Here is a 60,948-nt window from a genome sequence, read left to right as displayed (position 1 = left end):
GCGGATTAGATTTTGGTTCAGGTCCAAATCCAGATCCGGCCTATCATTGGGATACAAAACATAAATTGTTCACCTGGCAGAGGTATGCTCTCTACTGAGTGCCGTTACCTTTAAAATTTACCATTTAAAACGCTACCCTGCATTACCGTTAAAACTACCCTTTCACCATCTTCCTAAACGTTAAACTTACAAAACATGTTTCAATAATCTTAAAATAAAATTTGCATTTGCACAATTTACAAATTAGTACCATTTAAATTAGTTCTTTTCAACATTTCCCATTTTCTTAATTAACAACTCCCTATTCCACTTCCTCACATGTATCGTTTCCATGTCCTTCCCTTTCCTTTTACCTTATCCAACATATCTTCCTTTCTCCTTAAGTACATCTCATGTCGAAATCTTACCCTCTGCTCTAAATACTCCATTACTCCCTCTCCACCCCACATGACACACATGACACACATGATACACATGACACACAGGACACACACATGACACACACACACACACACACACTCACACACACACACACACATACACCCCTTCCCTCTGCATTCAGTCTATTCCTGCCATGCTGACCGAAGGTAAATTAAAAATAGTCTTAGTAGCCATCGAACAGCATAAGGTAGCCCACATCATTTTCCCTGCATCCGTATCTCTCCCTCTATCTTACTGTCTTTGCAATTCAGTGACAAATCTTCCGAATCTGCGGTGTCGTCTCTATCTGAACTCCCACGTCATCCGGTTCGGTTTGAAGGTAATTCACCGAATCAATGTTTTCGTTTTTTAACAAAAATTGTGTCCGTTGAAGAAGGCTATTAAATTGTAAATCATAATATAAGGATGTTCTGGTGTATGTTACAAAAGGTATTTATCGGTGTAGGTGTATTTGTAATGCATGTATGGTATTTGTATGAAAGGTAAGCAATAAATCTATAATCTGACTGTCATGTGACTTCAATGGCTGACATTAACAAGTGTTATTTTTTTCATATTTTAACAATTTTATCCTTTTTCTGTGTTTTCTTCCTGTCTTTCTGTGCGGCAACATACATTCCGTCACATGCATATATGTATGTACACACACACACACACACACACACACACACATATATATATATATATATATATATATATATATATGTATATATATATATATGTATATATGTATGTTTTTGTGTAAGAATGCACAGTGCTTGCCAGAATAAAATTACCATCTCTGACTGAAACATAAATTACCATATATCAATCTCTCATACAAACACAAACATCTCATCAAACGGACTACCTGTATAACTAGATGGTATTCATAGACTAATTACACGATGCAGTTGACTTGGTCTTCTGTTTTTGTAAAAAAAAAAAATCTTTAATCGAATATGGCTGCCAGACCATGTGACCAATGACGTCATAATTTAACATTCTCCAATATAATTGCTCAAGAAATTACATTCTCCAATATAATTGCTCAAGCATAGATCATGCTCAAGAAATTTAAAATTGATCGGACTGAGCGTTGTACTTGTCGAATTATGACGTCATAAAGAAGGCACCAATGATGTCATTTCCAACACTTATTCCCCATGCGGAATTCTTTACAATGACCAATGTTTCAATTTTACATGGAATGGTTTCAGATATATAGAGGTTCAACGTTTTTCGGTTTTACAAGATGGCGCCTGTATCGCGTGACCTATGACGTCATAACTATCACGAAAAGTTAAACATGAGGAGACGCATACTATGGTGCAATTTGCATGTCATTCGAACCAACGAAAGCTGAGAAAATGGATTTTAAAAATGCAGACACGTGCGCATGTACGTGACCGATCGCTTAACCTCGCTTTCCACTTCGCCAGCGCAGTGTAAATATATGGCAGAATAGCATTTGGTATCTTCATGTTTGTATCCGTGAAGGAATGAAATCAATGATGTCTGTACTACAGCCTGAATTAGATTTTGCCATATGTGGAATAGAGTTTGTAGCAGCTCTTGCACATTACTTGGCAGAGGCCAGCTTTCTGCAGCTTCCAATCCATGTCCGAGGCATTCAAGTCAGGACTCCAGTGCCCAGGCAAGGGGCCCACTCTGTCTGTTCCAGGCAGAGGTGTGGCATCATCTTCCTGTACTAAATTTGTTCCATTCCTCAAAATGTCTTGCCGGTACACAAGAAACGTCCAGAAGCACATCTGCCACAGAGTCTTGATATACACGCCATCCACCATGTCTAGGAACACACTCCCCGGATTGAATTACACTGCCTTCAGAAAGTATTCACACCTCTTCACTTTTTCACATTTCGTTGTGTTACAGCCTAAATTTAAAATGGGTTAATTGAGATTTTTTGGTCACTGATGCACACATAACACCCCATAATGGCAAATTGGAATTTTGCTTTGAGAAATGTTAACAAATTAAGTAAAAATGAAAAGCTGAAATGTCTTGAGTCAATGCGTATTCAATCTCTTTGCTATGGCACTCCAAATTGAGCTCAGGTGTATCCAATTTCCTATGATCATCATTGAGATGTCTCTACAACTTTATTGATTGGACGGCCAATTCAATTGATTGGACGTGATTTCGAAAGAAAAACACCTTTCAAGACAAGGTCCCACAGTTGACAGTGAATATCAGACCAGAAACTCTACCACGAAGTTCAACTGTCCGTTGAACTCGAAGATATAATTGTGAGGAGGCATAGATCTGGGGAAGGGTATAAAACAATTTATAGAGTGTTGAACGTTCCCAAGAGCACAGTGAGCCCCATCATTAGGAAATGGAAAGAATAGGGAATGATCCAGACTCTTCATAGAACTGGCCGTCCGAGTAAACTGAGCAACCAGGAAAGAAGGACCTTGGTCAGGGAGGTGAACAAGAACCCAATGACCACTTTGACAGAACTACAGAGTTCCTTAGCAGAGATAGGAGAACCTGCTGGAAGGACAACAGTCTCTGCAGCACTCCACAAATCCACACTTAATGGAAGAGTGGCCAGACGGAAGCCACTCCTGAGAAAAAGGCACATGAAAGCATGCCTGGAGTTTGCAAAAACGCACGTGAAAGACTCTGAGAGCACGAGGAAAAATATTCTGTGGTCTGACGAGACGAAAATTGAACTCTTTCACTTGAATGCAAAATGCTACATCTGGCGGAAACAGAGCATACCTCATCACCCATCTAACACCATCCCTATCGTGAAGCATGGTGTTGGCAGCATCATTCTATGGGGATGGTTTTCAGCGGCAGGGACTGGGAGACTTGGAAGGATAGAGGGAACGATGAATGAAGCCAAATACAGGCAAATCCTTGAGGAGAACCTGCTTCAGAGTGCAAAAGACCTTAGACTGCGGCAAAGATTTAAGTTCCAACAGGACAATGCCCCAAACATACAGCGAAAGCAACACTGAAATGGCTTCAGAACAAGAAGATGAAAGTCCTTGAGTGGCCCAGCCAAAGCCCAGACTTGATTCCCATTGACAGTATGTGGAAAGACTTGAATATTGCTGTTCACCGACGATCCCCATCCAACGTGACAAGAGTTTTAGCAATTCTGCAAGAAAGAATGAGAGAAACTCCCCAAATCCAGATGTGGAAAGCTGATACAGACATATCCAAGCAGACTTAAAGTTGTAATAGCTGCCAAAGGTGCTTCTACGAAGTACTGACTCAGGGGGTTGAATACTTATTTTAATTTGAATTTTATGTATTTCATTTTCAGTAGATTTGTAAAGATTTAGAAAAAAAAATTCCACTTTGACATCATGGGGTTATGTGTAGACGAGTCACAAAAAATCTCAATTTAAACAATTTTAAATTCAGGATGTAACACAAGAAAATGTGAAAAGGTCAAGTGGTGTGAATACTTTCTGAAGGCAGTGCAGGTCTGTATCAATAATGCCCCTCTAAAAAGATCAATGCATAGTGTCAATGGAGTATTGAAGTACCAGATATAATATGAAACTGCTTTGTGTAATCTGTAGTATTTCTGTGCAAGTACGACGTATATACACCATTATGTTCTTATTACCTGTGCCACCAAAGGTGGGTGGAGGTTATGTTTTCACCCCTGTTTGTTTGTCTGTCTGTGAACAGGATATTTAAAAAAGTTGTTGATGGATTCGGGCGAACCATGGTGGACAGGTCTGGTGTGTGACAAGGAAGAATTGCTTCTATTTTGGCGAAGATCCGGATGCGGATCCAGATCCAAGAATATTTAAAAGTTATCAAGCGAATCTTCACCATTGAGTGATGGGGCTAAAAACGATCGATATAGCAAGGTATCTCAAAAGGTTGGGGACGAGTTATGACAAAACATGTAGGAAGAGTTGGGTACGTGACCAGAACGAAGCGATTAAGATTTTGTTTAGGTCTGAATCCAGATCTGATCTTTCAGTGGGATACAAAAGGTAAATTGTTCAGCCTTGCGGAGGTATATGGTCTCTACCGAGTGCTGTTCCAGTTATTGTTGTTATCGTCATTCATCGTCTGTGTTATTCCCGTCAATCTGTCGATTTGTGTCTCGTGCTGGTATATTATTCGTTTAATAAATATTTATTGCGTAAGACTGTGCGAACCTTATCAGCAAACCACATGACGCTCGTTTCAGAGTAATTGTTTATCCCTGGTAGACTGTGGGCTGTTGCCCATAGAAGAACCACCTTTGGAGGCCATTTTACCCCGCAGAGCAGGGGTTGGCCTTTTTGGGGCACCGTGGTCCCCTTTTTAAAGCAATGTTTTATGGCCGGATGCCCTTCCTGCCGCCAACCCTGTTAGTCGCCTCTTGCGACACAAAGGGAATTACCAGTGAACTGGTACTCGATTTGCCGAATTCGGAAGGATGACAGGCTGAGTCAACCCCCCTGGTGTTAATTCAGCGATCGACCAGGATTCGAACCCAGGATCCTAGGTATCCCAAGCCGGCACCCTAACCGCTAAGCCAACACCAGGCTGGGCTGTTTCTCATAGAAAGCCTTAAAATATCAAAATGCTTCAGTGTAAAAGGTGAAAAGGTGAATATTACACCAAATTATAGTTTTTGCCTTACTTCCAAAGAAAAAACAATGTTCTCGTTATAATATTTGTAAGCTATGGAGAAAACAGAAGATAAAGTTGTCTGGACATTAATTTCCCTCTTGTCACTGTATCTGTCACTGGGCAGTGGCGGACAGGATGGCCTAGCTAGATGTACGCACACTTGCCTCTAAGCTGTCTAGCTTGGGTTCGAATCCAGAATCCAGACCCAGCTATAAATCCCCAAAAAGATGTTAGTTCACATTTTCAATATCACAGTATAACAAGCACAACAGATAATGTCACTGTCATAAAAAAAAAGTTCAGTGTCACCATGATTTGCATACTCACCACAATGACATGTCAGTGGAGGTGATGCCAGGTTAGGGGCAGGAACACCCACCTACCTGTTACTGTGACACAGACTATTTACAGATACAACTTGATGGTATTCATAGAATACTTACCCTGCGCAATCTTGATAAGGACTTGGTGCAAGCCAACTCTTCTGTTTTTTAAGGGGTTTTTTTGATCCAATATGGCTGCCAGACCAGTGACTGATGATGTCATTTTTATCAAACTGTACTTCTCGAATCTGTACTTGTCAAATCAAACTGTACTTGTCGAATTATGACGTCATAATCGAGGCACCTATGACATCATCATTAACATATCGTATTCCCCATATACTTGACAATGAGCCATGTTTCAATTTTTTCCATTAAGTGGTTTGGGAGATATAGAGGTGTAACGTTTTTCCAAGATGGCGTCCGTACCACGTGACCTATGACGTCATAATTATCAGCAAATAAATATATCGCGTAAAATTTCATGTCAATCTGACCAACGGTTGCCGAGAAAATGAATTTTTAAAATGCAGATATGGCACATGTACGGCACATGGCACATGTATGCAGCCGATTGCTCAACCCCGCTTTTCGCTTCGCAAGCGCAGGGTAATGAACATTCGGGTGCGTCAAAAAGCATGAAGTTGTCACACGCGTTTGCTCGCTTGCTATTTTGATCCACTTAATGAGAAAACCTGTCAGCATAAAAATCAGTTAAATATATCAATGTTTAGGGGTCGCGCACAGTGAATTAATAACCCTAGTTATACCGGGTGGGGCCACATGATCTTGTTTATCAGTATATATGTCATATGTCCCCACCCCAGCTGTTCTTTTCGTTAAAATAAAATACCCTGGAATACATGGGGTTAAGATATTCTATATGAGGCTCCATTAATTGTCGGGTACAGTGCGGGAAGCTTCTCTTGACTAACGACACTGCTGAAAGAGGAGTGGCCCTCATCCACGAGTTCACGGCAAAGGGGCCTACCAAGCACAAGGATCAGCTCCAATACATGATCCAGGTACCAAGCACGAGGATCAGCTCAAATACATGATCCAGGTACCAAGCACGAGGATCAGCTCCAATACATGATCCAGGTACCAAGCACGAGGATCAGCTCTAATACATGATCCAGGTACCAAGCACGAGGATCAGCTCCAATACATGATCCAGGTACCAAGCACGAGGATCAGCTCCAATACATGATCCAGGTACCAAGCACGAGGATCAGCTCCAATACATGATCCAGGTACCAAGCATGAGGATCAGCTCCAATACATGATCCAGGTACCAGGCAAGAGGATCAGCTCCAATACATGATCGAGGTGGGAGAGGATCATCAGCAAGTGTACCCAAAGACAGCAAACAATAAGGACCTTCTTCGCTGAAAAATGCAAAAATTTAATACAGCCTTAACAAAGTGTATTAGCAAAATGTATTTTTACAAATATAAAACACGAATTATGTCTTCATATGCTGTGATGTTTAAAATATTAAGAGTGTCAAACCAGACATGGTTTTCATAGAGTTACTTCCCCTGAAAATAATCAGTATGGGGAAACCAATCCCAGAATATATGTGGTATGTAGTGTACAAACTTTGTAGTGGATGCGCGACCCCTAAATAAAAGGCTACCCAAATGAAAATTTGTCTGTGGTGTTTTCTCCTTCAGTCGCTTAATTGAGAAAGTGAGCGAAGGAAATGGACCAACTTCAGGTTTTTCCCCTTATGCAGTGACCTTGGTACCTCATGGTACCTCATGAACATATTGTTGAACAGCACAAAATTGAATTGGAGATGGCAAGAGATGGTGGTGCAATGCTTGCTTGAACCCCTGAAGGGAAAACTGAGACAGAACATCCTCTAGAAGATGGTTCCATAGGTGGGAGAAGCGAGGAATAATAGAGTTGAGGTGTGCAATGAGCCTGGATTTTGGATTAACTGGGCTAGGTATACTGGAAGAATGCATGCATCTGCTCCGAAGAATACTGGAAGAATGGTCTCTCCGTCTCCGTCTCCGCGCGGCTCATCTCCTTATATCTAGACTAGACCCTCAGAAAGCATTTGATAAGGTTACATAAAAGAGGTAGTTTGCTAAAATTAAGGTAGAAAAATTAAGGCACCTAAAGTAATGAATCACCCAGCCTGTTAAACACCATGTCCTTTTTTTCCTTAAGATTGCATGGGGTAAGGTGTTATATGAACTCGCTAGTTATTAGTCCCCTACCGGTGTACACCGGAGGGGACTATAGGTTTGCACGCCGTCCCTCCGTCCATCAGTCTGTCAGTCTGTCAGTCCGTCAGTCCGTCAGTCCGTCAGTCCGTCACGCAAAGAACAGTTTTCCGGACTTTTTTTCTAAACTCTTAATGCTAATGATTTCAAACTTGGCGCATGGTTTCCTCATGATAAGTTACAGATCAAGTTCGAACTTCATGACGTTTCGATCATTTTTGACAAAGTTATGGCACTTTGAACTTTGGGAATTCCGATAATTCTGATGATCCTTAACTCAGTGCCATTTTAAGTTTTAATTTCCTTTAAAAAAGATTTTCTCTGCAATAATAGGACCGATTGAGATCAAATTTTCACCGTAGGGGGGACTCGGTCTGTAGAATATTTTAATGGTAATTATGACGTCACAGGTCACGTGGTTCGGCCGCCATATTGTTTTACGTGAAAACACGAAAACCCCTTTTTCTCTGCAACGGCTGAAGAGATCGAGGCCAAACTTTGCAGGCAGAATCGCATACCCATGACGAACAAAAAAGTCAGCGAGCATGACGTCATGCATCACATGGTTTCAGAGTTATGACGTTTTTAAGCATGAACCTTTAAAACCGAGCTCCTCCCTCATTTTTGATCCAATCGAGGGGAAACTTCACAGATCTGTTCAGCATGTCAGTCTACTAAAATGTCCTTTTGGAATTTTCGATAGGGCACGTGGTTTGGCAGATATCGTTAATTAAACGAAAATATTTTTTAAAATGGATATCTCTTGAATCGCTAGTACCTCAGACTGTGAGTTAGTAATTATATAATTCACACAGTGCAATACGTGTAGGCCGCTCCACGGAGCGACCTTGCGGGCTTATCAACGAGGCGAGGCATGACACACATGTGTCTCAGCATACCTCGGATCAAGTTTGAAAACCAGCATCAACCGTGCATAAATTTGCATATTCGATCATTTTTGACAAAGTTATGGCACTTTGAACTTTGGTAGGGGACATGTATTGCAGCGCAATACTCAGAATGCTTGTTTAAGATAGTCAGTATTTCCCTAATAACAATGAATGCTCCCTGGGTGAATCCTCTAATCAATATTAGCAGTGGCGGCAGTTCAGCAAGAGATTTGTTATTACTCCACGCACGCAAAGTGAAAAATGTGGTTAAGCAATAGATTCACGTCTGTCCGTCCATCTGTACATCCACGAACATCAGTTTATGATTGAGGAACAACTTAATTTAAATTGAATGTTATATTTTGAACACGAATCGGAAACACAAACCTCGTTTAACAGGACTTTGGTTCTGAATTTGACCCGATCGCACATGCACAGAGAGGAGTGAGATGATTGTTTTACTGTATGCCTGCTCAGCCGTAAAACAAAATTGAAAATCATTGAAAAAAGGAAACTTACTGTTTTTAAAGACGTCATAAAGGACACAAACTACAGGCACAAAGAAGAAATATGACGTGTGACATAAAGGTGGTGTAATAGCCACTGCGTCAATGGCAGTAAACCTCTGGAATAAATTATTTTGTACGACCTTTACAATCTTTATTTTATTTAAATTACATTATATTCTTGAATACTGCAGAACACAAATTGCCTTGCTGCCGCTTCCCAAAGCCTCCAGTTTTTCAGTACTTGATCATCTTAAATAAGGTCTTCTTTAGGTAGTAGGTTGAAATTCCATCTCTTACAATTCTTCCTTCCTACATTCCCTAAACTCACCTGCATTCCACCCCTCCTCCAACGTTTTCAAACGGATCTCTGACTCGAAAATCACAAGAAACTCATTTTGCAATAAATGTTCATTTCCATGAATCGTCCAACACTTTCTAAAATCCAAAGTCACCCCTCCCCTCCTAATCCCCCCCATTACCCATCCCTTTCAAATCTCCCCCCTTGCCACTTCCCATCTAAACTCCCTCCTCGCCCCTCTTTTCCTGATCTCCCCCCTCACCCTCCCCTCCTAAACTCCCCCCTCACCCCTCCCCTCCTAAACTCCCCCCTCACCCCTCTCCTCTTAAACTCCCCCCTCCCCTCTTAATCTCCCTCATCACCCATCCCTTTCAAATCTCCTCCCTTGCGTCTTCCCTCCTAAATTCCCCCTCACCCCTCCCTTCCTAAACTCCTCCATTGCCCCTCCCCTCCTAAACTCCCCCCTCACCCTCCCCTCCTAAACACCCCCCTCGCCCCTCTCCTCCTAAACTCCACCCTCACCCTCCCATCCTAATCTCCCCCATCACCCATCCCTTTCAAATCTCCCCCCTTGCTCCTTCCCTCCTAAACTCCCCCTCACCCCTCCCCTCCTAAACTCCCCTCTCGCTCCTGCCCTCCTAAACTCCCCCTCCCCTCCCAAACTCCCCCCCACCCCTCCCCTCCCAAACTCCCCCCCGCACCGCTCCCCTTCTATTCTCCCCATCCTCCTTTTTTCTCCAATTCTCCCCTCTCACTCCTCCTCCTCAAAGCGTCCTCCAAGCTTCTTCTCCCTTCCAACTCTCACCTCCATCTCCCCCAACCTTCCTCCTCGCTCTGCCACTCTCAAACAACACCTCACTGTGCCTCGCCCAATCACCATCAAACCTTTTATCCCCCTCATCCTTCCCTTTCTCCTAACTCTTCTGCAATCTCCGACACACTATCAACAGCTCTCCCTACCTCCCCCTCTCACCCCTCATCTTACCCTACCCACCCACCCCCCCCCTACTGTTCTGTATCCAATGCTCCCCCTTCCTCTTCATTCATGGTATAGACCTCAAACATCCGGGGCCTTCGCTCAAACTTGACTGATCTCTCCATATAGTACAGCGGATAAGCTCTCATATTTTAACAAATTGTGCATTTTTTGAGAAAAGCATGAAATTTCTAACATAGTTAGTGCATACCATAAGGTTTATTTTCAGATGTGGAGGGAAGTCAGATTTGACCTCCGAGGACCGTGAGAGGTCAAACCCAAAATGGCCGCCAGTCCACCGGGTCTAATGTTCAAACGCGCTTAATTTTGGAACCAAATAGTGTAGAAAAACATTATAGGTGTCATTTACAACTAATTCCAAGCAATCAACACGAATGATGAGGATCCACATACTGGTCTCACTTCACCAAGGGATCTGGAATCTTGGAATTCCCTCCTAAGAGCTATTGATGGCACAGACAAGACAGCTTGACATGTGAGAGGTTCTGAAGCATCCCTTGGGTCATTTTGATGTCATTTCCAAGCAATGATGCTTTCAATGAACTCCTAGGCATGCCAAGTGAGGTCAGTGAAGGCTCAATGTTACTGCTGGAGCGATTTGTCGTGCTGATGTACGACTGAACCAGTGAGAGCACAGAAGTGAATGATGCCAGGAAACAGCTCTTCACACAGAAGTGTAGAACTTTAGAGAACATTCCTCCAACCTAGGCAGCACGCAAGCAGCACATCAAGCGCACTTGCTACCAGGCCAACTGTTGGAACCAGGCATTGGTCATGGATCCAGAGATGCCAGACCCATCTGACTGGGGCTGGACAAAGGAGACAATTAGGTGGCAGCCTCTTTGGACCACTCTCCCTGAAGCATCAAAATCGTGCCATGAATTGATCCACTGTGGCTGCAAGAAAGGGTGCACTGGACGCTGCAAGTGTGCCAAAGCTGCATTCAAGTGCACTGCACTGTGCTTCTGTTCTCGAGACTTAGATTTTGATCATTACCAATTTTCATCATTGCACTTGATTTAATGTAAGCTTTTGTGGACATACTTGGTTAACTACAGTTATTTTTTCAGAGGTTATTGCATCATTCCTTGCAGTGTAAACACTTTTTTTCATCATTTCTGGTTTTTGGGTGTTCTGTACCTATCCCTGTACCTGAAAAAATAAAGTTGTAAAAGTTCAAATGAACTTTATCCAATAGCAGTTCCAACTGCAGCATCATAAAAATAGATATTTAACGTAATTTGACTTTGACCTTGACCTAAATGCATGTCCTTGAGTTCTGGCGATCTCAAAAGTATCACCAAATGAATGGGCATCCCCAATTTAGTTGGAAATGACACCTAAAATGTTTTTCTACAGTTTGGTTCCAAAATTAAGTGCGTTTGAACATTTGACCCAGTGGACTGGCGGCCATATTTGGATTTGACCTCTCACGGTCCTCAGAGGTCATATCTGACTTCCCTCCACATCTGAAAATAAACCTTATGGTATGCACTAACTATGTTTAAAATTTCATGCTTTTCTCATAAAATGCACAATTTTTGTGTTTATCTGCTGCACTAATACAGATTGCTTCTGACAAACCAGCCTTGATCTGCTAAACAGAACCAGCCTCTTGATCTTTCCTCCTTTATGATGTCTCCGATTCCTTAATATCTCTCCCTGGTTACTCCCTCCTCTGGTATGACAGACCTGAGCCTCGTCCTGGAGGTGGGGTTGCTATCTTTATCAAAAACTCTCTTCCTCACTCTCCCTGCACTGCCCTCTCTCCACCTCACCCCCAAGAGTACCTATGGCTACGGCTTCACCTTCGCTCCCACTTTTTGTTCAAATGTGTGTTGTACCGTCCACTAAACAGTGATGACTCCATCGACATCTCGCTGTCTGATAACATGGACCAACTTCTATCTACTCATCCCAACTCTCTCTTCCTCATATGTGGTGATTTCAATTGTCACCATGCCAGTTGGCTGGGTGTGGGTACCTCTCTCACCAGCCATGGCTCCTCAGCAAAGGACTTCTGCGACTCATTGGGACTGACACAATCTGTCAATTTCCCGACCCGGATCTCAGTCAACGGAGCATCTTCTCTTCTAGACTTGGTTATGACTAACTTCCCTGCAAATGTCTGCTGCTCTTCTTCTGCTCCAATCGGTTCATCTGATCATGTGCTTGTTAAAGTGGACATCTCTCTGGCCATTCTCAGAGAGCCTACTCAGCGTCGACGAGTCTGGCATTTCTCTCAGGCCAACTGGCACGGTCTTCAAGCAGCCATGAATCATCTGGACTGGTCTCCCATCTCGCCTGCCTCTGACATCAACGCATCCTGGGAATTCTTCCAGAGCAAACTGCTCTCTCTCATGCACAGATTTATCCCATGTCGTCTTCAGTTGTCATAACCTTCCTCCCGTCCATTGTACATGGAATCTTGTGCTGAGGCAGTTGCCCTGAAACAACTTTCCTTCGCCTCCTGGAAGGCAAATCCAACGGAAGGAAATCTCATTTCCTTTCACAAAGCCTGGAAAAGTGTGTGTCCACCCTCAGGAGAGCCAGGAAACAATATCTCTCCACACTCAAGAATGAGCTCTCAAACCTGTCTCCCTCTTCCAAATCCTGGTGGCTTCTGGTCAAATCTGTTTATGGTGTTTGTTCTCCCTCCATCCCCTCCCTTACCTCAAATGGGTACACAGCTGACTCCACATGTGAAAAAGCTGAATGCCTCAACTCTGTGTTTGCCTCAAAATCTTGTGTCCCAAACCCATCCCTCTCTGTACCCACCGTACCCAGTCGTACCCAGCTGCTCCTGGACTCTGTGTCCTTCTCTCCTGACAAGGTGGAGAAGTTTGTGTCAATCCTTGGCGATGATTCTGCAACTGGACCAGACGGCATCAGCCCACGGCCACGGGTCCTAAAATCCTGCTCTGCCGCTCTTTCACACCCTCTCTCTGTTCTCTTCACCCTCTCTTTTGCTCAAGGTCATCTACCATCAGCTTGGAAATCAGCAAACATTACAGCTTTACACAGAAAAGGTGCAAAAACAGATCCTTGCAACTACAGACCAATCAGCCTGCTCCCAATTATCAGCAAAGTCATGGAATCCATCATTGCTTCAGATATCAAATCTTTTCTCTTCTCCAATGGCTTGATCTCTGATCGTCAATTTGGTTTCAGACCAGGTCACTCTACTATGGACATGCTGCTTCTTCTGTCTCAACAATGGATGGAGGTCCTCAATGACAAACAGGAAATTAGAGCTGTCTCCCTTGACATATCACGTGCCTTCGATACGTTCTGGCACCCCTCTCTGTTCACCAAACTCTCCTCCTATGGTATCCATGGAAATCTCCTCGCATGGCTTGCGGACTTCCTCCCTGGTTGTCGTCAACGTATGGTCCTGAATGTGTTTATCTCCTCTCTCCTTCCTGTTCAGCCTGGAGTTCCCCAAGGCAGTGTTCTGGGCCCTGTGCTTTTTCTGGTCTTCATCAATGATCTCTCTGACTCTCTGGAAAATTATCTCTGTCTCTTTGCTGATGACTCCACTCTCTGCCGCTCCATTCCTCATCCCTCAGATCGGCAGTCTGCAGCCTCCTCACTCTCTGCAGACCTGGACAAAATCACAAACTGGTCAAACAAGTGTAACATGTCTTTCAATCCTGACAAATCTCACACTCTCAATATGTCTCTCCGAAAAGACCGACTGGACAACCCTCCAATCTACTTTCTCAACAATCCTCTTCAAGAAGTTCTGTCACTCAAGCTTTTTGGTCTCACTATCTGCCATGATCTTTCCTGGAAAAACCACATTTCCAAGCTGGCCTCCAAAGCCAGTCACCGCCTAGGTATCCTCCATCGTGTGAAGTCCTTTCTTGGCACACCTGAGCTCCTCACCACATACAAGGCTTTTATCCGCAGCTCAATGGAATACTGTTCACCCCTCTGGGCCGGTGCTCCTGCCTCACACCTAGCACGGCTTCACGCTGTTGAAACCAAAGCTTTCAGAGTCATTGGAATCTCCCGCGATGAAGCCAACTCCGAGGGCCTTTCGCTCACCCACCACAGGCATGTAGGTGGTCTTTCTATGTTCTACCGACTCCTATCCGGCCTTGCTCCCCCAGCTGTATCTGTGTTCTGTCCCCCAAATATTCCTACATGTCACACAAGATCTGCCAGTAACCCTCTTCTGGTGAAATTGCCAAAATCTCTCTCTCTCTCTCTCTGCTCACCTTCACTTACTCACTTCACTCACTCACTTCTCACTCACTCACTCACTCACTCACTTCACTTCATCAAGACTCTCTGCTCACCTTCACTCCTTCATTCCTCTTTTCTCCCACCTCTGGAACAAACTCCCTCACTCTCTTCAATCCCACTCCTCCCTCCAGGTCTTTAAAACAGCTGTTCACCACCATCTCTTGTCTCCCCCCATCCAAAACCTTGATCTCTTCTACCTCCGTTAATTCACCACAGATCCACTTTTTTTTAAATACCGACTTCTTTCTTTCCTGGAAGTTCAAGCAGTGTCCATGTGTTTTATACATTCCACCCACCCCCACCTTCCCATGCCCCCTCCCCCCAATCCCTCTCCCTCCCACAGATTCTTACATTGTCCCTGTTCTCTGCTGTTGTACTTGTGTGCTTCCCTCTCTCTCCCCATCGTGTCTCCCTTTATTATATGTTTTGTGTGTCCGTTTTTTTTTGATGTGATCGTACGTTTTCTGGATCGTGCGATTGGTGGCAATTTGGCCGAGGTACGACCAATCGGCAATGTTTGCTACGATCTCCATTTGCGATCGCATACTGCGATTGCTCTTCAGACTGGCGGTAGGTCATCGTACGATTGGTGGTACGCGTGGTCGTGCGATCACCAACGATTGGAGAAGATCGATCGCAAGATCAATCGTAGGTAATCGTGTGACTAGTGGTGGCGATCAGCGACCGATCGTACAATCAATCGTGGCGACCTGCGACCACTCGCACGATCGATCGCAGCCAATCACAGCCAGTCGCAGCCAGTCGTGAGATGGGTCGCTCAATCAGATCTAAAGGCTCGCGATCGTGCGTCAGCATCAGTAGTCACCTACCTCTCAAGGAGTACACTTCGTCGAACTTTTCAACTGAAACTATAATTAGCTATGCCTCCCAAGAAGGGAGCTGTGGCCTGGCAGCTTAGTTCTGCACATTACGTTATTGTGTTAAAGATTTTACTTTGACAAATAACTTTGTTTGTGTATACATGTATTGATTTAATTTGTATTTAAAATAATAATTTTTTCCATTGTATTATAAACCAGTCATTTATTACTCAGACCATACACACACAATAAAGACAACTAATTATTACTTTTTCTCCTGACATACCATGAAATAGTATGTTTGTTGTACAAGTTCATTGCAAAATAGATATGCAAAAATAGATCATACACATAGCATATAATATATGATAAACATATCTCAATTTTTTTTTCAAAATTCCAACATTCACACAACAGTTCCTAGATCATGTTATACTGCCATGGGACACTGCCGACGTTGTTGTAGTAGTGCTTGAGGTAAACGCGCACAGCCTTGGCGAGCTAAAGACTGCGAGCTGCGAGCTAAATACTGGTGGTACCACCAATCGTAAGGTCGTGCAACCAGTCGGGACAGGTCGTGACTGGTCGCACTACCGATCGTGAGGTCGTATGACAGGTGGCACCACTAATCATCAGGTGGCAGGACCAGTAGCACGACCAATCGTGCGACTACTTGACCCGCGACCATGCACGGCTGGTGGTGCGTCCATGCGCGACTGGTGGTATGACCATGTAAGATCTGTCTGTGACCTCTTACGATTTGGAATCGCAGGTCAGAAGTTTTGAACATGACCATCGACCTTGCTGCGACTGATTTTGCTCTGGCGATCACCCACGACCTCTGCGACCAGTCGCGCGCTCTTTCTATGATTTGCCCGCGATTCCAACATTTTTTGGTCGCAGCTAGGTCATAACCTGGTCGGAGGCCCGGTGTGACTGGGACCTTAGCTCTTACACGAGCCTCGATCTTGCATCCAAAAAACAAAAAAAACAAAAAAAAAAACACAGCAACTGCCCAGGTGGTACTACTATCCTAACATAGGAGCGTTCTACCTTTGGACGTGGGCCAATCTCCAACTGATGCATGTGATTCATGTGTCATAGGCAGGGTGATTCATGTGCCATAGGCAGGGTGATTCATGTGTCAGAGGCAATGTGATTCATGTGCCATAGGCAATGTGATTCATGTGCCATAGGCAGGGTGATTCATGTGCCATAGGCAGGGTGATTCATGTGCCAAAGGCAGGGTGATTCATGTGCCATTGGCAGGGTGATTCATGTGCCATTGGCAGCGTGATTCATGTGTCATAGGCAGGGTGATTCATGTGTCATAGGCAGGGTGATTCATGTGCCATAGGCAGGGTGATTCATGTATCATAGGCAGGATGATTCATGTGCCATAGGCAGGGTGATTCATGTATCATAGGCAGGTGATTCATATGCCATTGGCAGGGTGATTCATGTGCCATAGGCAGGGTGATTCATGTGCCATTGGCAGGGTGATTCATGTGCCACAGGCAGGGTGATTCATGTGCCATTGGCAGGGTGATTCATGTGCCATAAGCAGGGTGATTCATGTATCATAGGCAGGATGATTCATGTGCCATAGGTAGGTGATTCATATGCCATCGGCAGGGTGATTCATGTGCCATAGGCAGGGTCATTCATGTGCCATAGGCAGGGTGATTCATGGATCATAGGCAGGATGATTCATGTGTCATAGGCAGGGTGATTCATGTGTCATAGGCAGGGTGATTCATGTGTCATCGGCAGGGTGATTCATGTGCCATCGGCAGGGTGATTCATGTGCCATAGGCAGGGTGATTCATGTGCCATAGGCAGGGTGATTCATGTATCATAGGCAGGATGATTCATGTGTCATAGGCAGGGTGATTCATGTGCCATAGGCAGGATGATTCATGTGCCATAGGCAGGGTGATTCATGTGTCATAGGCAGGGTGATTCATGTGCCATAGGCAGGATGATTCATGTGCCATCGGCAGGGTGATTCATGTGCCATAGGCAGGGTGATTCATGTGCCATCGGCAGGGTCATTCATGTGCCATAGGCAGGGTGATTCATGTGCCATCGGCAGGGTGATTCATGTGCCATCGGCAGGGTGATTCATGTGTCATAGGCAGGGTGATTCATGTGCCATAGGCAGGGTGATTCATGTGCCATTGGCAGGGTGATTCATGTGCCACAGGCAGGGTGATTCATGTGCCATTGGCAGGGTGATTCATGTGCCATAGGCAGGGTGATTCATGTATCATAGGCAGGATGATTCATGTGCCATAGGTAGGTGATTCATATGCCATCGGCAGGGTGATTCATGTGCCATAGGCAGGGTGATTCATGTGCCATAGGCAGGTTGATTCATGTATCATAGGCAGGATGATTCATGTGCCATAGGCAGGGTGATTCATGTATCATAGGCAGGTGATTCATATGCCATTGGCAGGGTGATTCATGTGCCATAGGCAGGGTGATTCATGTGCCACAGGCAGGGTGATTCATGTGCCATTGGCAGGGTGATTCATGTGCCATAGGCAGGGTGATTCATGTATCATAGGCAGGATGATTCATGTGCCATAGGTAGGTGATTCATATGCCATCGGCAGGGTGATTCATGTGCCATAGGCAGGGTGATTCATGTGCCATAGGCAGGGTGATTCATGTATCATAGGCAGGATGATTCATGTGTCATAGGCAGGGTGATTCATGTGTCATAGGCAGGGTGATTCATGTGCCATAGGCAGGGTGATTCATGTGCCATAGGCAGGGTGATTCATGTGCCATTGGCAGGGTGATTCATGTGCCACAGGCAGGGTGATTCATGTGCCATTGGCAGGGTGATTCATGTGCCATAGGCAGGGTGATTCATGTATCATAGGCAGGAAGATTCATGTGCCATAGGTAGGTGATTCATATGCCATCGGCAGGGTGATTCATGTGCCATAGGCAGGATGATTCATGTGCCATAGGCAGGGTGATTCATGTATCATAGGCAGGATGATTCATGTGCCAAAGGCAGGGTGATTCATGTATCATAGGCAGGTGATCCATATGCCATTGGCAGGGTGATTCATGTGCCATAGGCAGGGTGATTCATGTGCCATTGGCAGGGTGATTCATGTGCCACAGGCAGGGTGATTCATGTGCCATGGGCAGGGTGATTCATGTGCCATAGGCAGGGTGATTCATGTATCATAGGCAGGATGATTCATGTGCCATAGGTAGGTGATTCATATGCCATCGGCAGGGTGATTCATGTGCCATAGGCAGGGTGATTCATGTGCCATAGACAGGGTGATTCATGTGCCATTGGCAGGGTGATTCATGTGCCACAGGCAGGGTGATTCATGTGCCATTGGCAGGGTGATTCATGTGCCATAGGCAGGGTGATTCATGTATCATAGGCAGGATGATTCATGTGCCATAGGTAGGTGATTCATATGCCATCGGCAGGGTGATTCATGTGCCATAGGCAGGGTGATTCATGTGCCATAGGCAGGGTGATTCATGTATCATAGGCAGGATGATTCATGTGCCATAGGCAGGGTGATTCATGTATCATAGGCATGTGATTCATATGCCATTGGCAGGGTGATTCATGTGCCATTGGCAGGGTGATTCATGTGCCACAGGCAGGGTGATTCATGTGCCATTGGCAGGGTGATTCATGTGCCATAGGCAGGGTGATTCATGTATCATAGGCAGGATGATTCATGTGCCATAGGTAGGTGATTCATATGCCATCGGCAGGGTGATTCATGTATCATAGGCAGGATGATTTATGTGTCATAGGCAGGGTGATTCATGTGTCATAGGCAGGGTGATTTATGTGTCATCGGCAGGGTGATTCATGTGCCATCGGCAGGGTGATTCATGTGCCATAGGCAGGGTGATTCATGTGCCATAGGCAGGGTGATTCATGTATCATAGGCAGGATGATTCATGTGTCATAGGCAGGGTGATTCATGTGCCATAGGCAGGATGATTCATGTGCCATCGGCAGGGTGATTCATGTGCCATAGGCAGGGTGATTCATGTGCCATCGGCAGGGTCATTCATGTGCCATAGGCAGGGTGATTCATGTATCATCGGCAGGGTGATTCATGTGTCATAGGCAGGGTGATTCATGTGTCATAGGCAGGGTGATTCATGTGCCATCGGCAGGATGATTCATGTGTCATCGGCAGGGTGATTCATGTGCCATCGGCAGGGTGATTCATGTGTCATCGGCAGGGTGATTCATGTGCCATAGGCTGGGTGATTCATGTATCATAGGCAGGGTGATTCATGTATCATAGGCAGGGTGATTCATGTGTCATAGGCAAGGTGATTCATGTATCATAGGCAGGGTGATTCATGTGCCATCGGCAGGGTGATTCATGTGCCATAGGCAGGGTGATTCATGTGCCATAGGCAGGGTGATTCATGTGCCATAGGCAGGATGATTCATGTGCAATAGGCAGGATGATTCATGTGTCATAGGCAGGGTGATTCATGTGTCATAGGCATGGTGATTCATGTGTCATAGGCAGGGTGATTCATGTGTCATAGGCATGGTGATTCATGTGTCATAGGCAGGGTGATTCATGTGTCATAGGCAGGGTGATTCATGTGTCATAGGCAGGGTGATTCATGTGTCATAGGCAGGGTGATTCATGTGTCATAGGCAGGGTGATTCATGTGTCATAGGCAGGGTGATTCATGTGTCATAGGCAGGGTGATTCATGTGTCATAGGCATGGTGATTCATGTGTCATAGGCAGGGTGATTCATGTGTCATAGGCAGGGTGATTCATGGGTCATAGGCAGGATGATTCATGTGTCATAGGCAGGGTGATTCATGTGCCATATGTCTGTGTCATAGGAGGGGGAGGGGGGAGAAGGGGAGGGGGGGGTAGAAGGAGGGATCCTACTATATTAAATAAGGCAATTCTCCATGTGTATATATATATATATATATATATATATATATATATATATATATATATATATATATATATATATAATATATATATATATATATATATATATATATATATATATATATATATATATATATATATATATATATATGTCACGTGAAAAAGTAAGTACACCCCATGTAAAGTTTTGACTTTTTCAACATATTTCAACATACAGCTATTTGATCTTCATTTCAACAATATTGATAGATAAAGGTGATATAATATAACAAATATCATGAAACATTTACATTTTGTAGTCCATTGTATAATTTAAATAAACATAAATGCAAATTTCTCATATGGAAAAAGTAAGTACACCCCTACATTTATCACTACTTACTTCAAACACCTAAAATTAGAATCAGGTGCTCCAGCTCAGGTGCAAATGATTAGAACATCGTTCGAGAGGATCTTGGAGGAACCTGTCTTATTTAAACCTCAGACATTTAGTTTGGTTTGCTCTTTGTTGTTGAAGTGTGCGGCGTCACCATGCCCATGATCAAAAGAGCTCTCTGAGGCCTTCAGAACGAAGGTTATAGATGCCTACGAGTCTGGGAAGGGATTGAAAAAGTTCTCCAAGCAATTTGAAATCAATCATTCGACTGTCCGGAAGATAATCTACAAGTGGAGAAGATTCCAAACTGCCAACTTGTTCAGGCCAGGCCGCCCCAGCAAGTTCAGCCCGAGAGCAGACCGCAAGATGATGAAAGAAGTCTCTAAGAACCCCAGAATGTCATAACGGGACCTACAGATAGCGCTTGCCACTGTTGATGTCGAAGTGCACGAGTCTACCATTAGAAAGAGGCTGCACAAATTTGATCTACATGGAAGGTATGCCAGGAGGAAACCTTTGCTGCCCAGAAAGAACATCAGGCCAAGACTAAAGTTTGCCAATGAACACCTAGGCAAAGACCAGCACTTCTGGAGCAATGTGCTCTGGACAGATGAGTCAAAGGTAGAGCTATTTGAACACAGTACCAGAAGACATGTTTGGCGAAAACCAAAGACAGCATTTGACCACAAGAACCTGATACCAAATGTAAAGCATGGTGGTGGAAATATTATGGTTTGGGGCAGCTTTGCTGCATCAGGGCCTGGGCAGCTCACCACCATAGAATCCACTATGAATTCTTCATTGTACCAGAGGGTGCTTGAGGATAATGTGAGGCCATCTGTCGGAAAGTTGAAGCTCAACCGAAGGTGGACATTGCAACATGACAATGACCCTAAACATACCAGTAAATCCACCAAGGAATGGCTGAAAAGAAAGAAATGGGGGGTTCTGGAATGGCCAAGTCAAAGCCCAGATCTAAATCTCATCGAGATGTTGTGGGGGGATTTGAAACGAGCTGTGCATGCAATTTTTTTTTTGTTGTTGTTGTGCATGCAAGAAACCCCTCAAACATCGTACAGCTGAAAGAATTCTGCATGGAGGAGGCGGCAAAAATTTCTCCCAGTCCATGTCAGAGACTGGTAGACAGTTATAAGAAACGCCTACTTGAGGTTGTTTCTGCCGAAGGGGGCAATACCACCTATTAGAGCCAAGGGTGTACTTACTTTTTCCACATGCGAAATTTGCATTTAGGTTTATTTAAATTATACAATGGACTACAATATGTAAATGTTTCATATTTGTTATATTACTAGGGCATGCCCGTACTATATATATATCTAAAAGTATATCCCCCCCCTCTATTTACATGCAATGGTTTGGTCCAAAGCGAACGGCTTGCGAGTACGGTGACAATCCCCCCCCTCTATTTACATGAAATGGTTTGGTCCAAAGCGAACGGCTTGCGAGTACGGTGACAATCCCCCCCCCTCTATTTACATGAAATGGTTTGGTCCAAAGCGAACGGCTTGCGAGTACGGTGACAATCCCCCCCCCTCTATTTACATGAAATGGTTTGGTCCAAAGCTAACGGCTTGGCGCTTGCGGAGTTTGGTAAAGAAATCGCCATCGCGTGCACAAATGCGCAGGAAAGCGAATGAATCGCAAATTAGTTTTAATTAGTTTTAAAACATAGTTTAACGCCCGAGCGAGTTTAACGCAATCGCAAATCGCATCGCAAAGCGAAAGAATCGCAAATTAGTTTTAATTAGTTTTAAAACATAGTTTAACGCCAACATAGCGCCAACATAGTTTGCCGACGGGAAATAAATGAATACGCTCTCAAATGTGCCATCCGAGGCAGAGTCTGTTCGCCACGTTCGGCACACGTGATAGCTCGCTGCTCTCTGATTGGTTGAATCGTTTTTTGGACATAGCTCGGTAACTACTTCTGCGATTAATTTAAAACCTTGAAAAGGCACATCCTCGGGTCCCCAGCAATATACCTGGCAAGTTTCAAGTATATCGGACCGGTAGTTGTCGAGAAACAGCGGTCACAGACAAACATACAAACATACAAACAAACATACACACAGAGATTAGTGGAATTATAGATAGACTAGGGCATGCCCGTACTATATATATATAGGACGTGCCCGTAAGTGCGTGATGTTACCGTACAATGAATGTATCGTCCCGACGCCGCAGCTCGGATGGCGCTGCAGTTAATCGGGCCCCCAAATTCCTCATCGACGATAACTAAACAATATATTATATGAATCGCACCGTACATACCTCCTTCTAGATCTTGTTCTTGTCTTGATATACTCACTCAGGCTCACTCTATCACGACTGAGTCCTCCCAGCTCCTCCAAATGGCGCCCGCTCGCCGCTACGTAAGTCCGGAAGTGACGTCCTCATTTGACTGTCCGGAAGGTCGCATATCGCAGGAAAGCGAAAGAATCGCAAATTAGTTTTAATTAGTTTTAAAACATCGTTTAACGCCAACATAGCGCCAACATAGTTTGCCGACGGGAAATAAATGAATACGCTCTCAAATGTGCCATCCGAGGCAGAGTCTGTTCGCCACGTTCGGCACACGTGATAGCTCGCTGCTCTCTGATTGGTTGAATCGTTTTTTGGACATAGCTCGGTAACTACTTCTGCGATTAATTTAAAACCTTGAAAAGGCACATCCTCGGGTCCCCAGCAATATACCTGGCAAGTTTCAAGTATATCGGACCGGTAGTTGTCGAGAAACAGCGGTCACAGACAAACATACATACAAACATACAAACATACAAACATACAAACATACACACAGAGATTGCTGGAATTATAGATAGATATCACCTTTATCTGTCCATATTGTTGAAATGAAGATCAAATAGCTGTATGTTGAAATATGTTGAAAAAGTCAAAACTTCACATGGGGTGTACTTACTTTTTCACGTGACTGTATATGTGTGTGTGTGTGTATATCTGAAAATCAAAGTAAAAAAAACAGGGTGGGGCCTGTCTGCACCAGATTGTGCATACGTATGCGTAGGGTAGTAGCTAGCCAGGGTCAGGTCATGGGCACAAATAACAACCCCTCTCGCCCCCCCCCCCACCCCCCTCCGGTGGTGGATGCTTTCTTACCTAATGCTTCAATACAGCCCGTGAGGGAGGGGATGGAGACAACTTGTAATTTTTGTCTATGTACACTACCGGTCAAAAGTTTTAGAACACCTCAATTTTTCCAGTTTTTTATTGAAATTTACGCAGTTTAATGTCCAGTGAATAACCTGAAATGGGTCAAAGGTAAGCAGTAAACTGCTCGAGGTTAAAAAAAGAAGAAGAAGAAAAAAAAGTTTAGGTTAGCAAAAACGGGGAAATAATGTAAATTGCACAGTTATATTGTAAAAAAAAAAAGGCCTTCTTCAGGGAACAAATAATGGGTTAACAACTTACAGCTGTTCTGCAGCAATGTAAGTAAATTAAGCCTTGGAAGTTGATGCAAACAATTCCTGCAGGTGTCCCAACCTCTGCTAATTACTTGATTACAAACCCCCTGTCTGTATAAAAGCAGTATTGGAACAGACTGTTATTACACCCTCTGAAGCATTATTTGGACAATATTGCACTGCAGGAAGTAGTATATTGGAAACTGGAGGAAACTCTGACAGGAAGAGGTCTGGCAGACCCAAAGCCACAACAGAATCAGAAGACAAGTTTCTGAGAGTCAACAGCTTGCGTGATAGGCGGCTCACAGGACAACAGCTTCAAGCACAGCTTAACACTGGGTCGAAGTAAGCAAGTCTCAGTTTCAACTGTGAAGAGAAGACTTCGAGCTGCAGGTTTGACAGGTCGAGTGGCAGTAAGAAAGCCATTGCTAAGATGGCAAAATAAGAAAAAGAGGCTTGCCTGGGCCATGAAGCACCGCCAGTGGACTACTGAAGACTGGAACAAGGTCTTATGGACCGATGAATCAAAATTTGAAATCTTTGGTTCATCACGCAGGGTTTTTGTAGGCCATCGAGTAGGCGAAAGGATGGTTCCTCAGTGTGTGACACCAACTGTCAAACATGGAGGAGGAAGCGCGATGGTCTGGGGCTCTTTTGCTGGATCCAGAGTCGGCGACTTGCACAGAGTGACTGGCACCCTGAATCAAAAGGGCTACCACAGCATTTTGCAGCGCCATGCATTACCCTCTGGTATACGCCTAGTTGGTCAGGGGTTCATCCCACAGCAAGATAATGACCCGAAACACACCTCCAGGCTATGTCAAAACTACCTTCGAGGAAAAGAACAAGACGGTAGGCTTCAAATCATGGAATGGTCAGCACAGTCTCCAGACTTAAACCCCATCGAGCTGGTTTGGGATGAACTGCACAGAAGGGTGAAAGCAAAGCAACCTATAAGTGCAACACATTTGTGGGAACTTCTGCAACAGTGTTGGGAAGAACTTCCCGAACAATATTTGATTTCCATTGTAGAAAGAATGCCACGAGTGTGTTCGGCGGTTATATCTGCAAAAGGTGGCGACTTTGCGGAGTCAAAAATTTAAATTATATTTTGTGAAACAGAATGATTCTATGATTTCTTTTTTTTATCTCCAATTGTTTATTTGTTCTATGCTTAATTTCAGAGTACATCGGGATATTAAACTGCGTAAATTTCAATAAAAAACTGGAAAAATTGAGGTGTTCTAAAACTTTTGACCGGTCGTGTACGTGCCACACACAGTACAAGAGTGGTTTATGAGCCCCGCTAAACCGGATATTGGCTTAACGGTTATGACAGCTGGGTTAAGATATTAGGTTCTTGACTTTTAGCCTGTCTTGCCATTGAAATAACACCAGGTGGGTTGACTGAGCTCGTCATCCTTCTGAGATCGGCAAAATGATCACCAGCGGCACTGCATCTGCGGCACAGCCACACTTCCATAAATGATGTAACCAACAGGCACAGGCTGCATACGAAACAACAACAACTGACCTCTGCTGCAGACAGGGCACTTATTAGCCACAACAATATATATTTACCACAACCCGCCCATCCTGGTCCCCCCAGGTTGCTCTCTAATGGAGTGGCTGTTTCCCACGACATTAAACGAAGAGGAAGATGGAGGTGAGGTTACTTCCTAAAATTTAGACGAGGTCTAATTATCACACCAATTTGTCCTTTGTCAACAGGAAAAAAACATTTTCATTAACTAAACAAGTATCCTTTCATTAAATAATTATTTCCACAAGTATCTTTCTAGTGTAGCAGCATAGCAAACCTGTTGTGCATTTTGTGATACAAGCACCAAATTTGGCACAAATGTACATTAATATGTTGCGAACATTTTCAGATATTGGGCCACTTGAAATTCCGTAATTTTTTTTTTCAAATTTTTTCAAATTTCGTAATTTCAAATTTTTCGGGTGACACCGTCACAATTTCGGTCTTCGAGGCCGGCCGATATAGTGGGGCGGCTTAGCCCAAATATTCAAAAGAATTGTGCATTTTGTGATACAAGCACCAAATTTGGCACAAATGTACATTAATATGTTGCGAACATTGTGTGGTCAGCAATGAAGACGAGAGTCTGAATTACATGTATGCAAAAGACCTTGTGAACCAGTGAAGCAAATACACGGGTAAGCATGAATTAAATCTAGGGCATGATATAATTTCCATGATGTTTACCTCTACACTCAATGGTGGAAGGAGGTAATGTTTTGATCCCAGCTTGTCTGTATGTCTGTTTGTCTGTTAGTCCACAAAATTCCAGACAAAGCTTGTAGTAGTGGTAGTTGTAGTGGTAGTGGTGATAACAGAAATTGTTATATAGAACTGAACTTATATTATTATTATATGCAGAAAATAACTTCATTTCTATATGCCCTGCAGTGGACAGGTTAATTGGTTTATGCACTGAAGGGGTCACCCTGGTGTGCACTGCTGTGTTCTGCCTCACTGAGTTGTTCAGGTATGATGTACTCAGCACAAGCTTCCGGTCGGCCCGGAGGTGGGGGTGCGGGGCCTGTCACGGAACGTCAAAACAAACGGCCTGCCGGGGCCGCCCAAAAGTAGGGCGTGAGGGGCGCGTCCACTAATGGAACGCCTCTCGCTTCCCAGATCGAGGGCCACGTGGTCAGGAGAACCTCGTCCCTTCCGGTCACACTTTGCCTATCGGCCGGCCTCGAAGACCGAAATTGTGACGGTGTCACCCGAAAAATTTGAAATTACGAAATTTGAAAAAATTTGAAAAAAAAAATTACGGAATTTCAAGTGGCCCAATATCTGAAAATGTTCGCAACATATTAATGTACATTTGTGCCAAATTTGGTGCTTGTTTCACAAAATACACAATTCTTTTGAATATTTGGGCTAAGCCGCCCCACTATTCCAGGAATTATATGGTTAGAATCCCCCAATTATTGCTACATGAACTGCACTCAGCATGATCTGGAATTCTAAATAGGGGTTTGTTTGTGACTTTATGGCACATTTAGTGGGTTATGGATCTTTGGAGTTTTGAAATATGTTTCAATAGTTTGTAATCCGAGACGTTTTCTTGTCATTTGATCTCATCTCTAGAGTTCGTTTGAAGGAAATCTTCAATGGAGTTGCTGCAGAATGAGGGACGAGGTGCGCGTCTGTTTGCGCGGCGCCGGGAGCGTACCTCCCGGCTGGAAGCTTTAATCGAAAGGCAGGCACCACCTGTGGCTGGCAAAGGTGCAACAGATGGCAGGGCCGTTCCGCCCCTGCCCACTGGATGTCCTGAGATGAGTGAAAAGGTCGGGGTGGATCTCCAGTGGGGGGCGTGGCCCACACGAGTCACGCCTCCTGTAGGCGTGGCTGCAAAGTTACGGTCTACCTCTTCCAAGAAGGTGCCACTTAAATCTGGAAAAGGTGATGTCTGCAATACAGTGTCGATACCATGTACAATTCATACGCTATCTCAGTTTAGTATCACAATGTAGTCGCAAGACAAAAATAAACTGTCAGTATCAACCATTATTACATTGTATAATCTGTATTGATAATATATCCACTTCGCATTTAACCGTCATCCTCTTTCTTCCTCACTCCTCTTTTCCTTGTATTTGCTTACTCTGCTTCCCCCACCCCCCTCTTCCTCAACCTCCTAAACCATAATATTTATTATTTTTCATTGCATCATTTTTACTCCCATAGTCCCCCGAAAACCATTATCTTCACTTAACCGCTCTGCCCGTCCCTTCACACCCATTTCCCTGCCACAGGCGAGGTCTCCCACTATTCCCCTGACAATTCCTTTCGTTCAGGGTTCAACAAATGCAATGGCACCACCTTTCCCTCCTCTGGCTTCTCCCCTGGCTTCTCCCTATACAATGCCACCACCTTTCTCCTCCACCACTTTTCCTCCTCTGGCTTCACCTACTACTGCATACTCCTTCCCCCAGAGTGGCTCTTCCGCTACCCCTCCACCACGCTCTGGGCTTCTAGACTCTGCAAGAGGGAGACACAACCAGCATCTGCCAATGTTTACCTTTCAAGGTTGGACCACTTGCAAAACAAAACACCTTTGGGAACAGTATCAAATATATCTTTGGGAGAGATCATTTATCGCATGCAGTCTCACACAAATAAAAATAAACAATTGACAACACCACTTTATCTCGAATGCATAGATAGTGCCTTCAGAAAGTATTCACACCCTCCCCCTCCACCCCCGACTTTTTCACATTTTATTGCGTTACAGCCTGAATTTATAATGGATTAAAATGAGATTTTTTTGTTTGTCACTGATCTGCACAAAATACCCATAAATGTCAAGTGGGATTTATTTTTTGAGAAATATTTACAAAATAATTAAAAATGAAAAACCAAAATGTCTTGAGTTTATATGTATTCAACCCCTATGCTATGACACTCCAAATTGAGCTCAGGCACATATTAATATCAGCCAGTGAGTGAGTGGTTAGAATGAGCTTTATATATATTGTTCGTTTTAAAATAACAGAATACTGTTCTGTTTGATGAACCAATCGATTAGAAAAAGGCTTTCAAATGTATCTGTTCACAACCACGAAATACCGTCAATACATCAATCCGGGAGTGGCACCGATCAAGCACGACAAACACTTATTGTGCGCAATGACGTCATTAATTAATTATTTTATAATCGGAATCAGTATTATAATCGGTAGATTATTAATTTTTTTTCTCATCGGCTATCGGTTATAGTTAAATTTCCTAATCGCCACAGCACTAATATAATATATATATATTCAGTATCTGTAATTTGGTGCTCGAACCTAATGAGCGAACGTCATAACGTCATCACCACGCATGTCCTCATTACCTGCCAAGCTCCGGAGGAGCCATCCAGCAGTGCGTCATTATGGATGTTAATTTTGATAGTGTCACAAGTGTATGCAAAACCCACAGTTACCGACCTGGTTTCACCCTTGTTGGGGCTTCATCAGGGCAACGCTGTGTGTGTGTGTGTGTGTGTGTGTGTGTGTGTGTGTGTGTGTGTGTGTGTGTGAAGAATCAGCTCTTCGTTTGCAAAAGAAGTCCACAAATAGCCTGAAAAATGGCGCAGCTTTATTAATAACCAACTTATACAGATCCGGAGGAGGCCAAGACATCTATAGCAAGAGCCAGTCTCATGCCACGTCAAGCCTTCCTGAAAACACATTGATTCCCAGTCCATTTATATAGGGACACGTTTTATCAGGAAATCTCCGAGGGAACAAACAACACTGGGAGAGGTTCCTCCCACCGTTATCATTCGGGGGAGTCAGCCCGTCCTTATCATTTGGACCAAATGTTTCTCTGGGCTCCGAGAAAACAGAAATGTAACTCACAATGAGGAGAGTGTATGCTTAGCCAAACAAACCCATATATTTTATGGGTTTGTGTACATGAGTAATCCAAAGCATGTTTATACAGAGTCATGCGTTGCTGAGATTAAAACAAAATATATATGGTTAACGATCATGTCATTCTACTAGCATTACGCAAAAACAAGCGCATGTGGGCGTGGTTTTACGACCAGCCTCGAAAAAAGCACACGTATACAATTTGTTCAGCATGACCTCATTTTAAGCCTTTCCTCATCCAAAACTAAAACGAAGCAAAAACCCTTTATTTACTTTATGAAATAGCATTTTTAGACATCATATAAATCATAACACATTAGCACCCAACGTCTATAACTGAACTTTAGGCAATAACAAATCTACTACTTGACATTCCTTCCTCTTGTCTCGTCGAGACAAAGTATCTTAAGAGACAACGTGCCACATCGGGCTTTATTGAAAAATAATTGCGTAATGCGGGTATTAAAAAAATAATTGTGTAATGCGGGTATCTCCCAAGGGCATATCGTGCGCCCAAAGCGCCTCGCCCGTGCATTTGGCGAACGTGTCGTGTGGTGCGTGCTCGGAGCCTGAGGGCTCAGAACATGAAAGTTCATTAACGTTTCGGATCCACAACGAAGACGTCTGGTCCAGATGAGGTTCTGCTCCGCCAGAGGGTGCATCACTTCCCCTGCGGAACTGGCTCCCCCCACCCTTTGCAGACGCAGTCCTTGCAGATCTTCGAAGTTAATCAACGGTCATGCCCATGAGGTCCCTCACGTGTTGCTGTTCTGGGGAATACAAAATGTCGTCAGTATCTTGTGTCTCAATTTCCTGGTCAGGGTACAGAGCGTAAAAATCCGAATCCGAATCACTTGAAGCAAAGAGATCCGCAACATGTGGATCAAAGAGATCCGAAACATTTGGATCAAAGAGATCCGAAACATTTGAAGAAAAGAGAGGGGCTTCCTTTATGTCAAAGTCTCCCTTGGGCGCCTGGTCGGCTTGCGGGTCTAGGATATCCACGTCGGGTCCCTCGACCGCCAGACCCAGTGTCGCAATCAGATCCATAGTTGGGTCAGAAGGGGGCGTGCAGCTGTCAGCTTGTAATACATAAGCAGCGTTAGCCAGTACACGCAAGGGGTTTATAGCACAAGTATCACAGTCATCACATACACCGTTACAGGCAGCAGCCAGTTCCCACATGGGATCCACACAAGTATCACAGTCGTCACAAAATTCAATACAATTTTCTGGAGCGCTGGTCGCAACTGCCTTGTTGAAGGACCCGTTCAGGTCGACGGCCTCTGTGGTCAGAACCATAGTCGTTGTCGGCGGCTTTTTCACTTTCCATCCTGTAAAATACTTTCTCATACAGAGGAGGACTAGAGATTTCATTAGTGCCCCCCAAATTACTACCCCGATTATCACAGCCAGTGCGGTCAATAACCACTTCACTATGGTGCCCGTCCATCCCTGGAACCAGTCAGTGAGCCAGCTAAATGTATAAGAATTTTCGCGCGCGATCCGATCGATCGTCAGGGCGTGGCTAGTTTCCCTTAGTCTCACTTCTGCATCACCATTGTACGCATGTGAATTACCGTGTCCAATAGTATGTCATGAGCCGTAGCGGTGTCGTTTGCCACCTTTTCTAGGGCCAAAGCCAATTTATCTATCCGGAAACTATCCATGACTGTGCCCGCTCCTGGGAAGAAGAAACCAAACACCTTTTCCCATAGACTCCCGTGTAGTTTAGTGGTTCCATCTTCGTTCATGACTGACCTCTTATAACGCCTGTCCAAGGACTTTGGGTCTCGCTCATCCAGTATCTCAACGTCAGGAAGAACTGAACCCAGATAACATGTGCCCCCCCAATTATTTGGTAAATAGGGGTAAGCCTTGTCGCCGCATATAAACATTGTCCCATGGGGTGGGACCAGGTGGGTGGATAAGCACTGGAGTCCCTTTACCACCCCATTAATCCTACTAACCCCCCCTAGAGAATGTTATAGCCGTTATGTTGTGGTTGCGTTTATCTTGCAGTACTATTCGTAATGTAATCCCCGAGCTCCCTTGTCCCAGCTTCCCGGGGAGAGTGTAGGCGCATTCTGATTCTCCCATACGCAAGTGGCCGGAACCCTGGAGGCAGACCCTCCCTTTCTGTGGTTTGACCCAGACGGGGGCAGGCCTCTCGGCCACATGGGCAATCATTGACGGGCGATAATTAAATTGTCGATTGCAACTCTTGCCGTTGTCAACCCCTTCTCTTTCCAGCGTGGTGACTAAACATGGGGGATCGATAGGTTGTGAGCAGAGGTCATTGAGGGACAGAGGTAGCACTATCATGTGTATTCCTGTGGTGCCTGCTTGGGGAAAGTGCATGCACGACCAGCAGTGTGTCCTATTTTGAATTGTTGCCACTTCCCTGGCCACTTTCCAATATGTGTTTTCACCCTTCTTTGGGGCCTTATTCTGGGGTTGTGGCGTGAGTATGTATTCGATGCATCGTATGTAGTTCTTTTCGCCACCGGCCGCGCCAGGGGTCCAGACGCTGCACCGGACCTGCATAGTCATGCCTTTCTCTAGGCGCGTGCGTGTTTGAAGCTTAAAATCAGGGGTTCCCCATTTGTATCCTGGTTGGGCCAAGGTCTTAATGCTAGCTTGCCCGTCTTCCCGGAACTCTCGTTGCTTTTGTAGTATCATGCCAACGCGTCCAGGCCCTGCCGACAGTGCTAGCCAATTTATGTTCACCCAATTTGTGTGCAGGGCTTTCTGTTCGAAACATGGTAGTGATACTCTTTGTCCCCATGTTACGGTGAGGTGTCGGGTTTCGTTTTTGCATCTATTGGAATCGGAGTTTCCCCTAGCTGCTGTCGCTATCAATAGTATTGTACCTATGATTAGGCCCATCCTTACTGTGTTCTGGGGGTGTGGTGTCTGGTGCTTGTATGGCCAACTTACAGTGCGTGGCGTGGATCCACGAAGTCTTGCCCTCGCAAAAGACTGCCGTTGGTGTAGTCAGCAACACCTGGACTGGTCCCTTCCACCTTGGTTCCAAGGCGTTCTTGCAGGTGAAGTGCTCCACGAACACCTGGTCTTTTTTTCTCTGGTGGAACACCTGGTCCACAAGTCTCCTGGGAGCGCCTGGTCTACAGGTCTCCAATTTCCTAATCCACTTTTTTCAAGTGGATCCAATTTTATCCAATATTCAATTTTTAAATTCAATCCCATTTAATCCAGTCCAATTCAAATTAAATTCAATCCTTCTCTCAGCATCCCATTACCTGTTTCCAACATCAATAAAAATAAAATTATAAAATTAATAAAAAATCAATCATCTCAACTCTCAAATCGAATCAAAAAATAAAAATAAACGAAAATTACTTCAGCGAGAGTTTCAACTAGAATTACCACAAACCAACCACCTTTAACCTCCATTAACACAAACACAAACCACCATTAACCTCGATTAATACAAACAAACCACCATTAACCTCCATGAACCTCCCCCTATTATTTATTTATTTTCACGAATAAACAAATAATAGAAATAACCTGGTCTACTTCCAATTTCAATTCTGGTCAGTTCTGGTGTCTGGTCACACACAATGTTTTCCTCACCCACTGTGATTCGCTCACAATAGATTCTCACTGTTATGTCTGAAATTAAGCTACCCTACTGGGTATTCGTGAAGGGGGTCCATCTTTCCCAACCCCTTCCTTCACACCAGCCACTTCACGTTGTCCACCATACTCACTGAATTGTCATCAATTCTGAAATTCGTCTCATGAAAACACATCCCAGAGTCTAGTGTAACAGCCAGACAAACACATAGACACGCTGAAGACCCCAGGGTACCCATCAAACTAGCTTGTCCCCAGATCAACAACACAGCGAAACATGTAATTTTACTAAAATAATCACTTACTCATAACTAGCTGGATAACTAGCATAACTAGCTCAACACCTGGAACTCATAACTAATACTCATACCACTAATTACTCATAAGAACTCATAATTACTTCTGTAATTACTCATGCCAATACTTACTCAAAATAATGTAATATCCCAATCTTCACCCCTTATGCAAATCGAAGCACCCCGGACAACCCACAACCAATATCAACCACTGTAGCCGCCTTCCCCTCCAGGCAGCCACACACAGCCACATACATCTCCATCCACGTCACACAAGACAACAGCCAACGAGTGTGTCCACCACACAGAAACCTTTGGCAATGCAACAACCGAACTCCCAGACAACCAACAACAAAACCCAATCCATCTCCATGGCTCATCAAGCAGTTCCAACTTAATCCAGCTTCACATACCGATTTCCCCAAAAACTCGTGAAACTTCACCCCCGTTCTGGAAAAACCCTGGACTAAACCCTGACACCCTAAATAACTTCAGACCCATCTCCAATCTACCCTTTCTGTCAAAAGTTTTGGAACGTGCTGTGGCCACTCAACTCAAACATCACCACTCTGCCAATAACCTGTATGAAACATCCCAATCCGGATTCTGCTCCAGCCACAGTACTGAAACTGTTCTCCTCAAAATCACCAGCGACCTTTTCTCTCCTCTGACGCCGGCAACCTCAACATTTTCATCCTCCTCACCTCAACGCCTCCTTTGACATCATCAATCACGCCATCCTCCTCACCCTGTTTAGACCAGCTTGTGCCTATTAAACCCAAATCAGTTCACTCCCAAGCTTCACATGGACCACCTACAGCACTGCAAAGATGTCCTCTACTCCACCTACTACCCTCAAATTATCCACTCTGGCTCCGGAATCCCAAAAGCACTCTTCTCTACAATAAACAAACTAAATAAACAAACTTTACAACGTGAACAAACTCCTCAGCGCCCTGGATACCGCCACCTGTCATTCAGAGTAGACAACAGCATCTCCTTTCTGGCTTTCAGCATCTCCTTTCTCCTTTCTGGCATCCAAATGAAATTCTGGCTTCAAATCAACTTCCTCGAACTTAACTATGATAAATCTAAATTAATCTTCGTTTGCCCACAACCACTCATAACTTTGCCCCCCAAAAAACAAGTCACATTCTTTGTATATTGCCAACATTGTTCATCGTTTAAGTATCATCCAGAACTAAATTTTTATAAACCATCAACTTGTAGATGCATTTATTTATATCCCATTAACCCAAGAACTCTCAATTGCTTGGTTATATTTTAGTAATGTCATATATCCATATTTCTTTTCCAAATTGTTCCTGATATACACATTAATCCCATCTGTCTTCGTTTCCAGATGAACTCAAATCAGGAAATCAACACAAATCCTTATTACCTCCAATCAATTCAAAATTAAATCAAACAATTCAAAACCAGATCGGATCAGCGATCAGAAATCACTTTTCCAATCAACACATTCCAAGCAACAATTCATTCAAAGACCAAGCTTAAAAACACAACTCTCATCTTACTGTGACAAATAAGCAACCAACCTACTTCACACTAAACAAATAACTTTTCATCACCCCTTTCTTCTCCACCGCCTCTTACACTTAAACAGATCATAATTACTCACTCATACACTATTGCCCATCACCCAGTTGCCCCAGACCCAAACACAGGTTTGAAATCCCAGTAGGTTGTTCTTCAATCCCAACCATCATGTGATCCCAACATCTCTCCATTTATTTCGTTCCTCATGGGGTTGGTGTTTTATGGCCTTTACCTCTTACCCAATCACACTGCACATTATTCCCCGTCCTTGATGGATAATTTTACATCCAGATGGGCACAGCATCCCATTTTTGGCGACCCAGCCCTAAAACAAGCCCCTGGACTCCTTGCAGGCTGGACCAAAACCCCTGGACCTGCCTCCATGGAACAATGACGCCTAAGCACTCAATTAGCCCTCCCAGTACCAAAGACTTACAATCAGACCGACAGACAGACAAATAACAGAGGCATGTCGCCAGCCCCAGCACAGGACATCCCCTTTCCGGGCAGGTACAATATAATCCACAGCATCGAAATGCCAATTTCTATCCGGGGCCTCGCAAAGCCAAAATCCATGCATGCGTGCTCCATCATGCAACCCGATCTGTACTCGGTGCGCCCGGCGCCCCCTATAATCAGTGAGTTATAATAACCACAATATCTCTGGCACCCAACTCGTGATACCACAATTTAATCCACGTTACTTGCATCTCTTCATCCTCACAAATGTCCTCCATTTAACGTGACTCAAATCCATCTCAAATCCCCACAGCTCGATCGAACGTCACTGTGCTCGGCCCGGATAAATTAAATTCCAAGCGTACTGTACCTGACGCTTCCGGTCGGCACCGGAAGTCTGTTTATTTCTTGAGACCCCTGAATCGGGACATCAACGACAATTACAAAGACAAACAGGACTCGATATTCTCTGTTCATTAATTACGTACATGATTTTGGTTTAACCAACAATATATGTCCCGATATTCTCTCCAGATTTAAGTTCTATATCCTGTCGTTAAAGCAACACCCTGTAGACTGACTCCGCCTGTCGTTCTTCCAAGGTTAGTGAATTACCTCTGACCTTTCCCTTGCATATCTCGAACAAAGGTCAACTAAACTTTAAAAGGTCAAACTTCGAATTGGGGTAACCAGCGCTTTATTATCCCACAAGTAATGCAAGTCCGGCGACAATGGACAAATGACCATTAATGTGGCTCTACATAGCATAATGCTAACTTCTACGAATCCAACAACCGTCACAATCCGTTCAGGGACTTCCGTACGTGCTCTACAATGCAGCACCTCTCTACCTGGTGCACACCTTTCGCACATCCTTCCTCGTTCGCACAACGCTTCATCAACACACCTCCTCGCGCCCACACCTTGGCACAAGCCACACCACATACCGACAGTTGAAACCTCAACCGTCCTCCTTCCTCGGATCAGCGTTCTGTTGAAACCGTGACATTTCTGCCTACCTCAATCAGAGATCTCTCTGAATCTCATTTATTCGCACTGTATCTCACTTACTGTATGAACAAGACTTTTTGGCTCCGGAAATTAATTACTCTGTCTTGAAATCGTTTAATTTAACCATCCTAAATAAATCCATCCATATAAATCCATCTTAAATAACGTATTCGTCCTGTGACATTGCCTGGCATATATGTCGCAGCCGGCCACTATTCCGACATGGCTCATGACTCATGTCTAATTCTGACAAGAAGATGAAGGATGAAGGACATGACATGAAGAAGAAGATTCTGACAAGATACTGACATGTGAACGTCCGACATCCAGCAAAGTCGAAATGACCCACAATGCATTTGGGCACACACTTCCTCTGAGAGTGGGCGAGTTATCGCCGGCACTCTGAGCAACCTCATCGCACCCGACCCCAAAATGCACTATATGACACCAATTTCAAAGGTGAGCTGCCTCAGCGATACATCCCACACATACAATCCACAATATCTGCCATTGAATGAACTCTTCAATTCAAATAAAACACACATATTGATTCGAATTCTGCAACCATCTCCAAGAAACCGCTTCATATCAACAGTAGATCGACAAGGGCACTCCGGGTGCTTTCCTGACCCGATTTATATCAATTCGCTTCCCAAACAACTCCCAAACAGATGAAAATCCGGACTCAGTTCAGGACCTCGCCTGTTCTCTCGGATAGACGTTAAAATGGACATTCCCGGCCTGAATTTCCCCCAAGTCGAGCAGATCGCTTACAAAGTTTCACACCGAAACCCTCTGCTTTGCACATGACACACAGACAAACACATTGGCCAGACACACACGTCAATTAACATCCCAATATACATTCATTCCTCATTCATGTTACGTCTCTCATTCAAGGAAAAGGATTTTTTGGGACGGGTTTGGACGGGGGGTGGGTTGAGGTGGAAAGGGGAGGCAGGGCGGGGGGTGTTGGGGTGTTGCCTAGAGCCCCGGGGCTGAGCTCAGGTCTTGGGGGGGGGGTTGGGGGCATGGTGGCTACCTCCCCTTTCGCGGGGTCTTGGTCCGGATTATGGACGAGCGGCATTAGCCGCTGATTTGCTTGCTTAACTACCTCCTTAATTGTTTTGTCCTGAACTTTGCTTCCTGAACTTGCTTCCTTTGGCTCTGAAGCTTCAAATTCCTACAATGCAGCTCCTGCTTCAATTTTCAATATTTCAAAACCTAACCTGTCCTTCTCACCCTGTGGCCACCTGGCCCATTTCCTGTGAGCTTATTTATTTTCTCTTGTCCACCAGGTCCTGGCCTGCTTTATCTGGACCTCTTGTCTAGAACTTAGTCTAGAGCTTCCTGGCTTGACCTCGTAGTTGTCACTACCTTCTTGTCAAACCTACCTGGTACCTACGCATTTCACCCTTCCTGGCCATGTCCCTTTGGCCGTCTAAGTTTAGCCACAGCCCTTCGTTCCCTGGCATGCAATGGCATACCCCATCTTGTCTCTGGGCTGTTCCTTCCTGGAAAAATCTTGGCCACCTGGTTTCAACCTATATGGCTGTCCGACCTCATTTTCCCCTCCTGGTGCTAACTGTAACTTTAAGCTTACTGTTAAGTCCTTACTGGTTTATCCTTACTTGTTTATCCTGGCTTTAACAAAGCTACGTCATTCTGAGGCCTAAATGAGCCTCTACTTACAATTTCTGTTCGAGTGCAGACAGCGCGGAAGACAAGGAGACTGAACCCGCTCGAAGGAGGAAGGTACGAATTTGGAATAATAGCCCTCTGATATAAAACAACTCCCACCTTTAATCAAATCAACGTGCCGGCGCCGGCCTCAGGTCAGCCTTCCTCCTGTCCCTCGGGCTCCGTTTCCCGTCCTCCGCGTCTGTTGACACCCCACTCCTGGTACCATCTGTGAAGAATCAGCTCTTCGTTTGCAAAAGAAGTCCACAAATAGCCTGAAAAATGGCGCAGCTTTATTAATAACCAACTTATACAGATCCGGAGGAGGCCAAGACATCTATAGCAAGAGCCAGTCTCATGCCACGTCAAGCCTTCCTGAAAACACATTGATTCCCAGTCCATTTATATAGGGACACGTTTTATCAGGAAATCTCCGAGGGAACAAACAACACTGGGAGAGGTTCCTCCCACCGTTATCATTCGGGGGAGTCAGCCCGTCCTTATCATTTGGACCAAATGTTTCTCTGGGCTCCGAGAAAACAGAAATGTAACTCACAATGAGGAGAGTGTATGCTTAGCCAAACAAACCCATATATTTTATGGGTTTGTGTACATGAGTAATCCAAAGCATGTTTATACAGAGTCATGCGTTGCTGAGATTAAAACAAAATATATATGGTTAACGATCATGTCATTCTACTAGCATTACGCAAAAACAAGCGCATGTGGGCGTGGTTTTACGACCAGCCTCGAAAAAAGCACACGTATACAATTTGTTCAGCATGACCTCATTTTAAGCCTTTCCTCATCCAAAACTAAAACGAAGCAAAAACCCTTTATTTACTTTATGAAATAGCATTTTTAGACATCATATAAATCATAACACATTAGCACCCAACGTCTATAACTGAACTTTAGGCAATAACAAATCTACTACTTGACATGTGTGTGTGTGTGTGTATATGTATATACTGACACACTTTGAAAACGCAACCCGACACTTTGAAAACGCAACTTTGTATAACCCTAACCCTAACAACTAATCCCAACCCTAACAACTAACCCCAACCCTAACAACTAACCCTAACCCTAAAAACTAACCCTAACAACTAACCCCAACCATAAAAACTAACCCTAACCCTAAAAACTAACCCTAACAACTAACCCCAACCATAAAAACTAACCCTAACAACTAACCCAACCCTAAAAACTAACCCTAACCCTAACAACTAACCCTAATCCTAACAACTAACCCCAACCATAAAAGCTAACCCTAACCCTAACAACTAACCCCAACCCTAAAAACTAACCCTAATCCTAACAACTAACCTTAATCCTAACAACTAACCCTAACAACTAACCCCAACCCTAAAAACTAACCATAACCCTAACAACTAACCCTAACCCTAACAACTAATCCTAACCCTAACAACTAACCCCAACCCTAACCCTAACAACTAACCCCAACCCTAAAAACTAACCCTAATCCTAACAACTAACCCTAATCCTAACAACTAACCCTAACAACTAACCCCAACCCTAAAAACTAACCCTAACCCTAACAACTAACCCTAACAACTAATGCTAACCCTAACAACTAACCCTAACCCTAACAACTAACCCTAACCCTAACAACTAACCCTAACCCTAACAACTAACCCTAACCCTAACAACTAACCCTAACAACTAACCCTAACCCTAACAACTAACCCTAACCCTAACAACTAACCCTAACCCTAACAACTAACCCTAACCCTAACAACTAACCCTAACCCAAACAATTGGCCAGCTTTGTTCCCAGACATAAACCCTATCGCGTACCTTTGGGATGAGTTTGGACGACGTGTACGCCGACGTCAGCCGCCACCACACAACGTTGCTGCGTTGGGTCAGGCATTACAGAATGAGTGGAGGAACATCCCTGATGCCACTATCAGACTTGTGCACGTGCAAATGGTGGACACAACAGATACTGACTTTGAGGTGGAGGGTGGGACTGTTTGATGACGTGTGACATCTTATGGGATTGCTGTCAGGACAATATTCTTTGGTGGGTTGTCGACTGATTAACCTGTTTTCCTTCCATAGTAAAGACCTAGCAGTTCCACTGGTTGTTTGTCATATTATTGCAACCAAAGTCCGTTTTGCGTTTTCAAAGTGTGTCAGTATATATATATATACAGTAAAACTTCCTCCAACGTGGAGGATACGTTCTGGGATAACCTCGTGTTGGAGGAATCATTAAGCTTATGGGGAAATTGGGGATATGTTCCAGGCTCCCAAAACACTGACCCATAAACGGCCTTTCTAGCTCTTTTTATTTATTTACATGTTTCTTTGTATGGAATGGTGCAGCATTATTAAATATACATTAAAATAAGTGTTAGTATCACAATAGTACTGTATTATTGCAAGATAACTCACGTTATTGTGAGGTAGTTGTTGGAGGTTTGGGTGTTTGAGTGCTGGTGGATGGTGATGATTTGCTGGTGGAAGGGGTTGAATTGCTGCTGGTAGCTGTTGAAGTAGGCCTAAAGAATTGTGTTATAGCCACTTGCTTTGCCTTCTGTTTTAACTCCCTGTGACGTTCTGTGTAGGGATTTAAAGCTGACTCTATGGCCCACTTTAACTTCAGGCTTCTTTCCACAAAAGGATCTATCCTTACAGAAATTTCTTGGGCAGTTTTTGTTGCCTTGAAGAGCTCCTCCAGCAGTTTGGTGGTTAACTCTGCCTTTTCTGGCTCTTCATCATATTCTTCATTGTCTTCTTCATGAGATGTTTGGGTCACAAGTTCATCAAGTTCTTCTCCATGGGACTTTAACAGTTCTTCTACTTATTCTTCCAAGTAATCAAATCCGAATTTCAGGATATCAAAATCTTTGGGAAAACGCCGGCCGTTTTTGTCGCAATTAATCCAGAAAGTAAAATCGAATTGCGATCACGATGACTGCAGGTGGCGACTCGTATCATCGCATGTATAAATTAAATATTAATTAACCCTTGTCCACACAAGGGGTCCTTTTAGCCTTGTATTTAGTCGAAGAAGACCTCCCTTGTGTGGACAAGGAAGAATAATAATACAAATATTTTGGAAAACACCAGCCACGATCACATGAATGCGAAACACACCCTCACGTTGGGGAGGTTTTGACGCATTTAATTCAGCGTGTAAATTGGAAACCGCGTTCGAGGAAGTTTTACTGTGTATTCAGTGCATTCAGAAAGTATTCAGACCCCTTCACTTTTTTCACATTTTGTTATGTTGCAGCCTTAAGCTGAAATCGTTTAAATTCATTTTTTCCCTCATCAATCTACACTCAATACCCCGTAATGACAAAGAGACAACAGGATTTTAGAAAGTTTTGCAAATTTATTAAAAAGAAAAAACTGAAATATCACATTGACATAAGTATTCAGACCCTTAACTCAGTACTTAGTTGAAGCACCTTTGGCAGCGATTACAGCTTCGAGCCTTCTTGGGTATGACGCGATAAGCTTTGCACACCTGGATTTGGGGATTTTCTGCCATTATTCTCTGCAGATCCTCTCAAGCTCTGTCAGGTTGGATGGGGACCGTCGATGGACAACCATTTTCAGGTCTCTCCAGAGATGTTCGAATGGGTTCAAGTCAGGGCTCTGGCTGGGCCACTCAAGGACCTTCACAGAGTTGTCCCAAAGCCACTCCTGCATTGTCTTGGCTGTGTGCTTCGGGTCATTGTCCTGTTGGAAGTCCCTGCTGCTGAAAAACACCCCCACAGCATGATGCTGCCAGCACCATGCTTCACCGTTGGGATGGTATTGGGCAGGTGATGAGCGGTGCCTGGTTTCCTCCAGACATGATGCTTAGAATTGAGGCCAAACAGTTCAATCTCAGTTTCATCAGACCACATAATCTTGTTTCTCACAGTCTGAGAGTCCTTTAGGTGCTTTTTTGCAAACTCCAAGTGGGCTTTCACATGTCTTTCACTGAGGAGAGGCTTCCGTCTGGCCACTGCCATAAAGCCCAGATCGGTGGAGTGTTGCAGTGATAGTTGTCCTTCTGGAAGTTTCTTCCATTTCCACACAGGATCTCTGCAACTCAGCCAGAGTGACCATCGGGTTCTTGGTCACCTCTCTTACCAAGGCCCTTCTCCCCCGATTGCTCAGTTTGGCCGGGCAGCGAGCTCTAGGAAGAGTCCTGGTTGTTCCAAAATTTTCCATTTAAGAATTATGGAGGCCACTGTGCTCTTGGGAATCTCAATGCAGCAGAAATTTTTTTGTAGGCTTCCCTAGATCTGTGCCTCGACACAATCCTGTCTCTGAGCTCTGCAGGCAGTTCCTTCGACCTCGTGGCTTGGTTTTTGCTCTGATATGCATTGTCAGCTGTGAGACCTTATATAGACAGGTGTGTGCCTTTCCAAATCATGTCCAATCAATTGAATTTACCACAGGTGGACCCCAATCAAGGTGTAGAAACATCTCAAAGTTGATCAAGAGAAATGGGTGGCACCTGAGCTAAATTTCCAGTGTCATAGCAAAGGGTATGAATACTTATGTCAATGTGATATTTCAGTTTTTTCTTGTTAATAAATTTGCAAAACTTTCTAAAATCCTGTTTTCTCTTTGTCATTTTGGGGTATTGAGTATAGATTTATGAGGGAAAAAATGAATTTAAACGATTTCAGCATAAGGCTGCAACATAACAAAATGTGAAAAAGTGAAGGGGTCTGAATACTTTCTGAATGCACTATATATATATATATATATATATATATATATATGTATATACATACAGTTGTGGCCAAAAATATTGGCACCCTTGCACTTTTTTCAAATAACACAATTTTCTCTAAAAATAAGTTGAAATTGACAAAAATATTTGGTCTCCACAATTCTTTATTTTACTGCTAATATTACAGAACCTTTGTTTTTGATTCAGAACTTGATATATCCTTTTAAATCAGAAGATAAAAAGAAATGGCATTGACAAAATTATTGACACCCTCGACTTAATATTTGGTAGCACAGCCTTTGGACAAAATAACTGCAGTCAAGCGCTTCCTGTAGCCATGAATGAGCTTCCCACACCTCTCTACTGGCAGTTTGTCCCACTCTTCTTGTGCAAACTGCTCCATTTCTCCCAGATTTGAAGGGTGCCTTCTCCCAACTGCTGTTTTCAGATCTTCCCACAGATTTTCAATGGAATTTAGATCAGGACTCATTGCTGCCATTTCAGAGCAGTCCAGAGTTTTGTCTTGAACCATTCCTGGGTGCTTTTTGAAGTGTGTTTGGGGTCATTGTCCTGCTTCAAGACCCATGCCCTTCCATAGAGACCCAGCTTTCTGACACTTGGTTGAACATTGCACTCCAAAATGCCTTGGTAATCTCCTGATTTCATGATGCCATGCACACATTCAAGACACCCAGTGCCAGAGGCAGCACAGCAGCCCGTAGCATCACTGAACCTCCTCCATGTTTGACTGTAGGGAAGGTGTTCTTTTCTTTGAAGGCTTCATTTTGTTTTCTGTAAACATAGAGATGATGTGCTTTATTAAAAAGCTCTAATTTGGTCTCATCTGTCCACAGGACATTCTCCCAGAAGGATTTTGGCTTGTGCACGTGTGTTTTGACAAACTCCAGTCGGGATTTCTTTTGTCTCTCTCTCTCAGCAGTGGGGTCCTCTATAGAACCCCCTTTCATTGAGTTGAAACTGTCGTACCTTGTGTCTGAAGGTCAGCTTGAATCTGTTTGGCAGTTTATCGAGGTGCTTTCTCCACCAGTCGAACAATCCTTCTCGGCAATCTTCGATCAGGTTTTCTCTTGTGGCCACGTCCAGGGAGGTTGGCTACAGTGGCACGGGCCTTAACTTCCTGATAACATTGCGTGGACACAGGAACTTCAAGGTCTCTGGAGATGGACTTGTAGCCTTGAGATTGTCCAAGCTTGGCTACAATCTTGTGTCTGACCTCCTCAGACAATTCCCTGGTTTTCCTTCTTTTTTCCATGCTCGTTGCGGTATCCACAGTGCCCCCAAAACAGCAGAATGACTCTTTTTCTCCATTCAAACTGGTTGAATGAGTGATTTTTATATTGCAGGCACTTGCAACTCACCACAGGTGAGTTCAATTCCAAAGTAAAGGAAAATCACCTGCTTGAAATCTAATTATTTCTAACAACTTCTAAAAGGTGCCATTAATATTGTCCGGGCCATTTTAGGATTTCTGTGTGTGATAAGCTAAGATTTAGTCATTTTTTCGGCTTTTTTTGTTTTGTTCCACTGTAAACCAAAGAAATAATTATGTGGATATGAAAATATTTTTTTTCATTTCAACAATTTTCTGGAAGAAATGGTGCATTGTTTGAAAAAAGTGCAAGGGTGCCAGTATTTTTGACCACGACTGCACATCTCCAGCAGAGACTGTACCTTCAGAAAGTATTCACGCCCTTCATGAGTTTTTCACATTTTGATGCCAAGACTGTATATATATATATATATATATATATATATATATATATATATATATATATATATATATATATATATAAATAAATATATATTTATAGATTATAAGAATGTCATTGTTTTCTGCTCATAATTCTCACTTTATTGTCATAACATTCAATAGATTACAGTTGTGACAAGTTTGGAGTTTACCTAATTGTATATATTAAACATAGGGGCAATACTCCTGGCGCTCACCTGGTGGAATAAACAGTATAATGCACTAACTAAAGGTATTTTAAACCAATTTCAGTGGTTGCTAGAACACAGGGCAGCATGTAGATGTATTACTAACATAACGTGTATTACGAACATAATATTAAGATTTTAAACAAACAAACAAAAAAATACCTATTTTGGGGGCAACCCCCCCCCCCCACCCCACCCCTAACCCCATATACCTCCTCAGACCCCAATTTTTAGCTCACCTGGAACGAAGTTCAGGGGAGCTTATGCGATGCCGCGTCAGTCCGTAAGTCCGTCCGTAAACACTTGAAACTTCTTCTCCGAAACCGCTGATGGGATTGTGACCAAATTTGGCATAAATGATATTTGTTGTGTTGTGACTAAAGTTTGTTCACGGCATTAAAAAACATCGGGGTCTAAGGGGGTTTCCCGGGGGTCAAAGTGCATCCAGGTTTGATCCCCCAAAATAGGAATTTGTTTTTTCCTCTGAAACTACACACACTATTTCGATGAAATTTTACCACAACATTCACCACCCATGATGTGCCAAAGTTTGTTTACAGCATTTAAAAAAATCTTCCCCTTTGGGAGTCTACGGGGGGGGGGGGGGGGGTCAAATTGGGTCCAGGTTTGACCCCCCAAAATAGATATTTTCTTTCTTCTCTGAAACTACACACCCTATTTCGATGAAACTTTGTGGTGAAATTTCATCGAAATTGCGTGTGTAGTTTCTGAGAAGAAAGCAAATACCTATTTTGTGGAGCAACCCCCCCTGTAGACTCCCAAAGGGGCAGATTTTTTAAAATGCCTTCAGTACATCAGATTTTTAAAAAATGCCGTGAACAAACTTAGGTACAGCACGGGTGGTGGAGGTTGTGGTGAAGTTTCATCGAAATCGTGGGTGTAGTTTTAGAGAAGAAATCAAATACCTATTTTGGGAGGTAAAACCTAAACCCACTTTGACGCCCTGAAAAACCCCTTCGACCTCGATTTTCTTAGTGATGTGAAAAAACTTCGGTACATCATGAGGGATGAACATTGTGGTCAAGTTACATCGAAATTGTGTGCGTAGTTTCGGAGAAGAAAGCAAATATCTATTTTGGGGGGTCAAACCTGGATCCACTTTGACCCCGGTAGACCCCTTTAGACCCTGATTTTCTAATGCCGTGAACTAACTTTAGTCACAACACAACAAATATCATTTGTGCCAAGTTTGGTCACAATCCCTTCGGCGGTTTCGGAGAAGTTGCAAGTATTTACAGACTGACAGACGACGTGCCATCACATAAGCTCCACCTGAACTTAGTTCTAGGTGAGCTAAAAATGATTACAGGTCAAGAATATTATAAGATTATTCTCACATGATATTAGATTTAATTAGAAAATCTCAATTACTCAAAATCAAATAAGTTCTACAGTACCTTATTTATAATGTTATTAATGAGGTTCAAATATATTTGAGCTCTTTCTCTCCAAACTATCTTTCATGTTACATTCCATATTTATGAATGTGTTAAATACATCCTATTTCCAGAATCATAAATTCAAAAAGAGCTCGGCGGTGTCCTTGTTCTTACTCTTGATACTTTTATCACCAAACTTTGTTTCCATCGTTTTTTTTTGCAGAAAAACCCAAATTGGCACCCAACCCGGATCTCCTCTGCCTCGTTCAACGCTTCGATACCGGACAAGGTGAAAGTCAGAATGAAGGCAAAGAGGTCAAGGTCAATCCCAGGCCAAGTTCAGAAGTCACGAAGGTCAAGTTGCAAGCAGGAGGTCGTGGCGCTGAGCTTTTTAGACGCCGAGAAGTGAGGATGGAGTTTCTTGGATGTAGTGAAGACGAATGATGTGGATTCCCGTTTTTAAGAGGATGGCACTTTTGCTTTTCTGGCTTTCGAGTTTATCTTTATCCATTCGATCATTCAAGTTGACATATTTATCACTCTTTCCCAGTAATTTTCATTAATTCTTTCTTTATATGTTGTTTTTCCTTCACTCGTCTTCATTCAGCCTTCACTTTCTCCACGTGCTTTTTCTCATGATAAAGGCCGACATGAATGCATGTTATTTTGAGGAAGCATGCTCGTCTCCACTTGGAGGAGTTCCTCGGCCTAGCTTCATTCTAGCCTAAGCTGTGTCGGATTGATGGCGCTCTTTGGAAATGTCCTGCATCACGTTCAAATGTTCATCATGACACTCACTCGCATCCCAAACCGGCTGCAGCTCTGTTGCAAATAAACATACTGTTGTGGAATACCAATCAGGTCCACACAACTTTAGTCCAACGGGTGGTTTAATTGCATTTAAGATCTACCGACATGGCTGGCAACAAGACGCTGACGGTTGCCGTATTCTGTGCCGACCCACAAGCCCCGGATGGTGGCTTGCAACTGAAGCACTGGCTCAGAACATTGGAGAATCAATTTGACGAGCCTGAGACCGCGCCGACGGCTGCCGCGAAGCTAGCAACACTACATTCAAAAATCGACTACCGGGTGTACAACTCTATCGCTCAATGCGCGACGTATGACCTCTCCATCGCGGAGCTCAAACGGCTGTACATAAAGGAAATACAATAAGTATACGATGTGACATCACATGGGACCATTCATAACATTCAATGCAAGCAAGCTGGATATTCTATGCAGGCGTACCGTTAGCGAGTCTACCAGATGTAACGTGTCACAGGAGAAGTCTCGGAGCACCGTCCGCAGCAGCGGGTCTTATAGTCACGCCCCTAGTGGTGTCAACGAGCAGCGAGCATCACCCCGGGTTCAGTACGAATACGATTTCACTACATTCTCCCCCCCGTCAGAATTATACGGCAGCGCGGCTAAAAGCGAGTGAGCGTCAGCACGAACAGGGTACGGAACATCAGTCGACCCAACCGTATCGGGCCGGGCGGCGAATTTCTCTGCCAGCACGCGTCCGAAATTCCCCGGGTACGGCATCACGTATCCCTGTGTCCCCGGCGTCGGAGGCGCCAACAGGGTCGGGTGACGAAGGGGGTAACTCCAAGTCGTCGGGCCCAGGTAGTCTCGGCGAGGGGAGGGTCGGTAGACTTTCGGCGGTGGGAGCGTCGGGAGAGGCCATAGTCTCATAGATGGGTTCGATCGGTTCGTCCGATTCCCTACTTAGGTCGGCGACCCCGCAAGGGGCAAGGTGACGGACGGAGACAGTAGTCTCACGGCCATCAGTCGTCATCACACGAGCATGCTCAGGATTAGCCTGGAGAATCTGCACTTTGTCGGGGCGTGGGCCACCGTTAGCTCGTGGACGACACGAGGAGAACGTTCCGCTGGGGCTTGGCGAGGCTTCAAAGCCCCTTGCGTGGCCCGGAGTTTGGTCAAGGACACGTACTTCGTGCCCGATGGAGGATGAGACGGTGGTGGCTGTCCGGTGACGCCCGCCAAGGACGTCTGAGCGCCCAGGGGCCCGCAGAGAGGGGCCCTCCCCTTCAAAGTCGGGTAAGGCGCCGGGTTTCGGGCTCGGCTCGCGGGCTCCGCAATGAGCCCATTCAAGGTCGCCGCGCCCGCGCGACCGCGCGATTCAATGAGCCGCGAGCCGCGTGCCGTTTTCCTGCACACTCTCGCGTAATGTCCCTTTTGCGAGCACAAATGGCATATAGCGTCTCGTGCCGGACACACGAGCCGGGCATGGCGTGGCCCCCCACAGAAAAAGCATGCGGCCCCGCGTAAGGCCTTGGGTCTGGTCGTAACGGCAGCCGTCAGGGCTGGGTCTTCCTCCGGAGCATCCCGGAGTTCCGCAAGCGGGTCCGCGTCCTCGGCGGTAGCACTCTCCGGCCGGGCGTGTAGTGTAGTGCCCGCCAAGAGGCGCGTGCGATCATAGGTGTTCGATTGCATCCGCGCTTCAGTGTATACTTTCCCTTGCTCGAGTGCCGTAGCGAAGGTCAGGTCGGTCTTCTCTAAGAGCTTGAGCCTTAGTTCCTGGGAGGAGACCCCTGCAATGAAGGCATCTAAAAGAAGATCATCCTGAGCCTGCGCGGGAGTCCGTGGCTCCCTGATGCTGTCCAGCAAGAGCTGCCGGAGCTCCTGGGCATAGTGGTCCATCGCCTCGTTGGGTTGCTGACGTCGCGTTTGCAGCAAATATCGTGCATACACCGGGCTTTTTTCCTTAATCCCCCTTGTTACACCAAGGCCCGAACACAATGGCCTTCGACCATGAGGGGAATAAGGGCTTGAGCCAGGCCAGACGAGGCTGCTGGGAGCGGGACTGAGCCCCCCGAATGGGTCGGACAAGCCTCGCGGGTGGATCCTACGCCAGCAGCAGTTTTGCGGTCGTGGCCGGAGTCTGCGTTGACCATGGGGAATCCATTAACGCCGCCGACTTCTGTTACACCATCAAATATCGCCCGGGGCAGGATAACCGGGCCGCCGATGCCTTATCACGACCGGCTACATGCGCGGGTATCACCTCTTTGGAGGGCCTACGGGTGCTGCATGCCACTGCGGGCCATCCCGGCATAACGCGTTTCGCTCATTTTGTGCGGTGTGGGAATCTCCCATACTCGATTGACGATATCCGCCGTATCTGTCGCGACTGCGCTATCTGCGCGGAAATCAAACCGCGTTTCTATAACCCTCCCATGGGGACTCTGGTGAAGGCTACGCGCCCGTGGGAACGCTTGGCGATGGATTTCAAGGGCCCATTGCCGGTGTCGAGCGGCTCTCGCTATCTGCTCACTATCGTTGATGAGTACTCGCGATTCCCCTTTGCTTATACGTGCGCGGACATGACTGCTGCCACGGTGATGCGATGCTTACAGAACTTGTTCTCAATGTTCGGTTACCCGGCCTATGTCCATACCGACCGGGGTGCGGTCTTCTTGTCTCAGGAGGTGCGCGGCTAGCTGCTCCAAAATAACATTGCTTCTAGTTACACCACGCCGTACAGACCCCAGGCTAATGGGCAGATCGAACGCTTCAACGGGATTATCTGGAGGGCCGTCATGCTCAACCTCTGGACCCTCGGCCGGGGCCTCGATAAATGGGCTTGGTCGCTACCTGCGGCGTTGAACTCGATCAGGGCTCTCCTGAGTACGGCAACCAACCAAACTCCCCACGAGCGACTTTTCCACCACCCCAGGAGCTCGGGGTGTATACGGTCTTTGCCCAGTTGGCTCGCTGGGCCCGGGCCGGCCTACCTTAAACGGGCGGTTCGCGCGAGCAAGTACGACCCCCTTGTGGACAAAGTGCAGATTCTCCAGGCTAATCCTGAGCATGCTCGTGTGATGACGACTGATGGCCGTGAGACTACTGTCTCCGTCCGTCACCTTGCCCCTTGCGGGGTCGCCGACCTAAGTAGGGAATCGGACGAACCGATCGAACCCATCTATGAGACTATGGCCTCTCCCGACGCTCCCACCGCCGAAAGTCTACCGACCCTCCCCTCGCCGAGACTACCTGGGCCCAACAACTTGGAGTTACCCCCTTCGTCACCCGACCCTGTTGGCGCCTCCGACGCCGGGGACACAGGGATACGTGATGCCGTACCCGGGGAATTTCGGACGCGTGCTGGCAGAGAAATTCGCCGCCCGGCCCGATACGGTTGGGTCGACTGATGTTCCGTACCCTGTTCGTGCTGACGCTCACTCGCTTTTAGCCGCGCTGCCGTTTCATTCTGACGGGGGGGAGAATGTAGTGAAATCGTATTCGTACTGAACCTGGGGTGATGCTCGCTGCTCGTTGACACCACTAGGGGCGTGACTATAAGACCCGCTGCTGCGGACGGTGCTCCGAGACTTCTCCTGTGACACGTTACATCTGGTAGACTCGCTAACGGTACGCCTGCATAGAATATCCAGCTTGCTTGCATTGAATGTTATGAATGGTCCCATGTGATGTCACATCGTATACTTATTGTATTTCCTTTATGTACAGCAGTTTGAGCTCCGCGATGGAGAGGTCATACGTCGCGCATTGAGCGATAGAGTTGTACACCCGGTAGTCGATTTTTGAATGTAGTGTTGCTAGCTTCGTGGCAGCCGTCGGCGTGGTCTCAGGCTCGTCAAATTGATTCTCCAATGTTCTGAGCCAGTGCTTCAGTTGCAAGCCACCATCCGGGGCTTGTGGGTCGGCGCAGAATACGGCAACCGTCAGCGTCTTGTTGCCAGCCATGTCGGTAGATCTTAAATGCAATTAAGTGTTGTGGAAAACCAATCAGGTCCACACAACTTTAGTCCAACGGGTGGTTTAATTGCATTTAGATCATGACATCATCCTGTAAAGTAGGAAATACAATAAGTATACGATGTGACATCACATGGGACCATTCATAACATTCAATGCAAGCAAGCTGGATATTCTATGCAGGCGTACCGTTAGCGAGTCTACCAGATGTAACGTGTCACAGGAGAAGTCTCGGAGCACCGTCCGCAGCAGCGGGTCTTATAGTCACGCCCCTAGTGGTGTCAACGAGCAGCGAGCATCACCCCGGGTTCAGTACGAATACGATTTCACTACACATACTTGGATTACAAAAGGTCGTTCAAGGCCTTGAGCATCAACTGAAAACCTGTGATATATTCCTGCATTGTGCGATATAAAACAGGATGGATACATTGAAGGAGCAATTTCATACCGCCATTTTTACACGAATGCAGGTATTTTTTTCGTCTGGGGTGAAATGGGAATAGACGTCACTTACCCAAGAAGTATAAAAATTCTGAATCAGTACTATGAAACAAAAGTACAGTAACCCGTTCGAGTCGTCTCGACCATGCAGGGGTGTTGCGCCGGACCACGTGATTGGCCAATACATGACGCACATCTACCACACAAAACTCAATGTCAGTTTGTGTGTTTGTCCAGATGTCTGGAGGTGAGGTGAGGGCGAGATTTATCATTTATCACCCTTCATAGGTGAGGGCGAGACTACCGGAAGTAAGCTGTAACACGTGCCCTTTTGTGGTTTGTTTTCAACGTATCCAATCACGTGACTCGTCGCGAAGGGTGCACTAACCGGAAGTTACGTAGTTCCACGGGCGCCGATAAGGGTAGGTTTTAAAGGCCAATCTTTTAACATAAATGTGTGTTCATCTCCGTCTATTTCTGAGGATAAAATAAACTCGAAAAACATTTTCCATAAAAACAGTAATTTTGTCTATTGTAGACGGTGGCTTCAAAACCGAGCCTCATGGGCGGTGTACAGAAACGTTTTTTTACATTTTAAATAACAATAAATTCACTCACTCACTTACTCATTGACTGACTTACTTACCTACGGACGCTGCTCGATCACATTAGCTCACCTGACCAAAAATCCAGGTGAGCTAAAAACGATGCACTCTCCTAAGGAATCCATCTTTCATTCAATAGATCAAAGTGAATCCAAGTCGAAAGAGTGGGACCGAAGCTTACTCAGAACCCACATTCCAAAGTTCATTCTCAAAGCCACCAACAGATTTGACAAGTTTATGCATGAAAAGGTAACAGGTAAACAAGGTACCTAGGTCATTCACCTGACGAATATTCACTGACCTATCTTGTAATTTAATTGATTTTCCATTTTTCGTCAACAATTTCCATCCATTTTTCGGCAGAAATCTGTCCCAACTTTCTTCGTTAAATTCCCTGAGTTTGTCACCTCCCCGGTCCTCCCCGTGAACAATGCACCGCATATTCCACGAATTCTCAGTCATATTTACGAGGAAAGCCAGTAAAACATTGACAAATGATGCTGATTGGCTGAGAGCATGCAGTTATGTGACGTAGTGCGTCATCACGTATGTCGTGTGTGCTCGAACAGCTCCAGCGATGAGGATTCTTTGTCCCCATGAGGGGGTGGGGTTCCCAGACTACACTTGTACACAGCGAGACCACACTTGTACACAGCGAGACTACACTTGTACACAGCGAGACTACACTTGTACACAGCGAGACCACACTTGTACACAGCGAGACTACACTTGTACACAGCGAGACTACACTTGTACACAGCGAGACTGAAGGAGCTGGGGCTCCCACGTCGATCGGAAGAATGGACGCGACAAAAAGCTGGAATTCATCCGAGTTGCTTTAATCAAACCAAACACTCAGGCACTCTGAAAAGCCCGTTTATCGGGCAGCAATATATATACATATTATCCCGGAGCGTTTGCCCAGGAAAGGCGAGAGGGGGCGTGGCCCAGCGTCCTGGCTGCGGCCTGGCAAGTTGAGGGCGAGCCTGCCCGGGCATGCCCGGGCGTCCCGACCGAGGCCTGGCAAGTTGAGCGCGGGCCTGCCCGAGCGTCCTGGACGAGCCCGGCATGGTGATCGCTCCGCGTCCTTGATAGGAGCAAGGCGATTGTGAAAACCCAACGGTAGCCGCTACACACGTCCCCCCCAGAATCGACTTGCACCGGCAGGGTCAATTTGAGGGGGGTCCTGATGACCCGGCCGAAGCGACCCCTGGCGGGTCGTGGGAGGGGGTCCGGTGTGGTGGTGGGCGGTCGAGTGGGGGGCACCGTGGACGGGGGGCGGCCTCGCCGCGGCGGAAGGGCCACCCGTGGTGGGTGGTCGACGTCCACGTGCGCCGGCTTGAGGCGGTCCACCGCAATCCGGTCCGACCTGCCGCCGATGTCGATGACGAACGACTTGTCGTCCCGTCGCAGCACCCGGAAGGGCCCGTCGTACGGCGGCCGGAGTGGCCCCCGATGTGCGTCGTGACGCACAAAAACATACTCCGCTGTGCGAAGTGCTGGGGGGACGTAGGACTGGGGGTCACCGTGGTGGGATGTTGGCACGGGGGCAAACCGTCGTGCGGCCTCCTGGAGGTCCGAGCGCTGGTGAGCTGCGGACCAGGGACTGGTAGCGTCGGGCACGAATTCGCCCGGGACGCGTAGCGCCTGGCCATAGACAAGCTCGGCGGTGGATGCCTGGAGGTCCTCCTTGGGGGCCGTGCGGAGGCCCAAAAGGACCCACGGCAGCCGGTCGGCCCAACCGCCGTCTTGAAGGCCGGCCATGAGCGCGGCCTTCATGGAGCGGTGGAATCGCTCGCACAACCCGTTTGCTTGAGGGTGGTAGGCCGTAGTACGGTGGAGCTTGACCCCCAGGTTGCGGGCGACCGCGCCCCACAGCTCAGAGGTGAACTGTGGTCCGCGGTCTCACGAGATGTCCGCCGGTGCGCCGAAGCGGGCGACCCAGGTGGCGATGAAAGCCTGCGCCACGTCGGCGGTGGTGGTGGAGACGAGGGGAACGGCCTCCGGCCACCTGGTGGTCCTGTCCACCATGGTGAGCAGGTGTGTGAACCCCCGTGACGGGGGGAGGGGGCCCACCAGATCCACGTTGACGTGGTCGAAACGTCGTTCGGGCATGGTGAAAGGTGCCAGCGGGGCCTGGGTGTGTCGGTGGACCTTGGCCCGTTGGCAGGCCGTGCAGGTGCTGGTCCAATCGCGGACGTCCTGACGAAGGCCGTGCCAGACGAATCGCGCCGACACCAGCTTCTGGGAAGCTTTCCGGCCCGGGTGGGAAAGGCCGTGGAGGGAGGCGAAGATGCGGCGTTGCCAGGTGACGGGCACGATGGGGCGAGGCTGGCCTTGGGAGACGTCGCAGAGCAGGACAGTGTCCGCGAAGGGGATGTCGGCCAGGCGGACGCCCGTGTCCGCCGCCCGGAGGGCTTGCACCGTGGTGTCGGTGGTTTGGTCCGCCGCCATAAGCGCAAAGTCCACGCCCAGGTGGACCGCGTTCGCGCTGGCCCGGGAAACACAGTCGGCCACGGCGTTGTTTTTGCCGGCGACGTGCCGGATGTCTGTGGTAAACTCCGAAACGGCGGAGAGGTGGCGCTGTTGGCGGGCCGACCACGGCTCCGTGACCTTGGCCATGGCGTAAACCAACGGCTTGTGGTCGACGAACGCCGTGAAAGGTCGGCCCTCCAGGAGGTGGTGGAAATGGCGGACGGCCAGGTGTAGACCGAGGAGCTCCCGGTCAAACGTGCTGTATTTGAGCTCGTTCGGCCGGAGCTGCCGGCTGAAAAAAGCGAGTGGCTGCCAAACCCCGTTCACCCATTGCTCATGTACGGCGCCCACCGCGTAGTCGGAGGCATCCGTGGTGAGGGCGATGGGAGCGTTGAGCACCGGGTGAGCGAGCAGTGTTGCGTCGGCGAGGGCCCGCTTTTAGCTTTGGAAGGCCGCATCCATTGCTGCGGACCAGGCGATGTCGTGCTTGGCCGGCTTGCCCCGGAGGGCTTCGTAGAGGGGCCGCATGAGTTGAGCAGCACGGGGCACGAAGCGGTGATAAAAATTCACCATTCCCAGGAATTCCTGCAGGGCCTTTATGGTGCGGGGATGCGGGAACGTGGTGATGGCCTCGACCTTGGTTGGCAGCGGCACGGCCCCGTTCTTGGTGATGTGGTGGCCCAAAAAATCAACGGCCGTCGTGCCGAAGTGGCATTTGGCCGGGTTGACGATGAGGCCGTGCTCGCTGAGGCGCCCGAACAGTGTTCGGAGGTGGAGGAGGTGCTCGGCTCGGGACGTGCTGGTGACGAGGATGTCGTCCAGGTAAACGAAAAGGGCAGGTCACGCAGCACGCCGTCCATCAAGCGCTGGAACGCCTGAGCCGCGTTCTTGAGACCAAACGGCATCCGCAAGAATTCGAATAAGCTGAACGGCGTGATGACTGCCGTTTTAGGGACGTCGGCCGCCCTGACAGGTACCTGGTGATATCCCCGTATGAGATCAATTTTCGAAAAAATGACCCGTCCCGCCAGACGGGCGGAGAAGTCTTGGCTATGCGGGATCGGGTACCTGTCGGGGGTGGTAGCCTCATTGAGACGGCGGTAGTCGCCACACGGGCGCCATCCACCCCCCGGCTTTGGCACGATGTGCAGTGGTGAGGCCCACGCGCTATCGGAGCGCCGCACGATGCCGAGGTGCTCCAACGCGTCGAATTCGGCCTTCGCCACGGCGAGCTTGGCTGGGTCGAGGCGGCGGGCCCTGGCGTAGACCGGCGGGCCCGTGGTTGGTATGTGGTGCTCGATCCCATGCCGTACTGCGACGGCCGAAAACGTCGGCCGCGTGAGGGCCGGGAACTCCGTGAGCAGGCAAGCAAACTCGTTCGCCGCCGGGACGGCGCATGCCAGCTCGGTCGGCGCGGAGCTGCTCAATGTGCATACCAGGGAGCTGAAGGTTTCGGCATTGATTAAACGACGCCGTTGGACGTCCACCAGCAGTCCGTGTGCGCAGAGGAAGTCGGCGCCTAGCAGAGCCATGGGCACGTTTGCGGTTACAAACGTCCAAGCAAAGCGTTGGCCGCCGAAGCAGAGGGTGACGTTGCGCGGGCCGAAGGTGCGGATGGTCGATCCGTTGGCCGCAACCAAGGAGGGGCCGCAAACCGCGGATTGCCTGTCCTGGTCAGAGGCGGGTATGACGCTCAGTTGGGCGCCGGTGTCGCACAGGAAGCGCCGTCCGGACGCTTTATCCGTGATGAACAGTAAGTTGCCCGTGTGGCCGGCGCTCATGGCTGGTAATGAACGCCGGCCCGGCCGTTTCCCTGCCTGCCGAAGGTGCACGGGGGTCGGCATGTCCGGGCCTTCTGTCCGAACCTGGCATGATAGTAACACCACGCTTGGTCAGGTGGAGGCCCCGGTCGTCGTGCTGGAGGGTGGTCGGCTCGGTGTAGCGGCCGCCAATTGCGTCGGCAGTTCGGTCGTCGACCGTGCCGGGTGCTCGGGCGCCTTGGGTGTTGCGTCGGACGGCGGTGGGTCCCATGTCGCCGCTGCGATGCGCTGTCCTGCGGCGGAGATCTTGTCGGCTTCTCTGGCAAGGGCCCGGGGATCTGTGATCGTCGTACTTGCCAGGGCGAGGCGTACCGGGTTAGGCAGCTGACGGAGGAACAGCTCCCGGAACAGGAATGCCGGAGAGTGCTCGCCGAGCAGTGAAAGCATGTAGTCCATTCGCTCGGAAGGGCGCGTGTCGCCGAGCTCGGGCAGGTCGAGCAGGCGCCGTGCGCGTTCCGCCGATGGGAGGGCGAAAGCGTCGAGGAGAAGCTTCTTAATCGCGCCGTATTTGTCAGCGGCTGGCGGGCTCTCGAGGAGGCTCAGGGCGCGGGCCGCGGTGGCCGAACCGAGCGCTGCTACCACATGGTGGAAGCGGGTGTCGTCGGCCGTGATGCCTTGCAGGGCGAACAGGGAATCCGCCTGTGCGAACCAAACCGCCGCATGAGCCTCCCAGAAGGTAGGCAGTTTAAGGGCGACTGCCGTGTCCATGTCGGTAGGTCACCAATGAAGGAGCTGGGGCTCCCACGTCGATCGGAAGAATGGACGCGACAAAAAGCTGGAATTCATCCGAGTTGCTTTAATCAAACCAAACACTCAGGCACTCTGAAAAGCCCGTTAGCAATATATATACATATTATCCCGGAGCGTTTGCCCAGGAAAGGCGAGAGGGGGCATGCCCGGGCGTCCCGACCGAGGCCTGGCAAGTTGAGCGCGGGCCTGCCCGGGCGTCCTGGACGAGCCCGGCATGGTGATCGCTCCGCGTCCTTGATAGGTGCAAGGCGATTGTGAAAACCCAGCGGTAGCCGCTACAAGACTACACTTGTACACAGCGAGACCACACTTGTACACAGCGAGACCACACTTGTACACAGCAAGACTACACTTGTACACAGCGAGACTACACTTGTACACAGCGAGACCACACTTGTACACAGCGAGACCACACTTGTACACAGCGAGACCACACTTGTACACAGCGAGACCACACTTGTACACAGTAAGACTACACTTGTACACAGCGAGACCACACTTGTACACAGCGAGACTACACTTGTACACAGCGAGACCAAACTTGTACACAGCGAGACTACACTTGTACACAGCGAGACCACACTTGTACACAGCGAGACTACACTTGTACACAGCGAGACCACACTTGAACACAGCGAGACCACACTTGTACACAGCGAGACTACACTTGTACACAGCGAGACTACACTTGTACACAGCGAGACCACACTTGTACACAGCGAGACTACACTTGTACACAGCGAGACCACACTTGTACACAGCGAGACTACACTTGTACACAGCAAGACCACACTTGTACACGGCGAGACTACACTTGTACACGGTGAGACCACACTTGTACACGGCGAGACCACACTTGTACACGGCGAGACTACACTTGTACACGGCGAGACTACACTTGTACACGGCGAGACCACACTTGTACACAGCGAGACCACACTTGTACACAGCGAGACTACACTTGTACACAGCGAGACTACACTTGTACACAGCGAGACTACACTTGTACACAGCGAGACTACACTTGTACACAGCGAGACCACACTTGGACACAGCGAGACTACACTTGTACACAGCGAGACTACACTTGTACACAGCGAGACCACACTTGTACACAGCGAGACTACACTTGTACACAGCGAGACTACACTTGTACACAGCGAGACTACACTTGTACACAGCGAGACTACACTTGTACACAGCGAGACTACACTTGTACACAGCGAGACTACACTTGTACACAGCGAGACTACACTTGTACACAGCGAGACCACACTTGTACACAGTACGACTACACTTGTACACAGCAGGACTACACCTGTGCACGGCAAGACTACACTTGTACATGGCAAGACTACACTTGTACACAGCGAGACTACACTTGTACACAGCGAGACTACACTTGTACACAGCGAGACCACACTTGTAAACAGCGAGACTACACTTGGACACAGCGAGACCACACTTGTACACAGCGAGACCACACTTGTACACAGCGAGACTACACTTGTACACAGCGAGACCACACTTGTACACAGCGAGACCACACTTGTACACAGCGAGACCACACTTGTACACAGCGAGACTACACTTGTACACAGCGAGACTACACTTGTACACAGCGAGACTACACTTGTACACAGCGAGACCACACTTGGACACAGCGAGACTACACTTGTACACAGCGAGACTACACTTGTACACAGCGAGACCACACTTGTACACAGCGAGACTACACTTGTACACAGCGAGACTACACTTGTACACAGCGAGACTACACTTGTACACAGCGAGACTACACTTGTACACAGCGAGACTACACTTGTACACAGCGAGACTACACTTGTACACAGCGAGACTACACTTGTACACAGAGAGACTACACTTGTACACAGTGAGACCAAACTTGTACACAGCGAGACTACACTTGTACACAGCGAGACCAGACTTGTACACAGTACGACTACACTTGTACACGGCAGGACTACACCTGTGCACGGCAAGACTACACTTGTACACGGCGAGACTACACTTGTACACAGCGAGACTACACTTGTACACAGCGAGACTACACTTGTACACAGCGAGACCACACTTGTAAACAGCGAGACTACACTTGTACACAGCGAGACTACACTTGTACACAGCGAGACTACACTTGTACACAGCGAGACTACACTTGTACACAGCGAGACTACACTTGTACACAGCGAGACCACACTTGTAAACAGCGAGACTACACTTGTACACAGCGAGACCACACTTGTACACAGCGAGACTACACTTGTACACAGCGAGACCACACTTGTACACAGCGAGACTACACTTGTACACAGCGAGACCACACTTGTACACAGCGAGACTACACTTGTACACAGCGAGACTACACTTGTACACAGCGAGACTACACTTGTACACAGCGAGACCACACTTGTACACAGCGAGACTACACTTGTACACAGCGAGACCACACTTGAACACAGCGAGACTACACTTGTACACAGCGAGACTACACTTGTACACAGCGAGACTACACTTGTACACAGCGAGACCACACTTGTACACAGCGAGACTACACTTGTACACAGCGAGACCACACTTGTACACAGCGAGACTACACTTGTACACAGCGAGACCACACTTGTACGCAGCGAGACCACACTTGTACACAGCGAGACCACACTTGTACACAGCGAGACTACACTTGTACACAGCGAGACTACACTTGTACACAGCGAGACTACACTTGTACACAGCGAGACCACACTTGTACACAGCGAGACCACACTTGTACACAGCGAGACTACACTTGTACACAGCGACACTACACTTGTACACAGCGACACTACACTTGTACACAGCGAGACTACACTTGTACACAGCGAGACCACACTTGTACAAAGCAAGACTACACTTATACACAGCGAGACTACACTTGTACACAGCGAGACCACACTTGTACACGGCAAGACCACACTTGTACACGGCGAGACCACACTTGTACACGGCGAGACCACACTTGTACACGGCGAGACCACACTTGTACACAGCGAGACTACATTTGTACACAGCGAGACCACACTTGTACACAGCGAGACCACACTTGTACACAGCGAGACTACACTTGTACACAGCGAGACTACACGTGTACACAGCGAGACCACACTTGTACACAGCGAGACCACACTTGTACACAGCGAGACTTGTACACAGCGAGACTACACTTGTACACAGCGAGACTACACTTGTACACAGCGAGACTACACTTGTACACAGCGAGACTACACTTGTACACAGCGAGACTACACTTGTACACAGCGAGACTACACTTGTACACAGCGAGACCACACTTGTACACAGCGAGACCACACTTGTACACAGCGAGACTACACTTGTACACAGCGAGACTACACTTGTACACAGCGAGACTACACTTGTACACAGCGAGACTACACTTGTACACAGCGAGACCACACTTGTACACAGCGAGACCATACTTGTACACGGCGAGACTACACTTGTACACGGCAAGACCACACTTGTACACGGCGAGACTACACTTGTACACGGCGAGACCACACTTGTACACGGCGAGACCACACTTGTACACGGCGAGACCACACTTGTACACGGCGAGACCACACTTGTACACGGCGAGACCACACTTGTACACGGCAAGACTACACTTGTACACAGCGAGACTACACTTGTACACAGCGAGACCACACTTGTACACAGCGAGACTACACTTGTGCACAGCGAGACCACACTTGTGCACAGCGAGACCACACTTGTGCACAGCAAGACTACACTTGTACACAGCGAGACTACACTTGTGCACGGCAAGACCACACTTGTACACGGTGAGACCACACTTGTACACGGCAAGACCACACTTGTACACGGCAAGAGCA

At 46.7% G+C, this 60,948-nt stretch overlaps 1 protein-coding gene across 1 annotated transcript; it reads left to right on the top strand.

The window, feature by feature from the left end:
- Positions 1-629: 629 nt before the first annotated feature.
- On the top strand, positions 630-47,068 carry LOC137420857 (synaptopodin-2-like). Its single transcript, XM_078772236.1, has 4 exons — positions 630-760; positions 27,245-27,557; positions 27,843-28,184; positions 46,418-47,068. Exons 2-4 carry the CDS (start codon positions 27,266-27,268, stop codon positions 46,636-46,638), a joined length of 855 nt encoding a protein of 284 aa, XP_078628362.1. The 5' UTR covers positions 630-760; positions 27,245-27,265; the 3' UTR covers positions 46,639-47,068.
- Positions 47,069-60,948: the final 13,880 nt, after the last annotated feature.

The sequence above is a fragment of the Myxine glutinosa genome, chromosome 2 (assembly GCF_964187855.1).
Source record: "Myxine glutinosa chromosome 2, kmMyxGlut1.1, whole genome shotgun sequence".
NCBI lineage: Eukaryota > Metazoa > Chordata > Myxini > Myxiniformes > Myxinidae > Myxine > Myxine glutinosa.
The sequence above is the reverse complement of the archived record's forward strand: the minus strand, read 5'-3'. Positions and strand labels throughout refer to the sequence as shown.

Excerpts from the sequence above, each read along its gene's own strand:
- LOC137420857 (XM_078772236.1), top strand. The coding sequence starts at position 27,266 with ATGGAGTTGCTGCAGAATGAGGGACGAGGTGCGCGTCTGTTTGCGCGG. Across the intron at positions 27,558-27,842 it reads GCCACTTAAATCTGGAAAAG|TCCCCCGAAAACCATTATCT; the intron begins GTGATGTCTGCA and ends TTACTCCCATAG. Across the intron at positions 28,185-46,417 it reads GCCAATGTTTACCTTTCAAG|AAAAACCCAAATTGGCACCC; the intron begins GTTGGACCACTT and ends TTTTTTTTGCAG.